Here is a 72,089-nt window from a genome sequence, read left to right on the forward strand (position 1 = left end):
CACAAAAAATGTAGGTATTTATTGAAAAAAAAAAGGAGGAACTGAAGAATGCATAAAAGTGATAACTCGCATAATTCAGAACCTTACCACTTCCTTACAACATCAATTATCTCATATTTTGGTCTAATTTGTATGCCTTGTTTCATTGTATTTGTAATAGTATTTGCTTAAAAATGTTTCAAAAAGGTTTATAAATATTAGTTTTATTCGTAAAACTAATTTAATCAATTTTTTGAAAACAGAGCCTACATTTTTAAACATCAGTTTACTCTGTGATCTTCGTTTTCTTTTATTATATTTTATCAGTAAAAGTAAATGCCTTAATCTTAGCATTTAACTTTTAGAAACGCTCAGGAGCAGTTTTAATTTTAAGCTTTTCTAAACGACTAGTTGGAAATGTCACAACATTTTTATTTATTTTACTTACAGATCATCCGAAATCGTCTACGTAAGTTTAATCTCATATCCGTTTAGAGTTTGAGCAATACTTAGTGAAAACTTTTGCAGGGAACTTCTATTTTCTCAAGAAGGAGAAAAATAAACGATTACTAACGCCCCCTACATTCAATGTCTCTTCCTGAGGACTAGGCATCACAACACATCATTCAGGTCCCCTGAAAGAGAAGCAGCAAACTTTTCCAAAGTTCTATTGATTTTCTCGGAGTCTTTGCGCGCCGGATTGCAGATTTATTAAAAGTCAGGTATTTAGATTAAAATTGTGATTAAAACAGTGTTTTAATGGAAAATATTTTAGAAAAAGCTTATTGTATTTTTTCAATAAAATTTGTTTTATAGGAAAATCTTCCACGATGTCAAACTTTAGAACTTTATCTATTATTAACCTCAATGTTGTCATGTTAAATGTCGAATAACCAATCTATTTAAAACCTTGACTGAAAACGCATCTCAAAATATTTTACTGTATCTGTTGAAAAAGTCTTTTCAAAATTTTAATTTTGTGTTTAACAAGTAGAGACAACTTATGGCGAAAATGAAAAAATAGTTCCATTTAAAACTAACCATATTACGTACATGAAAAATAACTTTTGTTAATTGCTCGATTTTTGTATTACTCAATTTGATGAAACTGCACATACTGTAAAAACTCGCTCTTAGCACAAATAAAAGCTCAATAACTACGTCTCAAACAACGTTATTTATGATCAATTTATTGTTCTATGAAATTTCTTCATTTTAAAGCATTTATGAAACTTAAACGATCGTTTCAAATGTGACAATCCAGAGGAGAAGCAACATTCAATGACATTTTTGTGGTGATATTTTGCTTGTTATTATGGCATTGCTTTCTTCTGACTAAAGAGTTAATTTACCTAATAGTACATTCTGCTGGTGATTGTGCATCGTATCCATCACATGCATATTTCGTACACTATATTTACCTTTTAAAGCATAAATAGAATCTTTTTCAACGATGCTTTTGCATTAGCTCTTCAAAATGGAAAGTCATTATTAGTCCAAACGACGTAATTGTTAATTTAAGCTTCTACATGGAACTGCGAATTATTTTCTTTTCGTGTACATATCTGGATGCTAAATCAGTACAACTTTTTGATGTATTAAAGGTATAATTTCTTGATTGCGCAAATAATATGGAAGCTACTTGCATCAGGTGATTTAATTCAGAGTATTAAAATGACCACAAAATCAATTACAGAATGACTTTGTTTGGTGACATGCATATGAAAGACGAATTTCTTCATTCTGTGCCCACTCCAGAGAGGATGTTGAATTATACTCAACTATCATTTACGGAGCTGATAACCTCAAATGAAACTACGACTCCACCCGAAGCATTTACGGAATTATTCGAAGTTCCAATCGGAGTGGCAGCGCTGTTACTAGTGTCATACGGCGCGGTTTTTCTTGTAGCTGTTGTTGGAAATATCTGCGTACTTTGGGTAGTGATATCTCGGCGCAGGATGCGAACTGTCACCAATTATTTCATTGGAAATCTGGCTCTCGCTGATGTCGTTATTGGACTGCTTGCCGTGCCATTCCAATTCCAAGCCGCCTTGTTGCAGAAATGGCTTTTACCGGCGTTCATGTGTGCTTTTTGCCCATTCATTCAAGTACTGTCAGTTAATGTGAGCGTTTTCACTCTATCTGCTATAGCATTCGACAGATACATATCAGTACTGCATCCTTTCAAAAGACAAGGAACGTCGAAACTTTCTGCAAAGCTCATCATACTTTGCATATGGCTGTTCGGGGCGCTTGCGGCATCGCCATATTTGATCGCATATCATGTGACTTTTGTGTATAATCCCCCGACTGGTGACTTTACTAGGCCCTTTTGTGCGAATACTGGCGTATCTACAAGACTTTGGGGAATGTACCAGTATGGACTCGTTGCTCTACAGTATGTACTTCCCCTGTGCTTCATTGCTTTTGCCTACGGAAAGATGGGAATGAGATTGAGGATGGAGGGATGCGTGACAGCCCCAAGAGATGACACTGTCCTCAAGAACAAGAAAAAAGTAAGTTCATTTCTTGTACCTAAGCAATGAAAAAAAAAAAAAAAAAAAAAAAAGAAAATTAATTTGAATTCTGAAATTTTGAATTCAAGTTATGTTTTTCGCAATCACGAACTGAGACAGGACCCTACTGATTGGAGTTATTGTTTCTAGAAACGGCTCCTGTCCCCCCCAAGCCTGCCTCTCCTCCTGGGCGGTTACGTGTGCATAGTTGTGTGTGTGCGTAGACCTGTGTGTATGCACGTAGGCGTGTGTGAGTGTATGTGTGTGAAGTCGTGTGTGTGTGTATGGGTGTGAACGTGCGTATATGTAGGACATGGACGCCTCCGACCAGTAGATCGGATAGCTCAAAACCGGAGCAGCCGCGCCGCCAGCAGAAGACGATGGGCGGTGGTGCTGGTGTCCCTGGTCCAAGTTGAAAAAGGCATGGACACCAAAAACGGTCAAATGAGATCAATAAGCAATCGTGATTGCTCAAAAAAATCAATGGATTTAACATGTTTCACTTACTTGATCTCTCTGTTATTTATGCATGTACATTAGGGAGGTTCAAAAAACTTTTTTTCAGCTAGAGTCCAGGCAACTCCTTTTTTTTTTTTTTTTTGAGCAATCACGATTGCTTATTGTTCTCATTTGACAGTCCTTGACGTTGTGATTCCTTTTTCAGCTTGGACCAGCAGCACCACCGCCCACCGGCGGCTGCTCTGGTCCTGAGCACTGTCCCCCGGAATCCACTTCTGCTGGGTTGTGGCGTCCATATCCTGCACACGCATGCTTATACACCCTCGCCTACACGCGCGCGCCTTTACACACATACACAGGCCTACGAGCACACACTTAAGCCTGCACACACACAACTATACACACATAACCACCGAGAAGGAGGGACATGCTTGGGGGTTGGAGCCATTTCTAGAAACAATAACTCTAATGAGTAGAGTCTTGTCGCAACTCGTGATTGCGAAAAACATAATTTGAATTCAAAGTTTCAGAATTTAAATTAGAGTTGATTGGAGGAAAATTGTCACAAGTTTTTATTTAGACTTACTAATAGTGTTATGCTGTAAAAGTTTTAGCTTCTTACGCAAATTTGAAGAGGGTGTTCAATGACCTTCTAAAGTTTTAACATTAGCCATAGCATAGAAAATGCCACAAATTCAGAAACATTTAATTTCCCCTGCTGTTTTTTCGTAAATAACTAGAAACTCTGTCCCCTGCTTACTAACGCTTATCAACCCCCGAAGATTGCTTAGCAATCTTATTTGATCCGCAAAGGTTTAAATCGTCAATTAGAAAGAAAAAGCCTAAAAACGAATTATGAGCTCCCTTTAGAACAAAAAGCACCCCTTCCCCGGGTTTCAAAATAATTTGTACCAACTTGCAGATCGGTAAGGCCAATGGGCTCTCCTGAGCATTGCAAAACAGCAGTTGTGTAAGTTTGAAAAGCCACTTTCGTACTGTTCGTTTTCCTAAGCCAAGACTTAGCGCCAATTTGCGCATGCGTCAGGTCTGCTGTGATTTTATCAAAATAGGGAGGGAAACCCGGAAGTAAAAGGTTCAAAATAACGTGTTCAAAGACAGTAAGTGCTAGCCGTAAGTGCTCATCCTCAACCTATCGCCCCTTTTTGAAATGGAATCTTTCCTGAGTGGTAGTCTTTGCTTTCGAGAACGTACAGCATTTGTGGTCTCTTGTAATATATTTTGCTCTTTAGCTCGAGGTTTGAATTGAGTTGAGTCTAAGAATTTCCGTTAAAATCGAAACCCTTTAAAATTTGTGAATCAGAAAGAAGAAACAAACAAATCGAAAAGGCGTAAATATGGTAACGCCAAATAAAATATCAGTAATTTGAATGGAAATGAGATTTTGCAAACTTCATTAAAACTGTTTGTAACTTTTTTTTCTTTGGAGATAGAAGCTTAGTTTTTCTACCATAGTTAGATCTGAATCGAGTTAGATCTGAAGTAAAAAAAGTCGCTCTTTCCAGTGGTGTCAAAAAAAGAAAAAAAAACTGTGAGACTATTCTTTCACTTTTTACTGACAGATTTAATGAAGAAAGTAGTGCCTAAATTTTAGCTAAGCCTAAAAACGCTCGAGCTAAAAACTCAAATAACTCCCGCCGTATTTAAGTTAGTGCATTGAAACAAATTGCATGGAACGCTGAAAATTCTACCCTTTCCAACGATATATAATATTAATACGTGCAAGCAATTTTTCACACCTTTAATAGGCAATTTACCCAAAATTTGAGTTTAAAAAATTAAGTACAAAAAAAAAAAAAAAAAAAAAAAAACAAAACAAAACTAATTCGAATTGTAAAACACAAACCGGCAGGTGCAAACACCGGGGCTCGAAGTAATTTTGTACAAAATTTCAAGGCTGTAGAGGCTATGGGGTCTCCTGGAAGCAGGCCCGCTACAGACTTCCTTTCAAAATTTTCTTTGACCTTACTTTTTTCTTTTAATACAAAGAGATAATTTTATTGCAATGTATATGCATATTACTCGTGTATATTGGGATATGTAGCATTGTTTTTTTCAGCTCAATGTATTTTTCAAACCCCCTTCCCATACTTATGAAGTTTGACGGAGGGGGAGTTAGCAAGCTCTCTCAGTTGAAAAAGGAAGCTAAAATTATTCCAGTGTATTACTATCCACAAGTCTAAAAACATTGAGGGGTGTCCGGTTATCTAGGTGAATTTTTTTTTTACATGTATTTTTGAACCATCCTAATGCATACTGTACATCCCAGGTGTGAATTTGTGCGAAACGACAATCCGGCACTATTAAAAGCAACTCTAAATGTTTTAAGTAATTACATGTATTCGAATTTAGTTTATTGCATGTTCTATATGTTTGCCGTTAATTGCTATGTGTGGTGCAGAAGAAAATACAACATCTACAATACTCACTGAAAAGTTGAGACGTATATGATTTCGATGATCCACCAAATGGCAGTTTTAAGTTCAGCGGTCATTTTGAGGGGAATTTTCAAAATATTTTGCTTTAAATTAAATAAATAAAAGAAGTCACAAAAGTTGAATAGTCAGAAGTGTAGTCCGGATAATTGAGCTTGCAGTGTCTGGAAAATAGAGGAGCAGCAGTGGAAAATCAGCAGAAGAGCTGAGCTCGCCGTAAGCTGCCATGCATGTTATGTCCTTACGCAACTACTAATAAAAAGTCATCGGAGGTATTAGCAATCTGAACTACAATATCCATAGGTCATACTTCAGTAGCGTAAAAATGTTGCTCTCTATGGTGAAGTATGTTTTTTGCTATATCGCATTTAGAAACGGTAGCTCATACGGCACACAACATTTCTTAGAGCTAACACAGCTTTAGGATGAAATCGTCCTCAATAGCAATAAACAGTGATGTCCAGAATTAAGGTCACAAATATGTTAAGCAAGAGAATATTTAGCATATGTAAGGGTACTCGAAGTCTATTTATCTTAGTCCCATTGAACATGTTTGGGATGGTCTAGAAAAAGCCATTGCACAGCATACCCCTTCTCTCTAATACTCTTCAAGAGTCGTTCTTTTGGAAGAAAGGGCTTCGTTGCCCAAGCATTTATTGACACCCTCATAAAGAGTATGAAAGCTCATTGTGAAGCTTGTATTGCATTGCACGGTGGTCCCACTCCGTATTAGACAGGCTTTTTCCGAGAAAAATGCTTCCTCTGATTCATAATTTAACTCTTTTTGAGGTACCCTGTCTCCTAATTCTCAATTAAAATCGTTTCCATGTTGTTAGTTTCTACATTCTTATTCCCATTGTAATTGCACTCCTGTGCCGAAATTCGTGGCAACAAAGTGAACAGTTTTCCAGTTCTCGCAGATTTTATGTTTGTGACACAAATTTTGGACATGAGTGTAGTCTGGGGGAAAATGACACATGAAAAAACCTAAGTTACATTAAAAATCAAAATAGCAAGTCACGCTTTCCATAACACTAGGAACTCACGAAAGAATTGTACAGCTCCAAGTTATAATATTGCCTTCGTATCGTAATATTACTCAAAGTTTCGTATCATAATACATTTAAGCTTAAGTACCGTTAAGAAAATACTGAAAAAGTTCATTAAGGGACCTAGAGGGTGCAGTTCACCTTTATTTGAGGTTGTTACCAGTACGGAATAGTCATCAACGAGCTGGAATTAATAAATCGTTCGTTAAGTCTAATATATTACCTTTTCATTGATAGCGGGGAAAAAAAGAAAAAAAAAACCTAAATTGAATTGCGTCATCTTGAACTCAAATTATGTTTTTCGCAATCACGAGTGTGTGTGTGTGTTTGTAGGCGTGTGTGTTTCTGTGTGGGGAGGTATGTGTATGTGTGTAGGCATGTGTGTTTGTGTCTGTGTGCAGGCTGAGTGTGTGGGTAGTTGTGTGTATGTATGTGTGTGTGGGGGGGGTGTATATGTATGTGTGTGTAGGCTTATGTGTTTGTGTCTGTGTACAGGCATGAGTGTGTGGGTAGTTGTGTGTGTGTGTATGTGTTTGTGTATGTGTGTAGGTGTATGTATGTGTGTGTAGGTGTATGTATGTGTGTGTAGGTGTATGTATGTATGTATTTGTGTGTGTGTGTGTGTGTGTGTGTATGTATGCGTGTAAGTGTATAATATTGACGAAACCTGGAGACGGTTTTCGCTAGAGGAGCAGCATCGTGAGGAGCCGGTCGATGGTGATGCTGCAGAGGGTGGTAGTGGGAAAATAAAATCATAGGACATCAAAACAGTCAAATAAAAGCAATAAGCAATCGTGATTGCACAAAAAAAAAAAAAAAAAAAACCTGGCACTTCTCCGTTTTGAGGCTGTTTCTTTCAACTTGTATTTACCTTTACTTGGAAACAGTGAAAGATAAAATTAAAACGGTTACAGGATGAATTTCAAAAAGATTGCATACATTTCTTTGAGCTTCTTAAACGTGCTCATCGCTATTCCAGCTACTTAGCGTCAGAAGGTTAAGAGCTTCTCTGCATTCAAAAAGGGGTTTCTTGTAACTCCAAACGAAGTGCAAGCAATATTTTTTTAATTTACTCTTCGAAGAGGTTTATTTTTTCATTTAAACGTTATAATCAATATTTGAGTTAAAGTTTTTTGAAGGAATTGCATTACTTATTGCATTTTCAACTGATGCAGGCTATTTTTGCGCAATCATCAGGCTTGACTTTTCAGGAGTTACCCCTAGAAATATCAAAGATTCAGGTCCTTCGAGCATAAAGACAGATAATGCTTTATTACTTCAAAATCTCTCAATCATGCTCAAACTATACAGTAAAATATTCCTAATAAAATGCCACTTTCCCATTTAAGTAAAATCCATCTATAAATTGCTAAACGTGCGTCTCTTCTTAAATTATTCATACTGTTTTTGAAAGATTTCAAATATTTATTCGGTAACACAAAAGATCAATATTGGGAAAATTTTCTGGTCTCCAGTGGCGAGAAAAGCAAATTTATTAGTCGCTACTTTATTTTCTTGTCTCCGCAGTGGTGTAAACCAAAATACGAAAAAAAGTATCTGAACAACAATTTGACATTTGAGTTACTACTAAAGTATAGCAATTACCAGTTTAAATGAAGATTACTATAATTAATTAATGCCATTAATGTTAATCGAGGACGCAGGTGGAGCTGGGTAAAGTGTCAAAAGTTTGGCTAATGAAAGTAATATTTTTAATCGCCATTTTAAAATTTAGAATCCATTAGTATCCTTGTCTTGGTCTTGAAGGCGAAACTTTTGAGATGATCCCGCAGCTTAGATGACTTCATAGAGTCATTGTTTTAAACTTTGCTGACACAACTTTAAAAAAAAAAAAAGAGTTATTTTGAACACAGATTTATTTTATTTTTATTTCTATCACGTAAACGTCATTTTCAACTTTAATATTTCATGATGGGGGAAAGAGGGGTTCTTCTATCCCCATATTTACTATGGCTTTGCTGCTAAGTCAAAATACAAGTTTTCAGAAGTTACTGCGCACTGTAAAAAAAAAAAGTTCTTCGAAAATAATGGGAAGCTGATATGTCTAATTTCTGCCAGTAACATATCCGGCAAAAACCAATAGAGCTTCCTACTGAAAGTTAGCATCCATTTTGAAATTAACCTGAAATCTTTCAGAAAGTTTTAGAAACCTTCCCAATCATGGCCAGTCATATTTCCAGAACAACGTTCAGGAACGTTCAGCTGAAATCTAACGCATGTACAGTGGCTCCCAAAAGTGTTCGTACACCTACGACTTTCATTGAAATAGGCCATTATCCATTGATTAGAATTATTATTTCGAAATAGGTATTTTATTATAAGATCTATGATATGTTTTTTAACAAAACTACATGAAAATTTTTAATAAAACATTAAAAACATAATTTTAAAAAAATCAAAAACCGAAAAGTACCGGAAATTTTATCTCACAAAAGTCTTCGTACACTTTGAAAAAATGTCGAAAAATTAGTAAATAATCTAACTTTTTACAAAGTTATTATTTAGTAGAATATGATGCAGTATCAACAACAGCTTTTAAACGTCTGGGAATAGATTTCGTTGTTTCTTCTTTTTTTTTTTTTTTGTTCATTTTCTGAGTAAGTGTTCAGCCGCACTTCGAGTCTTACTGTTTCTAGTTCGCTTTTCGTTTCAATGGTGTATTTTCGTAATCTAGATACCAGATATCTCCAAATATGTTGTTCCATTAAGTTTAAATCTGGCGATTGAGGAGATATTTCTAAGTTTAAGGACAATTTTTGAGGCACCAAACGCAAACGTGTGCTTCTTATCGTTATCTTGATAAAAAAACAAAGTTGTTTCTGATTACCAAATTTTGGGCTAATAGTTTAAAATTGTTTTTAAAAATATTTAAATAAACAGCATAATTTATTATTTCATCAAAAAATTCCAAATTTCCAAGTCCTGATGCTATTATGCACCCTCACACAAGAAAACCTTCACCGTTCTGATTAACTGATCCAACTAAGTTCTTAAGATTAAATTCCTCATTTTTTCTTCTATTTACAATTATACAACAATTTAACCCAAAATGTTGAATTTGTTTTCATCTATAAGTAAGACATTGTTCCAAAACGTTTTGAGCTTATTTATCATTGATATTACGACGGAAGCGCTAGCTTACTGTTTTTCGCACGAATAAGAAAATTTCTGCGGGAAGAGGTCCCCTTTTAATCCAGCTAATCAGAGAACTTGGCGAACAATTTTAGGTGGAAATTAAATGTAAAATGTTTCATTCAATTCTGCAGAAACTTTTTCAGCACTCAAATGTGTCTTTTTCATAATTGTTTTAACTGTAAACCTCCGATCACGCTTTGTTAACTTTGCCAGTTGATCTTTTCTTACCTTGTTTTCGATCTGATTCTTGTCTTTAAATTAAATCATTTTATCAAACACTTCACTATAGAATGGCATAAATTAACTAATTTAGAGACATTTTAAACCAATGTATGTCTACTGTGAGGGGAAAAAATCAAATTTCGAATCGTGTTTGTTGTTTTGTACTCATACCTGCCATTTAAAAATAATAAGCAGAATATTAGGGAATAAATAAACAAAAAATTAAAGGCAAATGACTTTAAAGTGTCATTACAATGCAAAAATAATTAAAAAAAACCACAGATGATAATTTTAATCATGAATTTATTCGAAAATATTTCAGGGTACGATAACTTTTGTGGCGTATTTTTTCTGTCTCTTCGTTTTTTGACAAATTTCAAAAATAAAATCTGGCAAATTTTGAAAAAAAAAAAAAAAAAACTACTGGGTTTTATTCAGATTGGCATAGGAATGGTGTGAAAAAAAATTGGACTTCATATTCGAATTCAGTTTTGCGTTATTTTGGTTTTACTACAAAATTTCAAGGTGTACGAACACTTTTGGGAGCCACTGTATATCGAATTAGTTGGAACCTTCCTGATTTACCAGAAAACAGCCTAAAGCAGAAATGGCTGAAGCTAAGACGGAATTGCAGAAAACTCCTTCAAAGCTACAATATCCGAAGACGACATTTCGCTTTTAATCAGCTGAGTTTTTTAATCCGGAAAAGCCGCAGCTAAGCTCCCGGAGAAACACTTAATAGAGAAGCTAATATATTTTTACACTGGTAGCTAAGCATGTTTTTCATCACACTGTAAAATCGGCACTCATGGAAAAATTGCAATGCAGGCAACTTTTTCGGGAAAAAAAAACGCAGGAAACTGGTGCAAACAAATGAAATTCTGGAATATTAGCAGGAAGTAATTAGTGAGATTTCTCTCTATTTTTTTTTTACCGTGTGACTGCAAAACAGTTATATAGGGGAGGGTGGTCCGAAACGGGTAGGTTTCTTAAGAACGCTCGAAAATTGTAGTTTTTGGATTTGTATCGCAACAATTTCGGTTTTATTTCCTAGCAGGGTTTTTGAACTTTAAAATTATAAATGGTTTTTTCATTATTTTAAATAAATATTTATTTATTGTCAAACTTTACAACATTTGAAAAACCCGCTTTGCTTTACTAGGGAGCCCAAAGCGGGTGAGTTTAACTAAATTGTGATTTGGTACATTTGCCAATCAAATTTTAAGTTATAAATGAATAAAATAATTGACTAGCTACCTGCCATTATACAAAAATATATAAAAACAGCTGTATTTATCCAATTTAAAATCAACACATTTGTTTATAAAACATAAAGAAATAACTGATTAAATTAATAGACTATTTAATTGCCACATTAAAAAATAACTTTTTAAAGTTATACTTATCCTATTGAAATACAGAATCTAAATCAGCTCACGAGTCAAGAAATTATAAATAAATATATGATTAAATCATATAACCGCTTTGCCAGAAGGCACGTTGTTTATTTCAATGATTATAACCTTAAGTTTAAACGAGCTGATGTATGTCTCACATGACTTTCTTTTACTCCAATTTAATGTAATTTTCCCATTATTGGTAACTAGTGGTACCCGCACGGCTTTGCCCGTAGTAGAAATTTAAATCGTCATTTGGTTCGCCTGTATATTTACAAATAATGGATGATGAATTTCTCGCCAATTGGCTATGTTCATTCGCTCTCCCATTCCACGTTATGATTATTCCGTAATGTTCTTAAAATTGAAATAGAAAAAGAACAAAATCGAATTTTCGAAAAATCGCTTCGAAGTGCACACCCCCATGCTACAAACTAACTTTGTGCCAAATTTCATTAAAATCGGCCGAACGGTCTAGGCTCTATGCGCGTCACAGACATCCTCCGGACAGAGAGACTTTCAGCTTTATTATTAGTAATAAAGATTTTAGTGTGATTCAATAGTTTACTCTCTAAATATCACCTACAGTGGCCAAATTGAAGCCAGACTTTAAAAAAAAAAGCCAAATTTGTTGCCAAGTTGGCGACAAAACTGGCGATATATCGCCAAGTGTCCGCCAAGTAACACCACTTGAGTTTACATCGAAATTAACTATTATTTTCCCCCAAAAAGGAGCAAAAGACCCCTTAGACACATCCGAATGCAACCAAAACGGGAGGTGTCTAACTAGACCAAACTAGGAGTCTACGTACCAAATCTTAACTTTTTAGGTTATACCAACTAGTTTAGGGGATTTAACTAGGACATAACGTTCTTGATTTATGCGACATACATACGCACATACGCCCATCCGCACATACGCACATACATACATACGTACATTCAGCCGTCACGAGAAAACTCGTTGTAACTAACTCGGGAATCGTCAAAATGGATATTTCGCGTGTCTATACGTTCTTAGACACTTATCCACGTGTAGTCGAGTCGAAAAAAAAAAAACTCAACATTCATTTGAGTGTGAGCAAAATGGAAATTAAGGTCGATTTTTGAGTCAAATTTTTTTTTGCGAATACAATACTTCCTTTTTTGTAAAAGGAAGTAAAAAGAAACAAACGAAATGACTATCGTAGTTTGTAGGTGGACGGTGTCAGAATAACGTATAAAAATTGAATATAAAAAAAATAAAATCGTCTTCGACTAATCACAACTTATAAAACTTTATTTTTTTAGATATGTATATATATATATATATATTTTTTTAAAGCCTGGTTACGTCATGCCGCTTCACTACTGATGGCTGGGATTGATTAAAACTCGGGAGTGTTCATGTAAACACATCATAGGTATGCATCTCCGCTTACACACCATGGGGGGGGGGGGAGGCATACGAAAGCCTACCCGCTTTGGGCGACCTACCCGCTTTGTGCCACCTTCTCCTACTAGTTATGGAAGACAATAAAATATTCTAAGTTACTGTGTAATTAGCTGATTTATCTTCGTATTAAATCATTAAGTGTTACGCAGTAATTATGTAGCTAAGATATGCTATCACATTTATAGGAAAGCCTAAATGTTGGTAAAAGGTGTACATGTATAAGTGTTCGCTGCTAGAAAAAACGTGACCCAAACAATAAAGCATGGCTGAAGTTTTCGGATGTAAAATGTCATGTGGCAAGATTGAACGTCCCGCAACATAACCTTGAAGCGTAAGCTGTTTTGTATCAGCATCATACAATATTTTTCGCAGAAATATGTCAAGTTTTAATCAAGCGGACCTTTGATTTGTTTCTTTAACTTGGAGAAACCTACTGAAATTCTTCTAACCTATCATAAACAAAATGTTTTTGGTCATCGAATAGTCGCTGGTGATGACAAGGAATGATATTAAATTTTAAAATATCGATACTTTTTCACAAAAAAGATTCATAGCTAAGAACACTGTCGATAGAGCCAACTTTCAAACAAAAACAAGCAAAAGCAAAGTTTGAATTTTTGACATCTTGCATTTAAATTCGCAATCACGCGTGTGTACATGTGTGTGAGCAGACTTCTCTATGTGTGTGTGTGTGTGTGTGTGTGTGCACGTGTGTGTGTTCGCAAATGTGTTTGTGCAGACGTGTGTGTGTGTGTATATGTAGGCGTGGGAGTGTGTGTAGGTGTGTGTGTGTGTGTGTGTAATCTTGTATATCTGTATATGTGTGTTGGCTTGTGTGTGTATGTGTATATGTATGTAGGAATGTGTGTGTGTGGAGCATAGACGCTACCGGCCAACAGTGGTTCTGCTCGCAGAGGCCACTAGACAGTGGAGTTCGCAGAGGCCCAGATACAAAAATCATGCCAACGCGAACTGCGTTAAAGTGAGAATAATAAGCAATCCGTGATTGCTCAAAAAAAAAAAAAAAAAAAAAAAAAGCGAAAAACAGAAAAAACTAAATCAAAATATATCCCAGAAATTCTATCCCAATCGTCGCATTCACCAGACATTGATTTTCCCCATTATCACTTGTTCTTATATATATGACACATGGACTGTCAATGTAGGACGTTACATCATTAAAGATACCAAACATTGAGTCAAATCGTGAATAGCCCGAAAAGATGAGACGTTCTTCCTTAGTGGTGTATGAAAGGCTGTCGGGATAATGGGAAAAGCGCGTGGACATTACTTTGAATAAAAGATAATGTATCATTCTTTCAAAAACAATGAAGCCTAATTTTTGATTTAAAAAAAGGAGCAAATTCTTTTGCACTCCTAAAGGAAATCCTTAACTAGTATCTATTCTTGTGGAAATATATTTTCATTTCATGTACTTCTAAGTCTTTCTTTAAGTGGTATAGATAGACCATACAAGTCATATTTGAAGGATTATATAAAACAATAAACTTGTTTAGATTTTCAAAGCATCGCTTCCAGATAAACTGTGATCTTGAGTAAAATAACATTTTTAATAATAAACGTAACATACAATATTTTCTTCAGATCAACTATTTATTTAAAGTATGACTAAATATTGCCTACAGGGAGTAAAAGAGGCTTCATTTCACTCTTTCCTGCTCTGCTTGAGGAGGAAAGAACGAAATTGGGACTGACGCAATCTGTTTTTTTCTTGGAAAGAATATTTTCGACAAAGTGTCAAATAAGTCAACCAAAGTAATACTATTTCTTGCAAGACGCTTCACAGTTCTTAACATTTTTTGAAAAAGGTTCTGAATTTTTATTGAATTTGACTTGCGTTTCTCTTAGTTGAGTCTCACTCTAAGAATATATTTATACTTTTTCCCGATTATGGATGGAAGATTTTATTGTATTTTTATGTTTGATCATCGAGAATGAAAGGACTATTGCTCAGGGCAGAGGATTTGTATTACTGAATGTGCTTCAGATAAGAAATGTTCATTTTTAGACTACTTCCACAGTAAAAGTCAGAAAAAAAACAGGAAAATCCGTTTAGAATTGAACGAGTCTACTTTCCCGTATTTCAATATCGAGTTTCTAGCATCTAATCAATATTCTCAAAATTAGCTGGGACTGAAATTTGTTTCAAAAGTAACCTTTTAACATTTCAACCTGATTTCTAAAAATAAAAAAAGCCTCGCTCAACAGAAGAAATAGATGCGTAAAAAATAAATAAATGAACAAACAAAGTAGTAAATCCTTTTAAACAAAGCAATTAATATATTTTTTTTCATTTTTTTAAAAACTCTTTTAAAAATAAAAAAAAAGTAAAATAATAAGCTCGTTAAATTAAACATATTTTTTTAAAAAAAATATCTTTTGTTTTTCCCCTGTTGCCAAAAAATAATTGGAAAAACATTACGCATATCTTTTTGTAGAAACATAAAGGGCAATTCCATGAAACTAGCGACATCACAAAAACCTTCATTGTAACAGTATTTTTTTTTCTTTAATATGAGGAAAAAAAGACTATTTTTATAAAACTATGCAAAAAAAAAAAGTTATAAAACACATTTTTTGTAAGTTTTATAGGAAAATTTGAACAACACTAATCAGTGCCCATGTGTCGTTGTATAAGCGGCTCTAAAAATTAATCCTTTTTTTTCACTTAGGAAATTAATTGTTATGTCTACAATCTTATTTTTTATTGAAATTTAGTTTACACAAAAAGAGATTAGACCAACAAAGAATATTTAAACTGTTATAATTGTCTTTTAACATTTTGTTTTTAAAACTAGGCCTCATACTAATGTAACATCAGTCACAAAATTGTATAGAAGTTTGCATTGCTTAAACAAAAACAAACCCAAGTTAATAAAAAGTCATGTTTTCTTCATTTATGATGATATCTTTAATATTAATCCCTTAAATATTTAGAAATAGTTGAATTTAATTATTTAAAACTTATATTTAAAATATTTAACATCAGTCACATTTATCTTTTCGGTAATAAACCTCAAACTAATTGCACAAATGCCATTGATTGCTGCAGAAAGGCAAAAAAAAAGAGGCGAGATAATTAAGAAATAAAGGAAAACATAAAAATTACAAAAACTAAAACATAGTAGAAGCTAAAAAGAGCGGAGGATGAAAAATTAATAAAATAATTTTAAAAAACCTATCATAATTACCAAAGTTAGTTCAGAATAAAACTACAAAGAGAAATTAGGTGAAGAAGTAGAATTAGAGTTGAACAAATTAAAAGTAAAGAAGTCCCAGGTTTAAATTAGCAACTGCATTACCCCTCTTTAAAATAATGAAACCTTAGTAAAATCTATTAGTTATTAAAAGCGCTCTTTGTTATATCGTCACAAAAGAAAACTGCAACCGTAAAAAAAATTTTAACATGAAATTTGACAAACAGATACAACTAATTCTGAATGTAATACATTTGAAAAAACAAAAAAGGGCTATATTATCGATACAGAAATATTTCTAAATGTCACAGCTTCATGCAAATTTCAGAGCTATCACCATCCGACTTGCAGCCACGTTATAAGGAGTTATATTTGAGATAATATTTTTTTTAATTCATAAGCTGCAGCAGGTGTTAAGCAACAACACTTTTTTTTTGCATTAAAGGAGGGAATCACTTCCAGCAGAGAACATGTTCCGAGATTGTTGACTGCAACTGGAGAACGGGTTCTTGAAGAATATCACTAATAAATGTATCACGAGAAGTTAGATGCATTGAAATTAAGAACTAAGAGTATTTAGTAACCCTCAAGATTGCAACAGAAAGACATTGGAAATAGCCTGTCAATGTGAACGAAATTTATTATTCACGTGAGAAAGGAATAAAATATTTAGCGCTCATTATGTAATAAATGCAAGAGGACTTTTTATTTTATGAAATACATCAAAAATATATCTTCCAAAACTTTATAAATGTACTTTTCTTGTAATTTAAATACAATTACACCGCTCTTCAAGAAAGGGTCTAAAGGGAGTGCGGGAAATTATAGACCTGTGAGTCTAACTTCGGTGGTTTGCAAAATTTTTGAAACATTGATGAAAATTAAGATAGTAAATTTTCTAGAAACTAATAATCTATTGACTAGTTTTCAGTACGGTTTCAGGAAAGGTAAATCTTGTGCAACTAATTTATTACATTTCTATGACAAAGTTACCATGGCTTTGGACAATAAGAAGCCTGTGGATGTTGTTTACATTGATTTTCAAAAAGCTTTCGATAAGGTACCGCATGTTGCTTTACTTAGCAAATTAGCTGATATAGGAATAGGAGGGAAAACTTTCATTTGGGTAAAAAATTGGCTGACCGGAAGGAAACAAAGAGTAGTTGTAAGGGGAAATTATTCTAATTGGAGTGAGGTTAAGCGGGGTTCCTCAAGGATCAGTGTTAGGGCCTGTTTTGTTCATTGTCTTTATGAACGATATTCACAAAAATATTTCTGGGAACATGAATTGTTTTGCTGATGATGTCAAAGTTATGGGGACTGTAGAAAATGAAGAACAAGCAAATCAGCTGCAAGAGGATCTAGATCATATTACGGAGTGGACTGATAAATGGGGTATGGCTGTTAATGTTGGGAAATGTCAAGTGCTACATTTAGGGCATGGAAATAAGTGTACAAGTTATTATTTGCAAGGTTCAGTCATTAGTCAGGCAGACAAAGTTACTGATCTGGGGGTCCTAATAAGTCAGGATTTATAAAGTTTAGCCAACAGTGCAGCATTGCTAGCAACAAAGCCAATAAGATGCTTGGGTTTATCAATAGATCTATTTCAAATAAATCTAAAGAAGTTCTTCTGCCCTTATATAGAAGTTTGGTAAGACCCCATTTGGAGTATGCTGTTCAGTTTTGGTCTCCTTATCTTAAGAAAGACATTAATATATTGGAAAGGGTTCAAAGGCGGGCTACAAGGCTAATAAGTGGACTTTCCCACTTAGATTATGATTCCAGGCTTAGAAGGCTAAAAATGTACAGTCTTGAGCAAAGAAGAGACCGAGGGGACATGATTCAGCTGTTTAAATTTATTAAAACGAAAGATGTTACGGGGCTAAAGTTTAGCACTGAAAACAGGACAAGGGGTCATTGTTTTAAGCTATTTAAATCTCAGGCTAACATGGATATTAGGAAAAATTATTATTTTAGCAGGGTAGTGGAACCTTGGAACAGCTTACCGGAAGAGGTGGTAATGAGCAAAGGAGTAGACAGTTTTAAGAGGGCCATTGATCTTCACTGGGGATTGTAAATTGACTAGGACCAGTCTAGCTGGGCCCAGAGCCTGTTGCTGGTCGTCACTTTTGTATTTGTATTTGTATTTGTAATTTTAAACAAAACATATGCTAATTTCATTTTTAAGGAGAAATAGTTTATAATTGCAGCAATTTATTGTAAATGTAACATCAGTCACAAAATCTTTGTATTGTCAGTCACGGGTGTTTTTATGCTCTCCGTTTTTAAGTTTTTCTAATAAAACAAAGAGTTTTCATCAAGTCTAAAATCTCTACTTTAAGAGGGAAAACTCTGTTTAGATTTTACGTTATTAGTTTGAAGAGAATTTCAAATTGTATATAAGTCAATTTTCTCAATGTCTCTTCTGCGTAACATCAATCACGTTTTTTTATTACCTTCAATTTCACACCAAAAAATTTCCTCAAGTCTGGAAACACGTGTGGGGACATTGATGTACCATATCATGGTATTTTAGATCAATTTCAGAAGAAACAAAATTTAATTTCAAGATAGCGCTGAATCCGTAAGTTAAAAATAGAGTCAAATTGTAACGTCACTCACCGTGGACAGACCCTGAAGTGCTCTGATTTTATACACCAAGCACTAACTACATAAATTAAAATTTTAGCATGAAAATAAAAAGAAATCAAATGAACAATAAATATTTCAAAGTAAAAACTGGCTGCGAATTCAAGTCAGAGTCAATATCATTTTGGTGTAAAAGAGTCAGATTCGGGAGTCGAAGGTTCTTAATTCAGATTCGGAGTCAGAATCGGTCATTTTCCCTTAAAGTCCACAACCCGGCTAATGCTGTCGGAGTCGGACTTATTTTGGGATAAAAAAGTCGGAGTCGGAGACTTTAACTTTCCAAGAGTCGTAGTCAATCACATCACCTCCGTGTCTATTCTTTTTTCAAAACTACAGAGTCAGATTTAGAGTTCGACTAATTTTCGGGTTCAGGAGTTAGATTCGGAGTCGATTGCCCTAAAATTCTAGGAGTCGGAGTCAGGAGTTGGTCATAAAGAGCTATTTCCAACTTAATTTGTTTACAGTATATCCGCTTTTAAGTTTCACGGATCTTCGCTGATTTTTAGTTTCACCGTAGGCGCTAATGTTAAGGGATTTGAAGTGTTTAAAATTGAATGGAAAATTTCTTCAAATCAAAAAGATATTTTCTATACATCGTATTGTTCGAAACCTTTTCCCAAATAAAGTTTGTTTGAAGCAAATTCGCCTTTATAAGTGCAGGATTTATATTTACCTTGAATTTCTCCGTAGGCGCTAATGTTGTTCTTTTTTTTTTGAACTGTTGAAAATTGAACGAAAAATTGTTCAAATCAAAAAATGAGATCTTTTAATGAGGTTTCCTTGCCGAGGTCTTTCAAAAAAAAAAAAAAATGTCGGACTATTAAATCAAAATTTTTTAAGGAGGGGGGGGGGGGGGCAGACAGACACATCAACTCACAGACAGGTTCGCCCCAAGTGTCACCGGTCTGGGGGGTGATACCCAAAGTGGAATTGCAAGTTTTTAAAACATTTGAAGATAAAATGCATTTTTAAGACCACAAATTTTAAAACTTTCCGGGAGTCAACCCACGGACCGCCATAATTTCCTGCCCACATCATGGTGTGAATACTATACTCAGGATTAGGTTCGTATTGTCAATACTTGACCAAGTAGTGACCTCTTATACCAAAAAACTGAAACCCGTTATCTTTCGCTGTGTTTGAAATAATCACGGGGCTATAAATTTCAAACACTCCTTTACTTTTTTGACCTCTCGACGCACACATGCATCTAGGGCAGTTTATATAAAAGTCATTCATAGATTTTATTTATCTTTTGTACATTATCGCACTTAAAATTTTGCTAAACCTTAAATGTAGTTTGTTCTGAATATTGTACATTTTTTATGTTTACGTGGAATATTAAAACTGCGTTTGTAGGGGGGGGGGGTGACACCAGAAACTTCCGCCCCGGGTGTAACCCATGCTAGGTACGCCACTGCATATGCTTCAAACATTCTGTGTGAGTATTTTTCATGTTTGTCATTGAATTTCTGAAGACGTTCTAGCTTACTAAATTATAGTCAGGAAAATGATCCGATTCTATATGAAGTGAACAATTTACTTAACGCTTAAGTGTTCTGCAGAAAATCGCCTTCATAGCTTTCACGTAATTCATGACCATACATTTTACTAAACATTAAGTCAAATCGTCCTGCAATCTCACACTGTAATCTTGTTGCATTTCCGAATACCAGCTTCTAAGTATTCTCTAAAAGCGAATCGACTGACAAATTAAGCTTCCATTAAGCCTGCATTAAAATAGGTAAATTAAGCGTAGGTACGAAATTACTAAGATTACCTTTAATGTGCGTACATCTACTAAATTCGCGTCATTTGAGTTCCAAGCGACATCGATCAAGCTCATTCATTGACATCAATGATTCAATTGAACTCATTAATGTAAAGTTTGGTTGGGGAAGACTATTTCAATAGCATTGAAGAATAGAGATGTAATAACCTACTAGCTGCGTCGCCCGGCTTTGCAACATCTACCTCGAAAATAAAAGTTTTGTCAAGTGATGCGTGTTCAACAATTAGGCTTGAACAAAATAAAAATCTATAAAATTTTGCGGCAGATTCCGGAAAAATACCCAGAAAGGAAACATTTTAAATCTCCCGATTACAGGAAAAGCCTCAAAACAAAATCAGAATTTTATTTGTTCATATTAAAAAAAAAAAAAAATCAACAGATCTTTCTTCTCAATGATTTTTTTCACGCTACAGATTTTAATAACAGCATTGTTACGGAAAGTTGAGATGAAGGACTGAATTCGAATGGAGGCAAGCCTTCGAAAAACAGGGTTTTTATGTCAAAATCTAAACATTGTAATTAATCGTTATTAATTGATATCCCCGTTAATCAAAATGGGAGAATTATGTCAAATAGCCAGACAAGAGGACGGAAAAAAAATAAGAATCTATCGATACCTGGTTCGATGGTCAGTTCACTGACGTTCGGAAGAAGTAACTTTGACATAGATAGGTACATACCGTCAGTTTTTAATAATTTAAGATTTCTTGGCATAGTATATGATGCAATAAATATAGTTTTGCTATCAGAATGATGCAGTAGGACTGCAGTTTATACCGAACTTTTTTGTACCCGAGAGATCCACCTCATGCTAAAATGATTCTCACGGGGAAGAACATTTATGAAATTTGAAAAATATTTAAAATTTTTCTAAATAACATGGAAAATATGGAAAAGGAAAGAGAATTAAAAACCATTTATTATTGTTGACATAACTATGATTCTTTTATTAAATACATACATCTGTTTTTCAGAAACCAATTTCTGACTATCTGACCCTATTGTTTCATTTGCATTAATCGTAATTTTCAATTTGCAACATTGTTCAAAACAACACATCTCACGGATCGACTTCGAGGACTGCATGCAGAGTTCGTGGGTCGTAGGTAGGGTAACACTGCCACAGAACATTACAAAATCTTAAACATTTTGTTTTAAACATAATTTCGAATTTTAAATTTACATTTTGTTGAGCATTAAATCCTTCTTTTCCAAGATTATAATCTTTTCCCGTAAGGGTTTTTACTTCTGAAACGATTATCAGTTGAATTAAGTACACCCAAACCTGTTTTTATGTGGTGGAGAGTGACCGCATAAAAAAATCCTTTGAAAAAAAAAATATTGTTCGAAACTTTTACGAATAGCTATAAAAAGTTTTTTTCGCAACACGATTAAAAAAAAAAATTTTTTTTTTTTTTAATTTTTTAATGCGTGGATAGGAACCACACAAAAAATCTCACGTAGAAAATAACACAAAATGTTATATTTAAACGAAATCAAAACAAACCAAGTGATGATAATTTTGCCGTCTCCAGAAAATTTTCCCGAATAAGGAAATTTTTGGGAGGTCACAGTGACTTCTCATCGGGATGGCCCTGTCGTCACTTGAAGATACTTCCTCGCACTCGTTTTATAAATAATTTTGATATACCGCACAAAAAAAAAAAAAAAAATGAGAGAGAGAGAGAGAGAGACCCCGCAAAAACCGGTTTGGATGTTAATCAGTGACAGCTAAGCTTTCTTAAAATGCATTTGTTTATTTTTATAAATTTCAGTCCGGAAATTATCTTGACTGACCCATCATCTAAAAATTCCCAGCAGAATCCAAATTCGAAAATTTGCTACCAATGAAAAGTTGCGATTTTACGAAATAGATTTAAAAAATTTTTTGCCTTACATCTTTTATGCATTTTTTGCTTATACTATATATTTTATAGCTAAAAAAGGGGCTTCGAACTGGTTCAGTTTTTCCTACTCAGTAGATTTTTTTAGCCTTAAAGTCCATTTTTCAAAGCAAGTCCCTTTGCTCCCCTTTTCCATTAAAAAATTCAGTTTTATTTTCCCTGTAGCTTCATTCATCTGTTGGTATTTAAAATTCTCTAAAAAAGATGAATGGACTGTTCACCCTACCTCGATAATTTAAATTTGGAATTAAATGGGGATACGACAGCTTGAGTTAAAAACTATGGTTGAACTCAGTTCATACGATGTAGGCAAAAGTATAAAATAATATTTGGGTGATTAACTTCTAAAAAAATGGTGAATTAATCAGAGTATCAACAATTGTAACCTTTACAGGTTACTTACTATAGTGAGAGTAATTTATCACAAAACATTATACACCCAAACCTGTTTTTGTACGGTGGATAGGGACCGCATAAAATAATCGCAGAAAAAAATCGTTCGAAACTTCAAGAGTAGCTATACAAAATAGTTTTCGCAACACAGTTATTATTTTTTTTCTTTTTTTTCCAGCGGTGGATAGGGACCGCATAAAAAAAAGTCTCACGCAGAAAACTACCCAAAAAAACGTACGAAATAACTAGGAATTGCTTCTTTAAAGGAAGTCAAAATAAACCAAGTAATGATAATTTGCCGAATCGTCACGGAAATTTCCCGAAAAAAGAAGTTTTTGGGAGGTCACAGTGACCTTCCATCTGGGTGCCTTTGTGGTCTCTTGAAGATACTACCTTGCATTCTTTTTATAAACAATTTCGTCAGTTGAGTCCCAATCTGATTAAAATTTTCATATACCCCAAAAAAAAAAAAAAAAAAAAAAAAAAAACGCACAAAAAAGACCGCACAAAGACAGGTTTGAGCGTATTTTGTTCAAGCACAGTATAATGAACAAAGCCGCATCCCTACTATTCGAATTACAAACTTGATTTGCCAATACAGATTATCAGTCAACCTTGCGGGGGTTAATATAATTGAACAATTGAGGTTTTCACTATTGCGTCGTCGGACTTTCTACAACTTCATACTGCTCTGATGCTTGGGGAGGGGGGTCCCACACGGCCCTTATCCCCCTTCTTTTTTTAACATTCAGGTGCCTTCACTAGCAAGGGAAAAACAAAAATTCTGTTCAGAGTCTTACAAACAAGTTAAGATGGCTTGCAGCAGAAGGCGAGGGTCCCATTGCTCATTAGTCAGATTTGTCGTAAATGGGTACGCAAAGATTCAAAAAGGTGTAAGCAAGTAAATTAAATGCTGGTTAAAACTTTATCTTAACATTTAAAAGTCAAGATTAAGGTCCTTTTTTGGTCCACCCCTTCCCCCTTCCTCTTTTAACAACTTAAGTTCCTCTCTCCATACGGGCACAACTAAAAATATGTTAAGAGACTTGCGATCAAGTGCGTCATATGAAGAAAAGGGTGAAAGGCCCATTTATTTATCTGTCAATTCTGTGGCCACCGTGCATGTATGGGTACGTAAGGATTCAAAATAGCGTTCGAAAGCGGATTTGGTGTTGGTGAAAACAAGATAATTGCACAGGCTTTCAGTGTCATCATTTAACAGTATTCACTCTACGATTCAAACGTAAATAATTTCATACAGCAATATTTCAAGTATTTTGTGCCGACTGATGAATGTCTGGATTTTACTAAGAATTACATTTATATTTTTCATTCATTAATCAAAACAATTTCATTGAACAATTAAACTTCGTTTAATAGTTTATGTGAAATGTAACAACGTATAGGTTCATATTTATTAACCCTTTCATTTCAGTTTAAACTTAATCTTGTGGAGGGCAGTTTACAGTTAATCACTTTCGTATACAAATAACAATACGATTTTTTTTCTGAAAAAAAAAAAATAGTTTGGCTGCAAGCTTTGCTCTTAGTTCTTTAACTATGGCATTGATGGATCCCTTTTACTAAGCAGGAATTTGAACAAACAAGGAGTAAAAGTAGACTTTTCTGATTTTATATTAAAAACTAGTGCAATATGTCATAAGTCTGTACCAGTTTATAGAAAAATAAATCTAAAATATATGGCTTCTTGATGTTTTGTCCTCATGAATAGATAGATCTTTCTGAACAGCGTAAACTTCCTGCATGGCTAAAAATATAGAATATTCAAATTTAAGTATTTTCGTAAAAAAATATGTTATGACTTTTATTCTTTTTTTTTTTTTTTTGTAATGTAGGGGAATGTACGGAAAGTTGGAATAGTTAAGATGACTGAGTTTTTCCATAATGAACAAAGTGGAAATTTGTTTTGAAAATTACAGAACATGAATATAGAACATCGTATTTTATAAAAAATATTGCATTGAAATAGTATTGTTTTATTTTCGGCAGTAGATGTGAACCTTCAAAAAAATAAATAAATAAAAAATAAAGGAAAAATTATGTGTCTAAGCAAAATAAACTATTTCACTTTGCCCCACATATGCTTGATTAACTGTACAAAATATAATAAAATTGTTTGAAATACAAAGAAGCCTAATATTAACTAAATAAATACCTAACCGATTATTAGAAGGTCTCAATTAATATATTAAAGGTTAATAAGAACTTTATCATTTATAGTAACAGAAATAATTTTTGATTTACAACAAAATATTACAGTATCAATTTTTGCAAATTGCCTGTATTATCATATTTCCTTATATTCTTCGATATTTTTTTCGTGTCTGGAATAGACTACATGCACTACTACATAGTTAAAATATTATCAGATAGGTGGCGCTAAAAGCAGAGTAAATATTTCCTCATTTCACTTTGCCCTGCAATCCGTCTTCTATTTTTCGATAAAACTATACAAGAGTTTTTTAAAAAAATCTTCATTTCTTTTATCTGCATTGCCTCTTAATTTTAAAAACAATTTTGATCTCGAGATCTTTCCTCTTCAAAACTACATGGTTCTTGATGCTTTAACAAATTCAAAGTAAGCAAAACAATTCCCCCGTTTAATACATTTTTCGGTTCTGGTTGTTCCCATGTCATCTGCTTTAAATTCTAGGCATTTATTTTCTTTATAAGTCCAGTCCTTTACGTTTATACGTAATTGGCTTATTGGTTGAGCAGCTGTGAAAAATTCTCCCGCCTTTTCGGAATTTGAATCTGCCGCTTACGAACGAAGAACTCATAGATTATTTCACGTCTCAGAAGTCTGTCTAAAAACTTTGGAACTAAAATCTAACACAACGCCTGCAAGCTTGAGAATTAATGGAATTAGATAAGATGCTCTTCTATTTCAAAGAGCAGAGTGGTTTGCTGAATCTGGAAAGAATTGTGTTTAGTAGTTGTGTGTGGAGTAGTGAGTAAAGTTTGTGCGTTGCATTTTTACTTTCTTCTATATCTAATATATAGAAGAAAGTATTGGATTCGTGCAAATTTTCGAATTTCGAATTTTGACGGATTCGAACGTTTTGAGGTGTGCTGAGTCCATTTCGACTATTTTTGGAAAATGTCTGTCTGTCTGTGTGTATGTGTGTGTGTCACGTCTGTGTGTGACCAGTTTCTTGTGGCCGCTCTACAGCAAAAACTACCGCATGAAATCGGACGAAATTTGGTACAAATATGTGCCCCTATGTGAACTTGTGCCCATTGGTTTTTGGCGCGTATTCCTCCAAGGGAGTGTAGAGCAATGGGACGTTTTTTGAGTTACGCGTGATTGCTATTCCTCAGGAAGTAACTGGCGGAATCAAACAAAATTTAGTCCATATGTTGCCAGTAACAGGAAAAGGTGCTGATTCAATTTTGGTGTTAATAACTCAAACGGGGGTTGAGCTATAGAACGTTTTTTTGTCGTCAATTGTGACTGCTGTATCTCAAGAAATAATGAACGGAATGAAAGAAAAATTTATCGGCAAGTAGCCCTTAGTGGGTATAAAAGCTGATTTTATTTTGGTGTCAACAGCTAAAAAGGGGTAGCGCAATCGCCCGTTCTTTTTTTCCATTGTGAGTCCCCTATCTCAAGAAGTAATGCTACGTTCTGGTTGAAATTTGAAATATATGTGAATCCATATGTAAACAGGCTTTGGTTCAATTTTGACACCAATCGCTCCAAGGTGTTTTTTTTCTTTTTTTTTTTTTTTTTTTGCGAATAAAAATAGCTTTAATAATGCAACAATAAGAAAGATAAATCGTAATAGATTGTCGTCTGCGTATTTCTCGTGATTTTAATTGTATGGAAATGATCGGAAATATTATCTCAATGATTTAAAATTTTTAACTGTTGCCATCTTATGTTTGTTAACAAATAAAATATTTGTAATTAATTCAAGCAAGGCTTTTAAAATAACTTTCAATTTTCGCTCTTTGCTTTGCTTTTGCAATAATTCAGACATTGGGATGATCGCCAAGTTTTTGCATGTGTAATTTTGTTTTTGTTGGGAATATTGCTTCCTCGTCAAGCATGGGGAGGGATCAGAAAAAAAAAAAAAAGAAAAATATAGAAGAAAGTTTCGTGATGGTCACAACATACTAGTTTTTTGTGTGTAGTTTCATGCCTTGGGCCGTGGTAGCCCGATCGGTAGAGTGTCGGATTCGAGGCCGGAGGGTCCTGTTCGAACCTCGATGGTCGAAGACCCACCGTCGTCATTAAAGGGGACTGGGCGACGTTAAATATACTCGTGGTCTCAATGTCCTCCAAGTGAAACGATATTTCTGGGGGTGCTAGCACCAGGTAGCTATTAGCTCCTGAACTAGTTCTAAAATCTCATTAACTGTTCGATCCGGTGATGATGCTGCCATCTATCGGTATATAAAAATAATGGAGGCAAGGCACTTAGTTTGCAGTCCTCGACATAAATACAGTTGTAGTCAGTTGTGACTCTGAATAGGAACAGGAAAAGGTTTCATGCTTTCTACCTTTACAAATTAAATATATGCATTACCACCTTCACAGATTGCATATTCGCGATAGCAATAAATGCATGCTCTGGAACCTGGATAGGGACATGGACTCAGCCCGTCTGCTTGTCTGTCCTGCACTTGTCTCCTCGACTCTGCGCGGCACTTACTGGGAGACCAGCAGGGTCCTTATGGGCTAAACAAGTTACTTTGTGACCTTCTGTTTTTCGTTCTAATTTCTATTGTTTGTGTTCTTACTTTGTCTTAGTTGTAGCCTTCCATTGGAAAAAAAAATAGTTTCATTGCACATAAAATAGTTTCATTGCACTTTGAAATCGAGAATTATTTTACAACTCAAATTCAAAATAATTGAATATCAGAACTGTTTGAACAAAACTTGTCCCTGAGTCGGGAAAAATGAACGCATGCAAATTAAAAAGACTAAACCTCGTTATTCGTGAATGGGTAAATAAATTTAAATTATTTTTCAGATATTATTTCAACAAATCATTAACACATTGGAAAAATAGATTTTTTATATGGGTCAAAATATTAGAATAATCTAATCATTCAATGTGAATTTTAAACAGTAGCAAAAATATTTGCATACCTGTTACCATATAGTTTGTCACAAGTATGGAGCTTGGCACCCAGATAGTCTTGCGCTCTTTTAAAAGCCCTTTATTGCTCAAAACGGATAGTCAAGGTGATAAATAGAAAAAAAAATGAAGTTACATATTTTATCATTTCTTCATGTTAGAAAAAACAAACTATCCAACTCAATTCAAATGAACGTTTTATAATCAGTGGTATGTAAGATTTTAAAGGAATATAGAAGGACTGACCAATTAAAAAGTAACAGAAGTAAACGAGGTAGAAAAATTGTAACACCTGGCAGAGATGAACCCAAATTAAAGAAAAATGGTCCAAAATAATCGTTGGAAAATGCTCCTTATGTCCATAAATGATGGATAGAGTGCATAGTTATCTTATCCACACCAACTACACTATGACGGTTGCATAAACTGCAGTTTCAATATCGGATCTACGAAGTAAGACCAAAGATAAACATGAAGCAGAAACGTGCACGACTTTCCTGGAGCAAAGAGAAACTGAAACAGGGGCAACAAGGTTGGAAAAGTATTATATTCAGTGATGAATCTTTTTTTGAAATATCCATGAACAAAAAAATGTGTTCAGGTTTGGCGTTTAAAAAGTAAAGCGTATGAGAAATCTTGTGTAAGACGTTCTCTCCACTTTGACACTTCTTCTTGATTTGCGGGGGCATGAGGGCTGCTGGAATTGGGAAGTTATATATATCTTAAAATAAACAATGCGTGACTTCCGCTGTTTATCAATAACACAGTATGATACTTCATCTCAAGCACAGTAATTACACATTTAGTGACACATTTCATCTTTCAGCAAGATTCTACTCCGTGTCACATCTCTAAATCTGCTCATAAGTTCTAAACAGAAAAAGGAATTTCGGTATTAAACTGGTCAAGCAACTCTACAATACTAATCTCAATACGATCAAGAATTTGTGGTACCGTCAAATCTAAAGAAAGCAGTTCAAGACCTGGTGCCCGTCAACAAAATTGAGCTCGTTGCCGCATGGAAGAGGGTATGGAAACTGTCAAAAACGTTTAATGTAAACAGGAGGTAGGATCCGTGTGAAAAAGGATTAAAGCAGAGAAAAATTTACCATAAATTTTTTACTGAGTTTTTAACAGTGTGACTGCTTTAAAGCTTCTGCCACTAAAGCAATTGAACTCGTAAAAAAGTGTGTCAAAAAGTAGTACTATATGCATCAGAAAACAAGCTTTTGAGTACCCCCCGCCTCCCTATTCAAGAGATACGTACAAGCAAAAGAAATACTCAGACATAAGGCGAATATTTCTTCGACTATATGAATGATATTTTTTGTTAATTTCTACACAACTTCGTACTTTAATTTATCAGCTAAAACTGTGGTTAAACAATTGACAGTTGCGCAAAGTTCTCAATTACTGTTTTGATTAAAGTAGTTAAAGACATCTAAATACTTATTTTGTAAAGCTAGCAGAAAAGCAAAGAAAAGATGCATAACTAGTTAAATCATTAAGCAGTGAAAGCGCCGAAAAATACTTGATTATGTTTGAATATGTCTGCTTTTCTCTCTAAGAGGAAAATGTATTTCATTCCATTGTAACAATAAAATAGAAATTCAGTTTTTCCTGCAAACACAAGCTGCATCTTTGAATTAGTTCTCTTTGGTAACTTCTTTGAGATAAAAAAATGTTTAATTTTTTTAAGCCTAACGGCTTCCTCTTACTTAACATATTCTTTTCAGTCATTTGACGCAGTGGCTTTTATTTTTCGGTTTAAAAGTGAAGTAGTAAAATATTAGGTGGCTTCAAACAAAACCACTCTGTCTCAAAGAGTTCTAAAATTTTGCAATCATCATTAAATTTACGTTGTGAAAGATTGTTTTTTTAAACAAATAAAACAGATTGAACTATTTTGAAAAAGACTTTGTGTGAAAAAGTGAAGTAGTAAAATATTAGGTGGCTTCAAACAAAACCACTCTGTCTCAAAGAGTTCTAAAATTTTGCAATCATCATTAAATTTATGTTGTGAAAGATTGTTTTTTTAAACAAATAAAACAGATTGAACTATTTTGAAAAAGACTTTCTGACGAAATAATATCAAAGAGTACCACGAAAGAAAATGAGTGGCATTATTCAGTTGCATAAAATATAATTTGTAAAAGTTTCAGAACTTTAACTTCGAAAAAAATTAACTTGCATCGAACTGGAGAGAGACTGTTCTTCACAGAAGTAGGTATTTAATTACTGCTACTATGTTAGAATAATAATTGTGAGCGGTTGGAAAAAGTTTCGGCCCGCGAGTAAAGAAGCACTAATTGACCCTCATTATCTAATATCACTTTAGTCTTGGTTGTAATGTTAATTTGGCTGTTTATCTTAAATTAACTCTTCGTTTTCTCTCTCATTATAAGCCTACGGCTTCTGGAACAGCTTCAAGGAAAACAAAGCTGAAAACGTAATAACAAACTTTAACGATGATTAGTGCTGTTGATATAATTGTGGTAGGGATATTTATTTACGATTAAATATTGTGTGTGAAAGGGATATTTATCTACGACTAAATATTGTCTGTGAAAGGGATATTTATACAACTAAATAGTGTTTACTACGCCAATAGTTACCAATGAGGGAACAACTAACCACATTTTAAGGCATCATTTTACATAAAGTGAAAAGATCCTCCCCCCTTCTATTTGCATCATTTTCTCTAAAAATGATGTTTTTTTTAATGGTAATGATGTCTTTCTAGGTCGACAAAATCACTCTGGTAAAGAATTAGCCTTTGATATTTTAGATTAATATTATTAAAGTTAAATTGGTACTAGATGATAATTCTCAAGGTTACTTTTAAAAACTAGCAATAATTTTCAGCACTGATTCCACTTAAAACTGCATAACTTTTGTCTCACACTGTCTTCCAAGACAGATAAAAATCAATCAATAGAATGTCACTTCGAATTTTTTCTCCTTAGAGATATTCTTCTGCATTTCTTTGATTGTGCTTTTAAAAAATTAATTTTATCAGTGAAAGGTCAATTTTTAATCTCAACCTAATTTTAAAATATCTTCAGCATACATCAGTGACGAGCTATCTTTTCAATATAAATTAATACTTATTAGGAAATCCCTCTTATTTAACTGCTTTGAAGCTTGTCTTATTTATACGAACGTTTCCAAATCTTTGCGAAATAATTTATGGGGAAGTACAACGGGCATTTTAAAAGACTCAACGGGTATTCCGCTGCTAAAGTTAATCTATAAAATGTTGTTATGAGTTTTAGTATATTATACCACAGCTGTTTTGTTTTAATCAGCATTTAAAAAATATTATTAAGATTTGAATCTACCGAAACAAATGATCCCATTTGAAAAAAAAAAAAAAAAAACAGATAGTGATCACTTGTTTAAAAAAATATGATCGTTCAACTCGCAAATGGTGGCATTCAAGACCTTAGTAATGGTAAAAAAATTACTGTACTTCGCGAGTAATTTCCTTATTTGTCGCAAAATCATCTGCATTCATTTAGCTACATTTTTTCGCATGACAAAATCATAAATGCAGGAAGAAACCAAACATTCAGTGATTGCAGTTTAGCTAACGCTGTACAAGCTAAAAGCAAAACGTCTTATAAAAAGCTTGAAAATATCCTCACACTATAAATCAAAATATTTCAGATCATTAGAAGACATAGTACGGCTCCACATTAAACAGTGAAGATCAAAGCTAAGATTTTTAGCTACAATTTACAGCCCATAGCTAGAGCTAAGGCAGAACCTCAAGCTTAAAACGCAGCCGTGTCAAGTTTGCTGATGTCCTGATGATGTTTTGTAATATTTTTAGCTGACAGAGAACATATACTCTGGCAAAAGCTGCTGGCATCCACTATACCAGCAGCTTGGAAACGCCATCCAATTATGAACCGTCACCCACCGACGGTTTACTTCAATACCAGTGCGACTGGAGCAGCTCACCTGTCATATTGAAATCTTCCACAGATGAAGTCAGCTTGACGAAATGTCTGGATTTTCTTTTTCCTTTAGACCACGGCTAATAAGACTGGAAATGTTATTTCTTCATATTGACGCCGGTCGTGAAAGCCTTAAGAAGTTTTTAACATATGCTCAGTTTCTTTATGAGATAATTTGCTTTCAGCCCTGCTACGTTTTTTCCAGACCAACAAACCCGAAACAAGGGAGAACTTGGATGCTGTAACTAATTACTTGATATATATTTTTACTATTCTTTCATATAAAAATATTCAACTATGTAATGCAGAAAAATTTTCTACTAGATTATCATTAAGCAAAATGCATGATAAAATTCAACAATACATTCAAGAAGTTCCCCACTTACTCACACACATATGCGCACATGCATACATAATATCAATGTCCTTAAATGTGTCACATTTTTTAAACTAAGAATCTCTTACTCATGTCTTACAAGCTTTCAACTTGCTTTCTAAATTTATAATCGTAAAAAAATATTTTTTCCCCCATTCAATCGTAAAAGAATATGGTAATTAAATATGTCCATTAGTTATGCTAATTAAATATATCCATTAGTTGCTTTATTTAAGAGCAGCTAATTAGTGAAACGTATTAAATAAAAAAACATTAAAAACATAAATATACATAATGAAAACGCGTTACTCACAAAACCACTTAAGGGGAAAAAACTATTTACACCCTAGGCTCGCAATCATATATTAACTTAATATTAATTATATTATACATTTCAATGATGAAATGATTCCCATTAAAGTACTACATGCGGTAGAATGTAAATATTAAATACGAGATTAATTTCGCGAATGTATTTGTCGAAACATTAATTTGAGCGAGTTCGCTTGAGTTGTTTTGTGTCTGCTTCGTAATTTTGGGAATTAATTGCCTTTCATCCATTTATATGATAAATTATTTTAAATGTATATATCGAAATTAAACATAAATTTATCATGAATCTGGGACATATGAGTAATATGATTTAACGTAACATGACAGGAAGATTTTGCGAGGATTTTGAAATTATTTATTCATATGAGGAGTAAATATGCTGCCATTTATTTGGAAGACAGTAGAGTGAAGGACTTAAAAAAAAAGTGCTGTAATTTTTTATTAGTGAATTGAATTTTCATTGTATTTATTTTATTGTTTTGTTTGTATGTAATCTATCATGTCGTGCTTTTCATTTTTTTTCCTAATTATCCTTTAAAAACGGAAAAACGGAGAACTTTATGATCATACTTTAATGTACTGGTTTCATTAGTTGTGAAAAGGAAATAAATCAATAATTAAGGACGAATCAACACCTTTGTGCTTGAAAGTTAAATGAATCAATTAAACAACGTTTTGATGCGCAAACATTGTGTGGATCAAAACATTGGTTAATTGATTCATTTAATGGTTAATGGTTTACCTCGATTGAAAGGAGTTTCTATATCTAGGTTTGTAAAATTAAAAATTCTTGCTTTTAAAAAATTTCACAGAACAAACTGAAAATGACAGTACTTTTCGATAAAGTAAATTTTTAAGCATATTCAGCAGGAAAATATAAATTAAAAGTTATGAAGAAGTTACATAAATTCTGAAAATTTCATTAAGTCTTTGCTTAATGACATTTATGTGGTTTGGAGAAGAAGGTTAACCCCGCCAGAGACTTTAGTTTTAAGATCTTTCGCGTTAGGATTTTTGTGAATTACACTTTCCTTTAAAATACCTTATAGTTGTGTTAATGATTAAAATTATTTCGTCTTCAAAATTGGAGAAAATATTTCAAATATAAGATCTTAATAATATTTTGCCTCAGGAATAGGAAAGACATATGAACGGATTGAAATGATATTGATCAAAGAAAAACAAAGCACCATTTGGAAAGAGCAAGGATTTGGTTTTTCGTTAGTTCCTAATTAAGTGCGAAAAAAATAATAAAAAAGAAAAGAAAAGAAAAAAAAGAATAGTCCTTAGGAGAGCATAAAAACTGCACACTAACCGGAAATGCAGAACAGTGAATACATTAGTTTTTATGTCTTTGATGCTTATGTGTAAGCAAGCAAGCTTTTAGGCCAGTAAAAAAGTCCTTGCTTACACAAAGAAATAAACGTAAAGGGACTTACTGTAAAGTTTAAAATCAAGAGTTTTTGGCAAAAAAACTCCACATGTATAACAGCTGTTTTGGTCTGTCCATGACAATATTTATTATCACCATTGCTTTAAAGAGTTTTATTCTCTGAGAAGCAACGCAGTGTAGTTTCACTATTCCTTTTTTAAGGAAGAGAATACCTGTTGAACACATTTTAATTTCTTACTACATGTTTTTTCATTTCGCTTTTTTGCAGATGTCGTTCCGCTGAACTTTAAAAATAAAAACAGATGCAATAACAAATTTTCAATTTTTTTTCGAAATTATCTGCTTATAAATCTAAATTCTGTGAATCTCAGTTATATTAATGTAATCATATTTGTTTAAAATACAAACATAAACGAAAATTAAATAGGGTGAACCTGGCACTGTTGATACAGGATTAAGTTGAAAGGGCTTCATCTTTTGAGTTCGTATACGTCCAGAACTAAAAGTTTCATGAAGAAGCACAATACTTATGATAATTTGACCTACGTGCACGTGAAGTCTGCCTTTTTTCCCTTGAGGGTGAAATGTATAAGTTATTTATTTATTTATTTTTTTTGCACAAAAGAACATTTTTATGGTTTGCTTTCAACTGCCGTGGAGGGTGTTCAATAAATTGGATTAGATTAAGTTGGACACATCTTAAGTGTAATTAAGGCCAACAGAACCAGATGGCTGGGGCACGTATTTAGGCGTGCAGATCTGGACCCGGTAAAAAAGCTAACTTTTTCGAAGATTGAGGGTACAAGGAGAAGGGGAAGACCAGCAACAAAGTGACTGGATAGTGTTGCGAATGGCCTAGAAATTTTAGGAGTGAACAGGTAGAGAAACCTGGCAATGTGTCGTACGGCAAGGAGGAAGCAGACGAAAAAGCCTTGGCCTGCACAAGGCTGTTGTGCTGATGAAGAAGAAGAATTTGGGCACAACAGAATTTCTTGCATAGGCAGCATGATTTTACCTAATAGAAGTCGATGCTATTCGAAGCTGTTTCAGTTTTTTCTGCAAACGTAATGGCGTTGTTTGGGTCAAGTTGATACATCGCGCGAGGGGCAAGTTGATATCGTGTTAGTAACAAGTTTTAAATGTTTTAAAACGTGTATTTTGGAGAAGATAGCTCCCTTTTGTTGATATTGTCGTTAATCAGTTTTACTTTTCTCATCAAACTCGTAATGAAAACTTTTGCGAGAGTCTCCTTTAAAAAAAAACGCTTAAAAACTTCCCTTCGTCACTCACCACTTCCGCATAACAGTTTTTTCATTTGTGATCAACTTGAACCACGTTGAGTAAAGTTGATACATTTCGGAATTGTTATTAAAGACCTTTTTTACACGAATGAATTTTTTTTTTTTGATACAGGTGTTGAAATTATTATTTGGTTGGAAAATAGTAATACTTTTAGAGGAAATTATATTTTGTTACATAACATTACGTAACAAAAAGTATTAAAAAAAATATGAAATGTGTATCATCTCTACTTGGTCTTTCTTACACTGTTAAAACTGCTGGTCCCACGCAGTACCTTTTAGGGTGAAATGTTGTAGTGACACACCATAAGGGCACCAATTGACTCCTTATGGCACCCTATGTGACCCTTAAGGATACCTATTGGTTCCCTACGGCACCCTGTGGCACCTCTAATCAGGTGCTACAAAGTTAAGCGCCATATACAAGCCGACGTTTTAAGAGTGTTCCTTTAACAGTTTGAAGAAGGAGTTTGTTCTTTGCACCTTAAAAAAACATATCTCGAAAATATGCAAGAGTTGTTTATTTGTCCTTGTTTATCCATAGAGTTGTTCAACCCCTTGAGAAGCGTAAGTGATGAAGTAAAATATTGAGGTATGCAGTGGTTAAAAAAACTATTTCTAAAGCAATCAAATACTTTTTGATGATATTAAGTTTTTGATGTCTCGATTAAACGAAAAGTAATGTAATTTATAATTCTGCTTCTGCTCAGTTATTTATAACCTAAGTTTAAACGTAGGAGACATAAATATACCAAAGTTTCAATAATAAATTTTAAACAAAATGATCATTTAGATCTCTATTTGAATAAAGTTTGACATTGATTTCATGTTTCCAAAAGACAATACGTTGCATGTAAAGTATTTTAATGAAACTCAATTTGCACAAAACGTCTTAACGAGATCTCTGAATAAGTATTCTGCTTGCGAAGATACTTTGAGATTTCTTTAAATTATTGACAAAATGTTATAAAAGTAAATGCAGATGTAACTTTAATGAAGCATCGTTATCGTTAGTACATTGGAAATTTCGATAGAAAACCCTCATTAAACTATTATTCTGAATCTCCTAGTTTATTTAAAAGTTTAGAAGTTGAAGATTCTTTCGAAACTACGAGGTAAGTTTAGTACATAAATGTAGCTCATTTCATGAGCACTTTGAAAACTGCTTCCAGTAATTAAAATAAAAAGATTTAACACATTAAAATTAATTAAATTTTTATGCTGAATAAGAGTTTTGAAAAAAGAAAGGTAATAAAGCTTAGTAATATATCTTAAAGCAACTGTGCAATACATTGTGAAAAAAAAATAAGTAAATGATATATATATATATATATATATATATATATATATATATATATATATATATATATATATATATATATATATATATATATATTTATATATATATATATTTATATATATATATATATTTATATATATGTATATATATATATTTATATATATATATATTTATATATATGTATATATATATATATATATATATATATATATATATATATATATATATATATATATATATAGTAATATTTTTACAAAATATTAGACGTGTAACTGTGGCGAACTACTACATGAGAAAAGCTCAATTTTCTTTGTTTTTAAATTTATGTTTCTTATAAATAGCTAACAGCATTTCTTTAAAGGTATTACCATTTAACTACGTATGTACTAATAATGAATAAATAATTCCTGGGAGAAAATTCGAGGTTTTCAAAATGTTTAAAACTCTGAAATAAAATAAGAAGGAAGTGAAAGAGCATAATGATTAATGTAAACTGCAAATATATGTGGTATTTGAAATCGTTGTCCTTTTTTCACGATCTGGAAGGAATGATAAATGTCCTATTTATGAAAAATATTTTTTTAATTGGGCTAAAATTAGCTCAACAAGCATTTAATTTAAATGACGAATGATCAAATAAGCTTTATGCAACAGTATGATTTAAGTGAAAAACCAACGTAATTATATCAGTTCAATAAAAAATAGCAATTTCAAGGCTACAATGGAGCCGCTTCATCAATGCAAGGACTCACCACACAACCAGAAAGTCTTGTGCGCCTTAAAATAGCTACATGATGCATTTTCTTGAAAATTTGCTTTATTTACGTTGGTTTTTCCCTTTCATCAAACATTTAATTTCAGTCTCCAAATATAAAGCATAGTCCGACAGCGAACAAATGATCCTCGATCATTTGAGAATACTAGTCCATTACGTAAAATAAATAGAGAAGGAAGAAAGGACGCGTGCCATATTTTGGACTTTAGCGACATTTTGGAGACAAGAAAAAAAAAAAGCGCGAACAAACGATCCTTTTTACTCATTTCAGAAAACCAGTCTATCCCTTAAAATGAGTACAGAAGGAAGAAAGGACGCGTGCCATGTTTTGGACTTCAGCGACATTTTGGCAATATGGGGGAAAAATGTGCTCCTGGTATATTTTTATTATGGGATTATTTCGACCCGAAACATTTAATTTGCAATAATAGCTGCATTGAGTTGGTGAAAAAGTAAAAATGACAAGCTTTGCGTCATTTATTGTAACCCTCCTCTCGCCAATTTTCAATTGAAATTAGCTATAAGAAGTGATATTGCTCAAACTTTTATTGCAATTAAACTATAGATTTTCCAACTAAATTTTCAATACACCTTTCTCACTTTTTGGCAGTTAAACACTTAACCCTTTTATATTTCTGCCTAAGCAGTACATATATCAGTTGAGATCCTTTCTGCCCTGAGCAGGTTGAGAGGCAGTATTTGCAGGAATGACATTTCGATACATATTTGAAGAATACGTTTTGGATTCAATACTAATAATAGGAAAATAAGGGAGTTAGCCTTTTTTTTTCAGCTTAAACTAAGTAAGCTTGTACAACAAAGCTTTAACGTACAATAGATGACGGAAATACAAAACAAATGAATAATGGCAAACTTGCAGTCACAGAGCTTTACTTGCCCACGGCAGCATTGCACTGTTGGATGCTATGCATGGAGCAAATCAGTATTTTGCTTCTAGTTTGACCTTTTTATTTTTGCTTTAATTTGTTAATTGTACTTTGTCAAATACTTACTCTGTTTTATTAGCCAAAAAAAGGGGGGGGGGATTCAGAAAGTATGTTTTCCGAATTTGTTTACGATGTTGCTGCTAGATGAAATAGGTTTAAAATAACATCAAAGAAGGGTGATTACTTGATTTAGATTTTAAAAAATTATTACATTGCAATAACTACATACAATTAATGCAACGTATTTGTGTATGCTACAATAATTATATTGCGTTAAAAGATTTCAAAATTTTATTGATAAAAAGTTTTAGATAGTAACTAAACATCTTTTAGGATTTGTTTTAATGACTTTTTTGTATAACAATTTCTAACACACAACTTAAGTCAAATATACATGAATATATATTTAAAGTGACGACTAATGAAATGTATAAAGTCAATAATATTTTTTATGTTTCCTTTCAGTGTAAGGAAAAAGCAGCAATAATTGCTTTTTAAATATTCATTTAAACACGTGAAATCATTAATTTAATAAAACACAACATTATGTTTTCCCATAAGAAAATCATTTAGCGTTTCATTACCTATAGAATAACTCACTTCCCAAGTGTACATTAAAAGTAAAAATATTCTCTTGCAAAATACTTTGATGTAAAAGAACAAAACGGCTTCGTTAGAAAAATCGTAGCAGTGAAAAATAAACTAGAGGAACTTTTTTCTTGACTAAGAAACATTATACGTGTTGGCGGGAAATATAATTTCTTCTAGTAGCGTTTTCCGAAACAACAAAAATACTCTTCTTAAATTCTCTAGCGGCAGTTCATTTTTGTTTGATTCTTAGTGCAGAAAGCTTGTTTTGCACATTTTATAAGTACAAATTCTATATATATATAGAGAGAAATAGAAAAAAGATGTCGCTTTTGAGAAAACCTTTTAAAGCGTATTATTATTTGTTTTGTAATAATTAGTAATGTTTAACTTGTTGAGAAAAACTCAAAATATTTTTTATTTCTGGTTTTTGTTGTGTTTTTTAATGTTAAGGAAATCTCTGTTTGAGGCAATTTGCTTAAGATCATATTCCACTTATAATTCACTTGCGCACAACGTTTCCCGTAGTAAAAAAATTAAAAGATCATTTGGTTCGCCTGTATAATTACAAATAATGGATGATGAATTTATCGCCATTTTGCTATAGTAATTTGCTCGTCCATGTTATGGTAATTTGCTCGGTTAAATGTTCTTAAATTTGGAATAGAAAGAGAACAAAATCGAATTTTCGAAAAATCGCTTCAATGTGCACACCGCCATGCTACAAACTAGTTTTGTTCCAAATTTCATGAAAATCGGATGAACGGCCTAGGCGCTATGCGCGTCACAGATATCTGGACATATATCTAGACGTTCAACTTTATTATTAGTAAATATAATAATAAAAATACATCTGAGAAGCAAACAAACTAAATCACTAACAAATGTGTAGATGTGTGCCATGCGACTTATTATACTTGGAACTGTGATAATCCTAGATACAAAACCAAATGAATTTTTAAATTTATCTATTAGAGTCAATTGAAGATAAATTAATAGAGTACAAACATCGTAGAATAAATGAAACAAAATATCAAAATTACATTAAAATATGAGTTTGTCATTATAATGTCTGGCCTATTTTTGAATAAGTTTTTGAGGTAATTTCTTGAAAATTGTACGTTTTGATGTATTTACAGTCTGCTGGCTTATTTTTGATGCTGCTTTGAAAGTAAGTCTCTGTTAAAGTTTTGCAAGGAGCCAAAAACAAAGTATTTACTTGATAACTGTTGGGGAAATGCTAAAAATGAGTAGAGATTGCAACGAATGTAGCTTCAAGTTTTCATTATCTAACTACCAAACGGCACGAACTTGAGGGTCACGGATTCGGACAAAATTAAAGATAGATATCCATTCCCACTAGGTATGAGCCCAGGAAAAGGGGTTTGACTGCATAGGCCCTAGTTCGGCTACAACGGGGGTCCGAAGATGGTAATTTGGGCCCAGAAATGCAATGGAGTTTCCTTCAGAATTACAATCTTTACAACTTTTTTTCGCTATTGTGCTGCAGTATGAGCCATTTGTATGCACTTACCTTTGAATTAATAACTTTGAATACTAGATTTTAAAAAGTGTTTCTCAAATTTAAATTGGATACTACTTTTAATTCAATATTTTGAATGCCGAAATAACGTAGTTTCAGGATATTTATCGTTTGCAAAGAAAACTAAGTATTTCGTTTTATATTAATCGTCTGCTAGTAAAAAGTATTTATCGTTTGCTAATTGAAACATTTACTGGATATTTATCGTCGGCTATCATACATGTTCCACAACGATAAGCAAAAAATAGCAGAGGGGGGAAAAGCTCTAATTTATTGCACATGACACAATATAAAAAACAAAAATAATAGGTCATTTCGACTTTTCAAGATACTTAAATAATGCACATAAATAGCTAGGTGTTTCCCCTTCCACTCATTTTACTGAAGAAAGATGCCAAACATGTTGGAAGATCGAAAATAGCGTTGAAGTAAAATTCCAATGGAAACACCATTGCATTTTTATGGCCAAACTAGCAACTTTGGACACTTATTGCAGCCAAACTAGGACCTATTCAGTCAAACCGCTTTACCTTGGCTCATATCTAGTGGGAATGGACCTATATCTAGAATTTTGTCCTAATCCGTGACCTTCAAGGTCGTGCCGTTTGGTCGTAAGAATTAATCATTTAAAAAACTTTCATTTTTTGAATTTGTTTTTCAATAATTTTTCAAAAAAAAAAAAAAAAGGATAATTTCTTTTCTCTCTTTTTACGTTTTTTTATAATAACTATCAAAATTAATTATTTCATTCAAATAAATTATCGAAAAATGTTTGCAGAATATGTGAGTTTATAACTCAGATGTACTGAATAAATTACAGTTAATTGACAACTTCGAACTTTGATTTCAAGTTTTTGCCAAAACTCTCTGAATTATTGTTATAGTATGGAGGTTAATGTGCGCTAATGATGCAAATACACATGTTTACGGTTTATTAGCTCTGATATTTTTTAATTCGATAAAATTTCGCACATTTATTCAGGTATAAATCATTTAAATTTTCTTGTTCTTTCAGGTCATCAAAATGCTGTCTATCGTAGTTGCACTCTTTGGAATATGCTGGTTGCCATTTCAGACGTATAATGTTTTGCAAGAAATGATGCCGCAGATAAATGAGTAAGTTTCAAAACTTAATACATTTCAATTTTAAACAGTTCAAAAAGCTTATCAAAAGCGCCTACGGGGAAATTCAAGGCAAATATAAATCCCGAACTTCAAAAGCGAATTTGCTTTAAACAAACTTTGTAGGTAAAAGTTTTCTTTTTGATTTGAACAATTTTGCGTTCAATTTGAACAGTTCAAATCCCTTAACATCAGTTTCTATGTCGAATCTAAGAATCAATACAAATCCCGAACTTAATGGCGGATTTGCTTCAAACAAACTTTGTTGGAAATTGCTCTTGATGACCAATTCCCAACTTTAACTCCTGTAATTTCAGGGCAATCTACTCCGAATCCGACACCTGTACCCAAAAATTAGTTGGACTCCGACCCCTCGGCTCTGACTAGCATTGGCAAAAATGTAGACATGGAGGGGAATTGACTGAATCCGATTCTTGTAAATTTAAAGTCTTTGACTCCAACTCCGACTCTTTTATCTCAAAATAAGTCCGACTCCATCAACATTGAGAGAGTTGCGGACTTTGAGGAAAAAATGACCGATTCTTAAATTTGACATTTTGTTGTTTCTTATTTATTTTGAAAGTATATTTATTCAGTTTTTAAATTTTTGTTTTGGCAACAGGGGATAAATAAAGTTTTTTTTTTTGACATAATGTATTTGTTGTAATGAGCTTATTATTTTTCATTCTTTTTTTTTTTCCTTTTTGAAAGTGATTAAAGATTTTTTTTTTTTTTTTTTGAATGGAAAAAAAAGTTATTAGCTTATTTGTTTAAAAGGTGCTACTACTTTATTTGTTCGTTAATTTTTTTATGCATCAATTTCTCAGATGAGTGAGTCATATTTTATTTTTAAAGATCAGGTTAAAATGTTAAAAAGTTACGTGTGAAAAAATTCTGAGAAAGAGATTTTAGTTAATTTTGAGAATATCAATCAGATACTAGAAAGTCGATATTGTTACACAGGGGTAAGTAGTTTTGTTTAGTTCTGGACAGAACTTCCCGTTTAATTTCCAGAATAAAGGAGGAAAAATGTCCTACTATGAAATGCACTTTAAAGATTTTGAGACAAAAAAGTTCACTGAAGATTGAGAAGACAAAAAAAAAAAGTTCACTGGTTGCGAAATGTATAAAATTAAGACTTTATCTGGTCATTTAAACTTATCCTGGCGTTTAAAAATAACTGTTAACATAATTTCTGATTATGAATATGTCGGAAAAAAGCTATATTTGTATTTACAAAATAAATTTTCTTATCAAGCTAAACAAAACTTTGTGAATTTTTTTCAGGATATATAATTCGAATATTGCTTATTCACTCTTTATGTCAAAAACATAAAAAGAAGGAATTATTCTTTGTTTTTTTTTTAATTATTTCTTGGATTCAAACTATTGATTTTCTGTGTATTGGATATTCAGTGTTCACTCTAGAAAATGGGTCTAAATGAATATCATTTCTTCTTCTTCCGCCTGACAAAATTGAATTTTTTTTAAATTTACATATTTGTGATTACGTCCGCGAAAAAATAATTTCTCCTATGTTAATCGTTATAGTTTTCCTACCAAAACATTTTAGGCTACAAGAATAATCTTTGCAATACTGGAATAGTACTTTATCTTTAACAAATCGTATGTTTTTAAAAGAAAAAGTGTTATTTCAGCAGCATATCATTAGAAACGAACTTTTTTTGCGAAGATAAATCCCTATAGCAACGGAGAAAATGTTACCTTTTATGGCGTCATGAAATTTCAAGAATATCTGATTTTTCTCTAAATGTTGCCCAAATTTGAAAGGCTTCCCTGCATTACATTTTATTCGTAATTCCTGGAATCAAGTGTAATTGTACATTTCAACGTCGTAAAACTCATTTATTTTTCATCTCCTTATATTTAAACACACTTCCTAATTTATTTTTCAGCTGTTTACTTGCAAACTTACTTATTCGCTTTGAGTGCGAGAATTTTATTTACATTCGCTAACAATTACAACATCTATATACATAGCGATAATGTGGGCGAGATGTCGAACAAATGCATAAAATCCTGGTTGGAAAAAATACTTAAACTCTCGAAAATGTATAAAAAGCATATTTGAACTCAGTATATCAAAGGAAATACGAGAATTTAAATAAATAATATAGATTTTGCAGAAACCTTAGGAGTTAATGTAAACAACGATTCTTTCAGAGGAAATAAGATGGCATAAAATTTAGTTGATTCTGATTTTTCGTGTTTCCACGTGAAATTTGTCATTTGACATTTTGAAGGTGGGGGAACGTAAGTTAATTTGAAATAGTTAGACAATTCACGTTATCTAAATTTAGCAGATTGGAAATTTATTTACCAAGTACATAAAGATATAACAATGTATTTAAAAAAAACTTTTGAAACGTGATTTTTTAATTTTTTTGAGAACGAATTTTCACCTTGAAAAAATAAAAAAAGGGAAATTATCACTTTTTGCCTTTACACACTTTGGGGACATACATTATTTGTGCACATTTTCATTTTGAAAATGAAGGGTTTTACTTAGTTCCTCGTTATTATTTATATTTTTTTTGCTGAGTTTTATGCTGCTCGAAAGTCTCACACGTGACTTGGCTGTTCAGGCTTTCATTCTAATGTGTTCAGAAACGCGTGAATAGATGTAGGGGAATGTGGGGCAAAGTGAAATAGTTAATATGACATAACTTTTTCAAAATGAGTAAATTGGAAATTTGTTTTGAAAATTACAGTGCTTAAAGAAAGAACGTTGCATTTTATGGTAAAATTTGCATTGAAACAGTATTTTTAATTTTTTGCAGTAAATCAGTGCCCTAAAAAATGGAAAAAAATATTTTTTTTTTTCATGGAGCAGTAGGAATTTTCTACTGAAATATTTTCTATTCAATTATAAAAATATTTTTGATCAAATAAATCAGTAAAGTAACTAATAATTCAGACTGAATGAATGAATGAAAAGATAATGAAACTGCATATGAATAATAATTAAAAAAAATAATTAACTAAAAAAATTAACTAAATTTAAATAAGCTTAATATTAACTAACCAAGTACTGCACCGAATATTAAAATTTCTCAATTAATACTTAAAATGTTAATAACAATAACATCATTTTATAATAGCAAAAATAATGCTTTACTTACAACAAAATATTACACTAGCATCATTTTTTGAAAACTGTTTGTATCATCATATTCTTTGATTTTCAGGTGTAACTTTTCCCTGTCTGGAATACACTACATTTGTCCCTACATAGTTAAAATATTGCTAAATTGGTGGCGCTAAAAGCAAAGTAAAGTTGTGTTTAAATTGGTACGTTGGAATAAATTGTTAATAGGACAAATGCATTTAAAATTACACTCGAAATTAACTTTCGTAAAAGGAAAAATGAGTGATCAGGGAAATGGAAAAAATAAAAACATGGTGCACAAAAGCACACGAAAACGTAATTCATCTCACCATGTAGTAATGACAATATCATTTTGCAATCTTCCTGCTGCTTTTCTTTAATGATATTTTATTAGTTCGTGTTTTTGAAGCCCAATTTTTACATCACTAGATTGATTGACTTGGGTTCTGTATAATGGTAAAAGAAATGCCCATTAAAAATATTAGTAGATTTTTGATAAGTTAAATTGAAAATTCTTTAATTAAAACTATTCATTATTTTCAGCTAATACCGAAAATACCGGTATTTTGCTTGAGCAAATACCGGTATTGCAAAATTACAAATTTGCTTGAAATACCGGTATTTGGTATACCGGTATTGCAATCACTATATCTAGGCAGATAATTTGCGTATATGTATAGATGCTTTTAAACACATTGCTTTTCGACTTATGCGTCATTTCATTATCTTAATGCTAATAAAAATTATCTTTCACAGGTACAAGTATATAAACGTCATTTGGTTTTTTGCACATTGGCTAGCCATGAGCAATTCCTGCTACAACCCTTTCATCTATGCTATCTACAATGTAAGTATGAATACTTTTTGATACAGGGGTTGAAAAAATAAATGTTTGATTAAGTTCTCTACAGGATATATGGTTATTTTACGACTATAGCATTTCAGGAGTCAGGGATAATATCCTCAGCTCTTACAAAGGCTAAATAATTTTCAGAATGCTGTTAAAACTATCGAAACTTACTTATTTTTTTATTTTTAAACAAATACACTGTGGAGTTGAAATCAAATGCTACATATACTGTGATACGTCTACTGGTTGAGCACTTTGGGTTTACGTTCTCCCTCGTTGTTCTGGCAAGGGGTCTCAGATTAAATAATAGGGAAAAGAAATTCTTGTCAATTCGATACTATCAATCCACCTCTTCGTAGAAATTTTTCAAAGATTTGCTAGAAATGTCATAACTTCAATGTGGTTTGGCATGAAAAGTTCTATAATAAGATTATGCATGGTATGATTTTTATACATGAAATACACCGCCAGCTCAGTCATTTCCAGCCGAGGACTGCAGTTTCGTGCTTATTAGCACTCATCAGCCCGGCATAGGAAAGTGACTAAGCCGAAGATGGAAAACCTCTTAAGGAAGCCAAGCGTGCCAAACAAACTGGTAGCTAATATAGAATTAGCACATACCAGACGAGTGACCGAAGCAATGGTTCGGTTCAACTCGAAGATTGAAGGCAAGGCATGGTATATTCTTGATATGAATAGGGCTGATGAGTGCTAATAAGCACGAAACTGCAGTCTTCGGCTGGAAATGATTGAACTGGTGGTGTCTTTCATGTATTTCTGCTTTAGCCCTGGCTGATGGGTGGTAATTTAATGAATATGGTTTTTATATTTGAGCAAATTTTAAGAACTAGTATGTATACATCGTAATCGCGCTACATACTTCTCAATGGATCCTGGGTGCCCTAGGTTTTCCCACGGTAAATAACAGCAAGCAGGGGCTTGCTGTCATTTTCGGAGCACATTTTTATTGCATAACCATTTTCTCCCACAGCGAAAGCCTAGCGTGATTTGAGACGCATATAGTGAAGTTCAATATAAGCATGCACGAGCCCTCCAGGAACAAAATGCAGGATCAGATGGAATTGCTGTTTCAAAATGCATGATTTGAATAAATATAACTAGCTAAGATTTTGCTATCGCTTTTATTCTGTGATTTAATATTTGGCTACAAGGATCAAGTTTCTAATATGATAATACTATTTGATGGAACACATTTGAAAAGCAAATATCTTCTCCGTAAGCTTGCAATCTGAGGAGTCGGGGGAGAATAATCTTGCTTTTTCAAAGCAGGATCTGTTTTGCATATTGTCATCATTTGAAGATATATTTGTATGATCAAACAATTTAACGATAAGAAATAAGAGTTTTTTTAAGTCTCCAGACATTTTTTTTTTCAAATCGAATGCATAATGGATATCCTGATGAATATGCAAAAGTCTCGAAATCATTTATCCGCATATAATTGCAAAAGCGAAATGTTTTAATTACTTTCTTAAATAATGGATGGGATACGTAATAAAGCGATATATCAACTGCATTTCAGGTGCTTCGATAAAAACATTTTAAAACGTAGGCAGTGAAAATCGCGTTAGTGTTTAATTGATTTCGCAGCTGGCAACATTTTCCTTTTGATTATTCTCTAGAGAAAAACATTTTAGTCATTAACTTTATCAGATGAATATCTCCCATGCGTCTTTATTTTACTTGATGATTAAAATATATTGAGATGAATTGTTGCTCTCAGTCGAAATTGAAAATTCATTGGAATGGAAAAATTGGATTCCATTATTTATTTTAAAGTTTTAAAGTTGAATGAGGAGTAATTAAAATGGATTCGTTTTGTGTAAAAGTTATCTTTACTGTCAAAAAATTACAATTTACGGAAGACGGTCTCAATGTCTAAATTTTCGTATTATTTCAATGCGACTTCAGAGTAGTTTTCCATATTTTTGAAAATATTGTTCGCCTTTTTCTTTTTACAGAGATTTTAAATCAGTTTTTTCTACAGTCGTCTGAAATGTGCAACACAATTGTGCAAATAATTTGTGCAATATAACAACAAAATGAAAAACTGCCCTTTGCCTTTCCTAAAGCAAATCCTGAACTTCTATTTAATGCGGTTTCCAGAAAAAGTTTTATTTAAGTAGAAACTGTCAGCTAAAATTACGGTCTCAATAGTTTTATTAAATCTTTATTCATAAATTAACTTCTAATTAAAAGCAAACAGAGAAACAAATATTTCATTCGTGCAATTACTGTTGTTAATTTTTTTCTAAAACTGAACTTTAGGTGCTGTACGGTAATTTTCTCTGGCAAAAGATTCATGAAGTAAAGGTTCATTAGTTAAAACTATTCTGAAAATATGTCTTTATTCACGAACTTTAATCAAAACGTATAATATAATCTATACAAAAGCACACAAAATTTGTTCGATTGTGTGCAATTACTAAATGAATAATTAATTTGATACGTCTTTTATTTTATTTTGGTTAATTATATTTATAGCTAGTTGCTTTCAGCGAATAATTTATTTTACTCTTTCGTTTCTTGAGTTACATTTTGTTATTTTGAATCAAAGCATAAAACTGCGATGAAAATGCGCCAAAAAAGGCCAACCAAAAGTTCGGCGCCAAATTTCCTCGTTAATTTATAATTAAAATTGGCTAGCATTGTTGTACATTCATCAAATGACCCGTAAAAAATAAGGACACAAGCATTCCATGAAAACTTTAAGCTTAAGTTACGTTTGTCAGCAGTTCAACAAAAAATAGCAAGTTGACTTTATCACAAGTTGACACTGTTTAAACGATTTCAGAAACGTTCTGGAAAATGATGGATAGCTAACATGCCCAATTTATGCCAGTAACATATCTTACTAAAACCAGGATCGTTTTCCGTAAAAAGTCAGTAATCTTCCTGAAATTGTCCTTGAATCTTTTTGAAAAACTTGGAAATATCCTCTGTCATGCAAGTCATGACTCTGAATTCTTCAAGGGAAATCAAGTATATTTAATGTAACTTATAAGAACCTTTCTGAATTACTAAGAAAGCTGCAGAAGCATCGATGCAACCATGGCCATCGATCCTGTATGAGACAGATTTGCAGATAAGAGTCGAGCATCCTTGAATGCAATTCTTACCTTGCAAAGCTGCAGCAGTCCAGAGACTTATTCGCTTCTCTTGGGAGCTTTGTCAATCTGGACGGGCCGTACTTGAACCAAAGCCGATATCACCATAACACGATTTCTTGCTATAAGCTTGTTTTAACTTTAATCCACTTCTCTCGTTGCCTTCCACCTTTTCCCTTTTGGCTCGCACTCAAAGGCTTTCTACTTGTGTTTTGGCTGACCCTCCACAAAACTTCTTGAAAGATATGCAGTACGAAACCCCCTTCAAGTTCAAAGTGGCAACTTCATTCTCCTCATCATCAGCACCATAACACGGTTACTTGCTTTAACCTTAATCCACTTCCCTCGCTTCCTTCTACATTTTACATGCGTGTAAAATGTAGAACGCAGTGAGAGAATGCTAAGTGGTTATAAGCCTGTATCGGTCTTAATTCACTTCTCTGCTCCCCTCCACCTTCTCTCATCTGATTTGTACTCTAGGGCGTGCGTTCTACATGTGTGTTGGATTAACTTCCACTAAGCTTCTTGAAAGATATCCAATACGAAACCTTACATTAAGTTCAAAGTGTATATTTCATAATCATCATAACCCCTTTTTGGCTTGTAATCGAGGGCTATCTTTAGTATCATCTATATCAGGGCTGTCCAACAGGCAGCCCGCGGGCCGCATGTGGCCCGGCAACACATATTGTGCGGCCCGCCAACTTCTTATTCATCAATGTTGACATTCCTGCCCTTGTAAAGAAGGCGGATGGGCCTCAGTTTTCCCATTAAAATGTAAGCAAATTGCTTTATAATCCTTCTGTTTCAATGTTTTATTATTAATAATTCAACTATTAATTGTTATTGTATAAGAGGAAAGAGGTTATTGTTAAACATTTTCAAACTGCGGCCCGACAGGTGATTAGTGACCGGAATTCTGTCCCGTGGGCTCTTGGCAGTTGGACAGCCCTGATCTATATATATCCGTATTAAGATGCGTTTCTCCTTATCTCGGTAGTTCTTTACCTTATATATTATATTGTCATCACTTTCATTTCTCTCCTTATATCAACATTTCGTACGTTGTTCATTATTCAGCATCCTTTCATACTCCTTAAAATTTCATGTCCGGAAAATGGGTTTCTCTTTCATCACTCTTTATGAGTGCCGCAGCTCCACTTTGATGCAGTAGCGCTGCAGCTGTTACAACTATTTCGACGAACTTTATTGTGTCTTTTCTTTGGTATTTCCTAATGCTGTTTTTATATTCCCACAGATCTAAAAGGACTTGAGGAAATCAAATTACCATTGCCTCGTCTCAGTTCCCTTGGTTATTTCACTTGTTACATAATGTTTCTAAAAATGATCTTTATTCTATTTATTATTTCAGTAATGAAAATAAATACAATTCTGATAACTGCTAAGTTTTTTTTTTAAATTTGAACTCGAAAATGAATATGAAGCGTTTAAAGGTATGACATAAAAGAAAGCATACAGCAGTTTTGTCCGATACGTGGACAAAATTATCAAAATATTAATGGTACAGATTTTGTATTAACACTGCTTATATTTGTCTTTTTTTCTTTTTTTTGCATTTAATAGCAAGAAGGCGGTGAGACTAAGATAAGATACTTTTGTCGCTGCTGTTTCCGAACTGAGGTGTTAAGGTTGAGTTTTGATGGTTTGGAGCGGCGATCGGGAATTATTGGCTGATTGTGATCGATTAAAAATTGATGTACCAAAACTTTTTTGAAAGCATAATTTACACAAACAAATTACTTTAGAATATTCTTCTGTAAATAACATTACCTTTGGGTGGTTAAATTACTTTAAAATGTTCTTTTGTGGTAGCAATACCTTCTGTTATCATCCTTATCATTATTTTTAATGCACCATAGTTCGGACAACCTAACCTGGCAGTATCGTGAAGGCAACGAAGATCTTAATCTTAATATTGCTACGCTGCCAGGTTATGTTTGTCTCAATTAGTTTTCTAGTTCATCATGTTTTTTACATTGATTGTCTGATTTGAGCCCTTTACTTAGTTATCATGTAAAGCTCACATGATACTTTTGAGAAACTTTTAAGGAAAAAATATAGCTCAGAACTTACGGCGCCTACCTGAAACACACAGTCTTTAAATAAGCAAACTGCTCCTTGTGTGAACCTCACTTGCAAAATCTCAAACCGTTAAAGTATTTTTTTCCGTTGATTTTTAAATACAAAGATGGTAACGGCACCAGTAACAGACAGTCATAAATTTGGATTTAAACAATAAGAACTTTAGGTTGGTTAAAATGAGGTTACTGTGGCCCATAAATACGTCGCAATCATCTAGTATTATCAAAGTGAATTTTAAGAGCCAGTTGGTATTTACAAAGCTGTGGTGGAAGGTTATGTACAGCTAACATGAGGTCTGCTGGTGTTTGAAAGTGCATTTGAAGTTCATTTGAATTCAACATGGCTTTAGTTCAAAAATACTGAACGTTTGCAAATTTTGAAGAGAAAAAAGGATTTTTGTTCATTACTCATCCTTTACTCATCCTGTCTTTTACTAAGTATCATTAGCTTTTTTGGTGTCTGTTACCCGGGGGGGTCGGACCTTTTTTCGAAACTGAGAAAATACAAAATAGAATTATCTAACTCGGAGGATTCAGAAAGAGTCAAACGTTGGATTAGGTGTAGTTGCATGAGAGAAGAATAATTTAAAAAGTCAAAATACATTGAAAGACTCAGAAAATTTAGTTAACCTGAGAGTGATAATAATTTTGGAGTCCAAACTGAAGGTAAAGAATTGCAAGGCATTTTTTTCGCCTGGACCTTTTTGAAAAGTTTTCGAAAGCATTGGGATCCTACTTAAAATGACCTCCGACCCCTGGTTTGGAGGGTACAGTTTTCGACTGCCAGAACTAGAGCCGCTATATAGATAGGCTGACGCATCAGCTTAAGTTTAGCCATTTTGGATCGGATTTTTCAATGTTGCTGAGCTAGGGTTACCACACCAATGTCTCGGGTTTCGCTAAATTTGACCAAAAATAATATTTTATTTAATAAACAATTCACGTGTCGCTAATTCGCAACTCCAGAGCTTGAATACGCTACCTTGCGGTGATTAATAATACTAAAGAAAAAGGCAAAGCATTCCATTCCACGTGTTTTCTTTGGGGTAAATTACAGGCTTCAGAGAGTTTGTGGTATAATGTAATTTCAGAAGAATAGAAAAGAAAATTTCCCACAAACACGATGAAAAAATACTGTCATTCACTAAGTGTCAAAGCAAGTTATAAGTTACGACATGAGTTTGTTTAACCTTTTTCATCCGCCATTAGACTGTGGCTATAGCGCCCCCTATAGTTTATTGGAGTTGGGAATAATTGATCGCAGTGAAAAATCACCAAACGCGATAACTTGCGAGAAAAGACAACCACGCAAACACGCGCTCCGATCCAAAATGGCTGACCTAAAGCTGATGCGTCGACTCATATATATATTGGCCTTAGCCAGAACAAACCTGTACCTCAGAGCCAGAACGACGTATGTCACATTATGATAATTTTACAGCAAAGAGGAAAACCTTTTTTCTGGCCCATGCAAAGGATGGGACGCGCGCTCATTTAACCCTGACCCCCCCCCCCCCCAAAAAAAAAAAAAAAAAAAAAAAAAATCAAAAGGATTTTTTTTTTTTAAAGAATAACGTTCACATGGCTTGATGCGGCATTGGCTTCTACATACAGTGCACTAATAAACAGAAAACCGCTTTTTTTTGGACTTACGTCCCTCTGGCTCTGAGGCACAGAAATCATATAATCATATACACCTTTGTCATCAAACTATATTCAGGAGCTACAAGGTTCATTATTTTTTTCAATATCGGCCCTGTAAATAACTAAGCATCTATTCATATAAGTAAAAGAATTTGTGCAATAAAATATGATTTGAATAAACTTACGTTACCTACTTCATAATTCAGTTTTAATGTTAAATCGAAAATGTGTTGATTTCAGATAATTAAAAATGTATTGGTGAAAGATAATTCTTAAAGAAAAAAAAATAACAATCTGGTAGATGGGAAATCCTACTTACATATAAAATAAACACTGTAACTAAATTTTTCCCATTGTGTTTAATTTATGTTCACGAATAGTAAAGAAAATTTTAATTTAGCCGTATACGAAGATATTTTTAAATTCTGCATCAATACCACATCTAATTGTGATGAATTTTAATCCAATATCTTACATTTAAGCTTTCTTTAAGTAGATTTCAAATTTTCTTGCTTAAATTGAAATTAGTTATTCTTGAGGATTATTTTGTTTAACATTTTCTTCATCGGGGGGGGGGGGGAGTTATCGTTAAAATTACCATACAACCATTGCAATTTGAATACTTGATGAGCAGTAATGAAATTCAGCTCCTCTTCGTTATTTGATAAATTTTCATGTACAAGGCAAAAATATTTCTTTATAGGTTCATTGCTATGTATTTTACATTAAATAACAATATATTTTGCATAAAATTTAATTTTTGAAGGAGTAGCATTTAATTTAAAACTATACCTTAAAGAACATATAAGGTGAACTTTGTAAAAAATTAAACAGTAGTTTCTATCTTTTTGATTAGATTCTGCAGTATCTTTATTGAATACTAGCAGTACCCTCACAGCGATGCCCGTGCTAAACATGTAATGGAAGTCCGTTGAATAAAAAAAATTGACGCCCCCTCCCCCTCTTATGAGAAATGATCATGTTCTTTGTATAAAATGCGTACACACCTTTTCAAAAAAAAAAAAAAAAATATTGAAGTTTCTTTGGAATTTAAAACTTTTCGTCAAATCATTAAATTAGATTTACAGTTGCTTTAAAACTCTATTTAGCGAGTGAAGCGGTTTTTACTGCAATTTAAAATATTTCGCCAAATAAATAAAAAAAAAGACATCAAATAATACCTTTCAAATGTAAAAATAGTTCCGCAACTCTATTGTTTATCGCCAAACTCGCCCAGCAATCATGCTATCATACTCCATCCGTCTAACGGAAAAAAAAAGAAAAAAAAACATCCTGTGTAACATTCAAAAATCATCGTCAGAAAAAAAAGAAAAAAATGTCGTACATTTCACTCAGCTAAAAACAAATCAAAAGTTTCTTTTCTTTCAAAAAAAAATCAAAATCGCCAAAACAATAAATTACATTAACGGTTGCTTTAAAACAATAATCCTAGACTGAACTGCTCAGCGCCTAACGCGCCAAGCGCCTACACTACCGGAACCCCTTTTGCGAGTGAAGTTGGTGTTTTTTCTTTGGTTCGCTAAACAAATAAAAAAATATAAAATCATATTAACAGTAGCTTTCAAATCTTTATATATTAAGAGCTGCGTTGCTCGGTCTACCTTGAGAATAAAAATTGTGTCAAGTGACAAAAATTCAACAATTAGGCTTTAAAAAAAAAAAAAAAAAAAAAAAAAAAAAAAAAAAAAAAAACACCATGCAACATTACCCTTCCAAAAAATGACGACAGATATTAAAATACTTTTAAGAAATTAAAATGCGAAAGACAGATTTTGAAAGCGTAACCATAGAAACACGAAAAAAAATAAGTTAAAGAAATTAAATGCATAATAGGGAAAGAAACAATGGATTCAAAAAGCGTAACCGTGGGAACGCGAAAATAAATTGGTTGACAACCTGAATGAAAATAACATTTTTCGAATTTGATTCAAAAACGCTTTTTTTCTTTGAAGGTAGAAGCTAAGTTTTTCGACCAAAGGTCGGGAGAGATCTAGAGTAAAATATGTCGCTTTTTCCAATGTCGTCAAAAAGAAAACTATGGGACAATTTCTTCACTTTTTATTGATAGATTTAATGAAGAAAGTAGTGCCTAAATTTCAGCTAAGCCAAAACAAGTTCGAGCTAAAAACATAAATTACTCCCGTCGTAATTAAGTTAGAGCATTGAAACATTGTTTAGAACGCAAACAATTCTACCCTTTTTAACGATATATAATATTAATATGTGCAAGTAATTTTTCACTCCCATATTTGGGAATTTATGTGAAATTTGGACCTAAATTGGAATAAGAAAAAGAACTATTTAATAGATTTGTTTCGAATTATAGCCTATGTCACTCAGTAAGAAAGCACCTTTCATATAATGAAGGACTTTTTCAAATAGTTGCAGTGGTTCCGGAGATTACCTGGAACATATAAACACACAAAAATCCGCCCTCTCTCTTTATAATATTAGTATAGAAAATATCTGAATAAATTTATTTACCATCCCTTTTGTCATGCGCTGGTTTATTTTTCACGTCTCGTGTTCTTTTTCTTTCTATCGCAAGGAATGAGCTGAAATGATTGATATTCTTGGCGTTTTACAATCTGAAGAAAATAATTTTTTTTTTTTATTTCAAATTTTTTTTTCAGCTTCTTATTGTTTATTTCTTCGCTGATTTTTATTTTCTATGGAAAGGTTTCCATATTTTTCAAAATGAATTTCACCAAATCATTAATAAATTTGTTTTTGGATATGTATGTATAAAGTAGAAATTAGGTATAAGAAATGTAATAAAAACGATATGAAAATATGATTGACTTGTTCTTAAGTATTTATTTACATTACACGTTCAACGCTTATAACAACTGCTTCATGAAATGCTTACTTATAATATTGAAAGTTGAGCAGTGTCGAAGAGTTTTGCTTGATTTTTTTCTAATCATAAAAGTTCTTCAAAATCAATATTTCAGTGTTATTGAAAGAGTACGAAAATAATACATAATTAAGCTAGTAGGTTAGACTCAACCTCAAAATCTTCTGTGATTTTCATGTAGTGATCTGCAGTTACCTGCAGAATCTCGGCGCTTAGTGGTACATCTTTGAGGGGGGGGGGGGCGTTCTGAGAGGAAAAATTTAGAACTGAAGAAGAAAACATATGAAGCACTCACACTAGATGGTGAATTCCAGCAAAAAGGCGACATGACACTTGAATTTTAAAACTTAATATTCTGTCACTTGCCATATATCATTCTCTTCAGAAATAAATGAACTTCTTGAATCTTAACCTGTTTTCTCCGAATAGTTTGATGACTTCCAGAAAATCAAAGGCAAAATCAAGTTTTCTCTTTGTATTTTTACAGAGCAAAAAATCTCTTTTTTGTTACATACTGTAATTTTAATACACTTATTATGAGAATATGATATATAGGTTAACTTTTGTCTTTTGAATGTCTAGTTACATTTTTTGTTAAGTAATTTAAAAATTCTTTATTTTTCAACCATGAAATAGGCCTATTTCTAAGGTGACAATTTGATGTCCTTCCGCTACCAAAATACTACATTTCAGTTAGTTTACCAATAACCTATTGGGTATAGTAACTCATGTTTTTTTATGCAAAGCAGAATTATGCCTCCTCGTCAAGAAGGCATAGCTATAATTTTAATGGATATTTAATTTATATGGTTTTTAATGATAACGGAAGGACAAAAAAATACGGTAACGGAAGGATATTTAACTGTTAGCGGATACGGGGTAAAATTTTAGAATACTAGTATAAAACTATTGTTCAAAGTTAGTAGTCACATTTAAAACATATATAAGTAATATTTGTACAAAAATTATGTGTGCTTTTGATTAAAAAAACTTTCAGCCATTTTTTTTAAAAATGTTTCGTGATTTTATTTTTTCTATTGTATGTAATGAAAATCATAAAAACTACACTTAAAACTCCTATGCATAAGAAAATCATTTTTGTGACATGTTTGTGATATGACAAGCCAATTTAAGCAGAAACATATCCTTAAAAACTTGAAATTTACATTGGAACAATACAATATTGAAACTGCTTTAAGATTTGTTGTCACAAGTCACAGGAAAGGACTGTTGAGAGCACTGATTTAACCGTTAAACGCACTGCAAAGAGATCAGTAAATTCATAGATCAACTGTCAAAAAGATGGAGGAAAAAGGATACAAAAAGATCGATTCTCATCCTGACACAAAAAATGTGCACTATTTGAATCCTGTAACAAGTTATGTTATTGAATATAGTAAGTACTTCAACAAATCGAACGAGATTTCAATTCAAAGTCAACAGATTCTCAGTTATAAATAATGTTAAAAATGAAGATACTGCTAAATCTAAAACACCAAATCATAAGAATGTGCCAAATGTTTCTAGTTGGATGGAAGGGAAAGAAATTAACAAACAGCAATGTTGGACAGCAATGCATAATAATGTGGGAATGATTTTTTGTATTCCATGAGAAAGAAGATAAATGTTCTACGGTTTATGATAAAATTATTGAATTGTTAAAGAATTCAGAATTATAACAAATGGCTCAGGCATTAGATATCTTTGTTTCAGACCGCTGAATCAGCTGAATAAATGTTTGTAAGTTGAAATTTTCCAAGTTATTTGCTTTGGACTTCTTGTCCTTCCGTTACCCTTAACAAATACATAATTTATATGCTTATAATAATTATTTTTTTAAACTAAAGGTAGAATTGTAACGACTTAACGCTCCTATATGTGCTCTAATTTTTATAGAATTTTCCCTTTTACATTTTGACTGAACTTTTGGGAAGAACATGATAGCGTGAAAATCATGTCGCAAAAATGTCCTTCCGTTACCGTTTTTAAAATTTGATTTAAAAACAGTTACTAGCGAAAAATTCTCGGCTTTGGCTTTTTTAGCAACTTACTATGATGTGTATAAAAATCTTTGCATCAGTTTTTGAAAAAATATGTACTTTGATATGCTCACAGACAGAAATGCATCGATTTTTTTTGTAAAACTGTCCTTCTGTTACTGTTGGAATTCATAAGTTGATTAATGTTTGTTAAATAAATTCTATAAAAAGAGTAAATATGAATGGGGTTGTTTCAAAAACTTTAAAATTACTTCTTTCTGAAAGAGTATGCTTAAAAACATAGGATCTGACCATTTTTTTAAAATAATTTGTTTAATTTTAATATTTGTAAAAAAAAAAATCCTTAAATCGGGCCGCTTTCATTGTTTACGGCTTCTGCTGATGATATCACAAATGATGAAATGCCAGTCTATGTTGCCATTCACAGAGCAAAATATTCATTCGCATCTTTACTCACGTGTATTGGCAAGGATATGGTTGATAGCAAGCGTAGAACGCAATTTTAATGCGGTTGTTTCCTTTAGTCAAAATTAGTACTTTTTGTCACTGAAATTGATAGAATAAGCAAAAAAAAAAAAAAAAGAGAAAAGCATGGACCCAGAAAATATTTTTATTTTCCCAACAGTTCTTTTTTAATTAATTTTTTAAAATGTTCACTTTTTCAAACAAGGCGTGGTCTTGATGACATCATAAATGGTGCTCTTTGGCGCATCTTTCTACAGCGTTTCCACGTTATGATAATCAAGAAGCGAATTAAAATTGCGCTCTACACTTGCTATCAACTACATCGTTGCCAATACAAGTAAGTAAAGATGAGAATTAAATACCACTACACTGAATAGAATTTCATCATTTGTGATGTCATCGGCAGAAAGCGTAAACAATGAAAGCGCACCGATTTAAGTATTTTTTTAAAAATATTAAACTTAAACAAATTATTTAAAAAAATGGTCAGATCTTATGTTTTCAAGCATTCTCTTTCAGAAAATATACTTTTAAAATTTTTGAAACAACCCCATTCTCTTCTTGATTATCGTAAGTTGGAATCGCGGCAAACATATAAGCCAAAAGTATATCATTTGTGACGTCATAAAGACCACGAATTCTTTAAAAAATCGGACATTTCAAGAAATTTATTAAAAAATAACTGTTGGGAAAATGAAAGAATTTTCTGTGTCCATTTTATTTATTTATTTATTTATTTTTTTGCTTATTCTATCAATTTCATTGACTAAAAGTACTACTTTGACTGAAGAAAACAACCCCATCATTAAAAAATCATGCAAACGTTTACTTTTAGAATTTTACAGCCTCTTTTTTTAAACCACTTCATTTTAATTCGTGTGCTTGACGGAAAATGTGAAGTGAAAAATTTGAAGACATATGCTAAAAAGTTAAACAAGTTCAATACATAGGGTCATTGAAACATTTGAAGAAAACAAATAAAAATAAATAAAAAAAGGCTATTACTTTCATTAATACGCTTTAGCTGGTAAATTTAATTAAAGCCACTGAAGTGTTATGAACGTATAGATGAGAGATCATGATGTCACGTAGCCGTTGGAATTGAAATGCTGTTTGGAATCTTGCCAGTTCAAAGCACATACGTGATGAAGATCTTCACGAGGTTTCCAATAACTTAGAAAAAGAAATAAATCAATCTGACTGTGTACATTAAATGAATCAGTTCTTTCAATTGGCTATTGACTTATTGCGGCATTTATACCAAAAAAAAAAATCAAGGAGTGTTTATGGGTTAGTTTTTGGACCAAAATTACATGTAAAAATCTACCCCATATCATATTTACTACAAAAAAAACAATGGTTTTTTCACCTTTCCTTACATTCAGAAATCATTTGTTCTCTACTTGACGTCTTCCAAAACTAAGAAGCATAGAAACCACGTGAGGTTGTTGTTAATAAAGTACTTAGTCAGAATACGCTTTTAAAACAAAAATTGGAGGTTGCGTCACTGAAAAAATAAATCAAGCTCTTGACCCGTCTCAGCCACTCGTACAACGTTTAGTTTCATAAAAAGTTATAGGAAAATAATTTTAATGCCTGCGGTTGAAATTAAACCGTCCCTCAATTTTAGCAGCTTCAATTGTTTTAAACTTTTTGTCTCTCATTTTTTCAAGAAATAACCTTAATATTTTGAATTAGTAACGTTAAATGTGAAATGATCTGGAATATGGAATAAACAGGCATCAAGAAACTAAATATTCTTTCGAGGGGGAAAACTGCTTTTCCTTTTATTTCATATTCTGGCCATAATATATTGGCGCACAACTACCCACTCACACACACAAACACACATGTCTACACACACATACACATATCCCCACACACAGAAGCAAACATACCCCCACCCCCCCACACACACACAAACACACACGCCTACACACACACACACACTCGTGATTGCGGAAAACATAATTTGAATTCAAGATGTAAAAGTTCAAATCATTATTATTTTTTATTTCAAATATTCGAGTATTTTGTTAACAAGTCTCGCATTCACTCAGATACATAACTATTATAATATCGGGAGCTTAGGGTCACACAAACGTAACTACATTTTTACTTCCTTTTACAAAAAAAAGGAAGTATTGTATTCGCGAAAAAATTTCCACTCAAAAATCGACCTTAATTTCAATTTTATTCACCCCCGAATAAATATTAAGTTTTTTTTCGACTCAACCAGATGTGGATAAGTGCCTAAGAACATATAGACACGCGAAATAGCCATAATGACGATTCTCGAGTTAATTACAACGAATTTTCTCGTTACGTCTGTATGTGCATATGTATGTCGCATAACTCAAGAACGGTATATCCTAGACAGTTGAAATTTGGTATGTAGACTCCTAGTGGAGTCTAGTTGTGCACCTCCTCTTTTGGTTGCAATCCGGTGTCTCTAATGGGGGTTTTTGCCCCTTTTTTTGGGGGAAATATTGTTAATTTCGATGCAAACTCAAGTGGTGTTATAATTTGGCGAACACTTGGCGATACATTGCCAGTCTTTTGGCCGTCAAGTTTTGTTGCCAACATTAACATTGCCTATAATGGAGAAATAACATTATGTTGATGTAAAAGGAAGTCATGTGATGCATGCATCAACTTGTTTTATTTCCTTTTACTTTTGGATACAGGCATATCCGACTTCAACTTATTTAAGAGTCACAAGAGCGTAAGCCTACCTGGCTCAAGCTCTGATTTGTGCATGCGTATCTACGTATACTCTTGATCTTGTTTAGAGAACACAATCGTAACGGCTGATACAACTTTGTGTCATCAACCAAATGAGAGTGGGTGTAGTTTTCTTCAACCAAAGTGCGTGTACACCCTTTCAAAAACCTATTTAATTATCTTTGGAACTTAAAACTATTCGCCAAAACACATAGAAAGATTAACAATAGCTTTAAAACTCAAAAAAATCCTTCAACTGTATAGTTCATCGCTTAACACGCCATGTAACCACGCCACCGTAATCCGGCCCTTTAGCGACTGAAGCGGTTTTTTTTTTCTGAAATTTAAAATGTTTCGCCAAATAATCACTACTGTAATACAAACGTTATAAATAACAATCACAATTGCATAATATAAAAATTAAATAATTTACTTAGATAAGTCACTATCTTCAACAATAAGAACGAAAAGAAACTTTGAAGAAATAAGAAAAAAGAAAACACAATGGAAAAATCCTGCAAAATCAAATTATGTACCTGAATATCGAAAAAAAAAAACGCATTCGAAAATTAGTTCGCTGACCACAACAGTCCTACAATAGCGTAGCATCTGAGCAACGTGGCATGGTTCCTCGCAGCTATCGACACTGTCAGTCAGTGCCCTCTCCATAAGTCAACTTATCCCACCATCTATTTTGAATCCATAGAACTAAACAATTACTTAAATATTTAAATTAGTAAAATACTTCGGTCAGTCTGTTTTTTCAAAGAAAAAAAAAAGCCTATAGACTTCTTCAATAAGTAGTCTATACAACACAAAAAGAATTTTTCAAGTCAAACCAGTAAATCCTGCGATTAGCACGTTCAAACAAACAAACTCTTCGGCTTTATATTATTAGTATAGATTTCCAGACATTTAATTCATGTTTGATATTTATTTCATTTCTTAGTCATACAGAGTAGCTTTCTCAAAAATGAAGTTAGAGACTAAATACTATCCATGGTTTCTTTTCACCATTTACCAGTAGAAACATCATTTCTATATTAAAAAAAAATACTGTTCCTTACATGAACGAATAATGTTTAAGGTATAAATTTGAAGTTTTATACTAGTTAAAAAAATATGCACTTAAGTGACCGTGTTTTAGAAAACGAGAATATTTTTATGAAACTTACATTTGCGTACAGAAAAAGCAGTGCAGAATTAAAAATTTCGATTAGGGACTTATTGAGTTTAATAAATAAATAAAATTCTATATACATGACTTTCCGTAATATATTTGGCAGGAAAGTGCTTATCCAACGTTTAGGTATGAGCAAAAATGTTTAAAGGCTTCAAAATCAAATTTGCATCACAAAATGCATTAAGATTTTAAGGGAAAAATTCATGAATTTAAAGTACTCAAGATAAATTTATGACTCTTTAAAGATGCTCTTTATTCATTCTGTTTTCATTAATTTCACGTTATTTTATCAATATACACACGTATTATACATTTTGTGCAAAAAGCAAACTGAACAAACAAAAAAAAAAAAAAAAAAAGAAAAGAAAAGAGAATTTTCAGGTTTCAAAAAAGAACGTTTTCGAGAAACATATTTTTTTTTTTTTTTTCACTTTTATGCATCATAAAAAGTTCGGCAGAAAATAATGATTTTTCTAAAGCTAGTTTTATCCTTAATGGACGGAATAATATTATACCTCAGTCTCATAGTTATTTATATTTGAGACTTATTATAAAATGGAGAATTTGTAGTAACATCAACAGAGCTATTTTATTGGCTCTCGTAACCAGCTTACCTTTTACTAAATTAAAAGTACTAACCCAAGTAACCTAATAGATAACACTTTCATCTTGTACTTTAACATAGATTCTTAAAGTTCGTAGAATTTTCGTTACCCTAACGTTCTATAGCTAATAGTTTGTTATTTACGTAAATGAAAACTTCCGATACATTTATGAAAGTCATTTTTTTATGAAAAAAAAGTGATTGCCATGCTTGTAAGTTATAAGTAAGGAGTTGTAAGGATAAGTAAGGATTTGGCGGATTGGAAGAACGAATTATTAGTTGATATCACTATGTCGTTACTTCAAAGCATTATTAGGATATCTTACTGTTGCTCTCGGGATTAGGTGTCTTACTGTTTCTCTGAGGCGACGATATCAAACATTTTCAGAAAAATTCTGCTTCTGGTTTGACATTTTTTTTAAAACATTGAGCAACGAGTACTTAGGCACAATTTTTGCTACTTTCCTAGAATTTTGCCTTTGAAACTCTTACTGTGGTATTAACACAAGCGCCATCTTTTATGTACTCTTTTCTTGCTACTTTTCCACTTCTCTTTTTTGCTACTTTTTCTCTTCTCTTTTCTTGCTACTTTTCTTCTTCACTTTATGTATTCTTTTCTTGCTACTTTTCGACTTCCCTTTTTTCTTTGGTAATATAATTTAATCATCGAAAAGTCTTTTAGAATACACATCATTTGTCTTTAAGAGAGCAGAAACTCTAAAGTACATAATCATAAACGATACTGGCCTGAAATACTGAATTAACTGCGGCGAAACACAACCCTAAATGTCACCCTTGAGAAGTACAAATGCAACTTATTGTGTATAAAACTTGGACTTGCTAGGTTATTTGAGACAGCATTGAGGGACGAATATAAACCAGTCAAGCATCGATAATATTTGTTCCCATGCTTTCAAAGCAGAAGTTAAAGCTCTTATTTTCGTTGCATAAGAGCGTTAGGCCGTGGTGGCCCCATCGGTAAGGCAGTGACTTGGAACTGTAGAGTACCGGGTTCGATACCAGCTTGTCAAAGATCCCCCATGTTCGCAAATGGTGACTAGAGCATATTAAATATGCTCATGGTCACATAGTCCCTCAATTTCCCATTCCAAATAAATACCTCTCGAGGGTGCTGTGCTAGGGGTTGTTCCTCTTCTAGTCTAGATCAAAACACAGAGCTGCCTTCAGGGCCCCATTCAACCAGTTGAAAACGTATTTGAAAATATAGTAAAATAATCTAGTTGATTATTTATGAAATTAAACAGAAGTAGTGCTAATATAAGTGATCAAACGCAATGTAAAATACGGAGAATTTAAAATGTTTTAGTTTTTCCTTCATTTTCAAGAATCAATATTTTTAAAACACTTTTTCAAAACCTATAGTTCAGAAATTGCGTCTGACATTTAAAAATTTCGATAATCTATACTAGTAATATTATCTATCTATACTAATATTATAAAGAGAGAGGACAGATTTTTTTGTGTTTATATGTTCGAGGTAATCTCCGGAACCACTGCACCTATTTGTAAAATTCCTTCACTATATGAAAGGTGCTTTCTTACTGAGTACCATAGGCAATAATTTGAAAAAAAAATCCGATAAATAGCTCTTTTTTTATTCCACTTTAGGCCCAAATTTCACGTAAATTGCCTATTATTGGATATTAAAGAGGTGAAAAGTTACTTGCACATATTAATATGATGTATCGGTGAAAAGGGTAGAATTTTCCGCGTTCTAAACAATTTGTTTCAATGCTCTAACTTAATTACGTTGTTGTGTTTTTAGCTCAAACTTTTGTAGGCTTAGCTGAAATTTAGGCACTACTTTCTTCATTAAATCTATCAATAAAAAGTGGAGGAATTGTCCCACAGTTTTCTTTTTGAGACCATTAGCAAAAGCGACATTTTTTACTCCAGATCTCTCTCGACCTTTGGTCGAAAAAATTAGCTTCTATCTTCAAAGGAAAAAAAGTTACAAGCGTTTTTAAATCAATTTCGAAATATGTCATTTTGATTCGAGTTGCCAAACCATTTCGTTTTCGCGTTTCCATGGTTACGCTGTTTGAATCCATTGTTTATTTCCTTATTTTGCATTTAATTTCTTAAACTTATTTTATTGCATATTTCCATGGTTACGCTTTTAAAATCCATCTTTCGCATTTTAATTTCTTAAAAGTATTTTAATATTTGTCGTCATTATTTGGAAGGGTAATTTTACATGATGTTTTTTTTTCTTTTATTTAAGCATGATTGTGGAATATATGTCACTTGACACAATTTGTATTCTCAAGGTAGACCGAGCAAAGCCGGGCAACGCAGCTCTTAATATATAAATATTTGAAAGCTACTGTTAATGTGATTTTATACCTTTTTGTTTGTTTGGCGAAACATTTATTATTGCCAAAGAAAAAACATCCGCTTCACACGCAAAGGGGCTGGGTTCCGGTAGCCTGGTCGCTCGGCGCTGACCAGTTCAGTCTATGATTATTGCTTTAAAGCAACCGTAAATGTAATTCATTGTTCTGAGGATTTGTTTTGAAAGAAAAGAAACTTGATTTGTTTTTATCTGAGGGAAATGTACGACATTTTTTCTTCTTGATTTTCGAATGTTCCACGGGATGTTTTTTTTTCGTTAGACGGATTGATTATGATAGCGTGGTTGCTGGGCGAGTTTAGCGATAAACAATAGAGTTGCGGAATTATTTTTACATTTGAAAGATATTATTTGTTGTCTTTTTTTGTTTATTTGGCGAAATATTTTAAATTGCAGTAAAAACCGCTTCACTCGCTAAATAGAATTTTAAAGCAACTGTAAATCTAATTTAATGATTTTACGAAAAGTTTTAAATTCCAAAGAAACTTTGATAAATTGTTTTTTTGAAAAGGTGTGTACACGTTTTATACAAAGAAAAATGATTATTTCACATTAGAGGGAGAGGGGGTGTCATTTTTTTTTATTTTTATTATTCAACAGATTTCCATTGACTTTTTAACAGGGGCATCGCTTTGCGGGTACTGCTAGTTATTTATAAAAGGAACATAATGTCCTGTTGCCGTTAGTGAGTCTAGCAACCCTGTAATAAAATCACTACACATGTGTAGGTGTTATTCACACGAATAAGTACACACATATAAATAAAACCACACACACATTGTTTATAAACATGTCTTTTTCATTCTGAAAATATTTGTGAAGGCACATCAGTAGATTTTAAAGTTGAACACAAGAGACTTCCAGAAAAATGAAGCAAAAAAACACAATTTACAGTTATGTAGATCTAAAGCGCCTATGATTACGTCGACGTATTTGCAGCAATGGATTAAATATTTCGTTTTTATGCTCTTTATAAATATGTGTTGTACCAAAAGAAAAAAACGTTAAGTTTTATAAAATGATCTCTTTTAGACGCTTAAAACGATAATTTTCAGGAAATGCCAAAAATATTTTTTATCCCTAAAATTAAGATAATTTCAGTATTTATCGCTTTTTTCTTTACTCATTTTACTACCTTAACATTATTTTTAGTTTTCATTTGATATTTTTAATCTAACTCCTAAGTATTCATTTTGGTTTTAAAGTTTTTTTTTTTTAAATTGACCGCAATCAAAAAGTAGTAAGGGATTTATAGTAGAGCTAGATAGAATATATTATCTTTTTAAATGAAGATTTTATTTTAAATTAACCATACAAATACAATTGCATGAAGTTAAATTTTCTTATTGGTAGATTCGGAGCCAACCCGAAGATAAGGCTGCTCGGAACAACGTATCATATCCATGAACTGAAAGGCTCCTTCTTCTGTTGAGGTACGATTATAAATATTTAAAATTATTAAAAGATAACGTTAAACAATGTAACCCATATTAAATTACTAGATTTTATACTCATTTTCATAGAAGTATTTAAAGCCTATCCGTTAGATTATATGACTTAAATATACTACAACTGTTCTAAAACAACTGACGAAATTTTGGAGGACAAAAAATTTTTTTTTCGCAAAAGCTAGCATTTTTTTCAATAGTATTGCATTGTAGTATTATTTATTTTTTGGTTTCAAAAAATCTAAAAATTTTCTGTTATCTGTAACCCTAAAAATTCTGTAAAACTTTCCGTTATCCAGTCAGATCTTTTCGTTTTTAAATAAAAAGTAACTTAAAGGAAAAGCTGTTGACAAACGTAGTCTCTACTAAGGTTTTTTTTTTGAGCAATCACGATTGCTTATTGTTCTCATTTGACCGTTTTTGATGTTCCGTGCCTTTTTCAGCTTGGACCAGAAGCCTCTGCAGCACCACCGCCCACCCTCCTCTGCAGGCGGCGCGGCGCGGCTGCTCCGGTCCTGAGCTATCCGCTCCTCCTGGTCAGAGGCGTCCATGTCCTACACACATGCACGCTCACACACACATACACACACACGCGCCTACGTGCATACACACAGGTCGACGCACACACACAAGCCTACACACTTACACGCACAACTATGCACACGTAATCGCCCAGGAGGAGAGGCAGGCTTGGTGGGGGGGGGGGGGGGGACAGGAGCTGTTTCTAGAAACAATAACTCCAATGAGTAGGGTCCTGTCTCAGTTCGTGATTGCGAAAAACATAATTTGAATTCAAAATTTCAGAATTCAAATTAATTTTGAATTTTTTTTTTATTTTCAGTCGATTGGAGTCACGAATTTAATAATCAGCTATTGCATCTTACGTAATAGTGGTCCAAAGGGTTTTTTCAAAATGCTGCATCATCTAGTTAATCGCTTAGAGTGGTTCTCTTTCAATGCAGTAGCTCTACCTGCTGCCAACTTTGATACTCTCTTCAAAAATAGACGCATGAATTTCTTCCAATCCATTGATATGCAACCAACTTAATTCCTTACAATAAGTTATTTGCGACACTTTACAACGTGAAACCGTAAGACAGATGCTTTAGCATCCTTACAGTTTTCTTTAATCCACATCAGAGAATATGGCATTGGTATATTTTTGTTTAAGGGGGTCCGGGACACAAAAATCGTCAAATTTTGCAATTTTTTTTTTATCATGTGGAAAATTAATCCGTTTTTTTCTGTTTAAAAGGACGTTAGAATTTTGTTTCTATCTTAAATAGAACGAAAGATATAATTATTTTTGTTGCATGCACCTAACTAATGAGTACTTAACTTTAAAACTTTAAACGCGTTTTTCTCCATGATGCACTTTTTCCCGATTTCTTGCATTCAATTTCTTATAAGTCAGGAACCGATAAAGATAAAGTAATGAAACTTGGAGCATATCTTTTTCAAACAGTTTACTTTAATTTTTATGCGGCGAATTAAAAAAAACTTTTACTGCAAGAATTATGATTTAAAAAAAAAGTATCTTCAAATTTTTCTTAATTTTTATTCAAATATTTTTTATTTTTTATTGAATCAATATTTTTAAAATCGCCGAATAAAAATTAAAGATTAGATATTTGTGCGTAATTTATTTTAAAAAAAATGAAAATTGATCAAGAATGTTTTGAGTTATAGCAATTTAAAGCAACCCTCTTTAAAAAAAAAAAACTAATTAAATTTAAATAATTTTTTTTTTCATATTTATGTAATGGTTTTGCTTATTAAATAAATGATGATCCAGTGCAAAAATTTTCAAAACTGTAAAGTATATAATTAAAAAAAATTTCAAAATGTGTCCCGGACCGCCTTAAAACAAGTTTTCTTCTGAGACTGCAATTGATCCTACTGGCTGGAACACCCTAAAGCAATGTTCAATATTTTTCTAGTAATAAGTACGATTTAAAAATATCCTTTCCTCGGTAGCTATATTTAACGAAATTTAATCCATGCACTTACCTTAAATATGTATCTAGTAGATAAAGGTAACTACATGTATGTCCACTTTTTTTTTAAACTGAGATTTAAGTACCATCTTTTTCAACTATTTACACTCTATTTAGAGTAGGGTCGCCAATGATGATAGTTTTGCCGAACAGAATTCCAAATTTTTCAAATGAAGCTGCAAATTTTGCCAAATGATGATAGTATGATAGTTTCGTCGAATAGAGGTCCAATTTTTGCCGAATGATGTTGATTTTGCCGAGTCGTCGGATAAAATTTACCGAATAAGGAATTTTTCGGAAGGAATTTTTCACCTCCCATCAGTGTGCCCCGATTAGACACGAAACACTAAGATTTTGACCAAAAAAAAAAAAAAAAGCTCATTTTATAATCACATTAATGACAAGTCAGTGATGAAAATCCTCACGAAAGAAGAATCTTAAACTCCTTTCCTGGATAATTTTATTTTAGAGACTTCGTGTCAATTACTTTCCAAATATAGAAGTGTGTCTTCAAAAGTCGTAGAAAGTTCGACAGGTTTCACCAAGACATTTCTCAGTCACTTCAGAACATTTTGTGAAACTTTTTTAAAGGCAGGGAAATTACTTACGATTTGTCTGTTGAAAAATAATAAGGTTTCAGTACAGCAAACATACCCGTCTGTTTGATTTATATTTTATGTATCGATTTTACTTTTTTAAGCATTACAAGTAAATTTACTGAATAGCTTAATGTTAGTGGTTCAAATAAGCACAATGCGGATGAAGTAACATATTTTAGTTCATTCAAACTACCTATTAAGTTTAGGATAAAGTTAAGAAGTTTTCCTAATGCTACTGATATGTTAAAAATAATAATATTACCACTAATATCACCTCAACAGTATTTCTAATACTGAGCTCCGTTAGGTCATTTAGTTCTGAACGTATTTATTTTAAATATGAAACTGTTTAGGAGTAAGTAATTTTTGAACGTTATTAAAGTTTCGCAATTTTAATAACTTTATATAAATGCTTTACTTTTGGATATTCATTATATCTGAGAATTCTTCCTCTCACAGTAGCTATATATTTCCATACAGAGGTTCTTAGTTGGATGAAAATATTCGAAGGAAAAAATACTGTAATAGAATATTTGCATTTCTTTTGATGAAAATATTAGTATTAAAAAATACTGTAATAGAATACTTGCCTTTTTTTGATGAAAATATTAGTAGGAAAAAATACTGTTATAGAATACTCGCATTTTTTGGTGAAAATATTAGTAGAAAGAAAAACACTTTAGTAGATCATTTGCATTTTTTTTAAATTGCAGCTAGCACACATTTCCAAGTTACATAAGGAATATAACGAACACGCAATTCAAAGAAGGAAGAATGTAAATCAATTTCAACAATTTCAATTTGAGTTTCTGTGAAAAACATCAAAAATTGTGAGAGTGACTTGAGATCAGGACAACTGAAAATTGCTAAAACCGAGTACTTTCTTGCACCAAATTCTTTGCATAAGGTCTCTTTTTCTGCCTTTATTGTTGTTTTCTCCTCATAGTTATATCATTATAATTTATTTATTTATTTTACTGATACTCTTCCTTAGTCCTCTAACACACTCATTCTGAAAGAAAGGGTTCTGTGTTTTTGAAACTTTTACACGGAAAATTTTATTAAGAATTAAAGTAGAAATTTACTGCGAATTTTACTTTTGTGTGTGTGTGTGAGAGAGAGAGAGAGAGGGGGGGGGGGCATCGTGGCTAGTGACAAACTTGAGTTACTGACGGGAGAGTTCTAGCTTGCGTCATGATAGCTTTAATATTAAATTTAATATTCAAACAAAAACCGCCTTTTATCCAATCGTATTGCATAAACATCCTTTTTGTAAAAACCGCACACGTATCACATTTAGTTTTACCTTTGTAATACTAATTCTTAACATTTTATCACCAAATAAAAATATTAGTGTTTTCCGTTTATAGCTGCTGCTGGTGCAATTAATAATACATTTTGAGAGCAATCGCAAAACATAAAAATATCTTCATCGTATTTTCTTTTGTGCCAATAACATAAATTGTAGTTAATGGTCGTAAAAAATGATCCAAACCCTTTCTTGTACGTTCTTTGAAATCAAATTGTGAGCACTTTATCCGAAACGTTTTGGCTTACCATTTATCTTTCCTATACTTTCCAAACTGAATTAATTTTAGATTAACGTTTCGTTGAAAAAATAATAATGCCGGAAGAAGAAAAAGAAAACAGTAGAATTTTCCGCTACAAGCAAATGCTACTGATGATAGGAGGTAACATTTGTCAAGAGACAAAGAAAATGGTTGCTAATGGGTTTTCAAATAAAGGTACAGGTGCAAGTGTCATTTTCTATAAAAATCGAAAAGCAGCGGCACGATTTTGAAGCAAAAAAAGATATTGATACATCCATACAAAATAAATAAGTAAATAAATAATAATGATAAGTAAAACGAGAAAAGTGTGAATAAAAATAATAAACAAATAAATAAACGAAGTTTCTTTTGTGTACGTTTTGATTAAATTTTAACATTGAAAAAATGAACCATTGTTTTAACCAATGTACTTTGAGGCATTGAGAAAAGCTAAAATGTAGGGAGTTAAGAACTCCTTCGTGAGTTTCTGTCGTGAAGCCAATTCCCCAAGTTTCGTGGTAGATTTGAAAGTAAAGCATTGGAAGAAATCAGGTTTCTTTCACTTTTCCCGCAAAAATGTAACGTGGCAACCATTTGTCGTTGTATAGTCAGGTGACTTTGGGTCTTTGGATCAGCTTTTGCTAAGCCAATGATTTGACTCGCTCCCTCCATTTTAATTCCGACTTTAAGGTTTGAGGCCACTCTAACTTATTTTTTCAAGTTCTTTAAGAAAGTCATAATCTCAAGCCTATTGTAAACGTATAATGTAGAATTAAAGAAGACTTCATAACTCTTAAATGTGTATCTGAACTTAAAGCTAGTGAGTCAAATAAGTAAATTAATTCATTAAGAAAAGAAGTCGACTTACATTTACTAGGAAATTATAAGTTGAAAGTGTGGTTATGGGGTGAGGGGAAAATGTTTCTCTCGATCTGTTTCTTTTCCCCGCCTATTAACAGAGTGGATAATCTGTTCGATTATACCAATTGGTTGATTTCCATATTCTGCCCGGAATTCGAACCCGGGCCTTCAGCAAAAGGACCGTATGCTCTATCAACTACACTAAAAAAATCCGAAATGTTACTGATTCCTGCCGGGTAACGTTTCGGGATTTTAAAGGCTTACACCAATTTCCTTGAAAAACGAGTTTTTTCACGAAAAAGTGTCCTGTATCACAATAAGTTCTATGAATGCCGATTTTATAATGTGATGAAAAACATTTTTAGCAACTAGTTTAAAAATATATTAGGCTTCTTCATTATGAGCTTCACCTTCAACTTAGTTTCGGATTATCTGGACTGACTGAGCCGCAATCAAGGGTTTGCTGCAGTCTTCTGATTTTGTAACTTAAAAGGAATTCATTGCAATTCTGTCTTAGCTGAGGCCGTATTTGTTTTGGAAGTTTTTCTGGTAAATCAAGAAGGTGCCAAGCAATTACTATAATTCCTGAGATTTCACTGACGGTTCCTTGGTCAGTCTAAATATATGACTAGCTTTAATTGAGAAAGTTTCTCATTTTTCAGAAAGATTCCAGGCTAAAATCAGAATTGTTACTTACTCTTAGCGTAAAACTTTCCTCTATTTTGGAAAATATGTTACAGGCAGAAATTGAGCATATTAGTTGCCCATTATTTTTCCAAGAACGTTTTTAAGTTTATTTTACAGTATGCACTTGTCGAAACATAAAAGTATGGTAGGCTTTTATAGTGAATCATTATTGCGATCATATGATTTTCTTTATAAAATCCTTTACTTATCCAAGAAAAAAAATAATACTTAGAAAATTTGACAATCTCGTTCAGTATATGAGTTCTGGAAACTTATTTTTTGCTTTTTACGTATACCAATAAAATTGCAAACAATTAACTTTTTTGATAAAATTCTTACTAAACTGCAAATCTTAGATTCAATCTGAATTTAATTAATTTTTTGGTATATTTTCTTTCCTTTACAATTAATTTTTTTTTCTAATGTAATGAACAACTTTATTTCATAAATCCCATAAATTCCCATCACCCAATTATCATAAACAGTAAA

At 32.6% G+C, this 72,089-nt stretch overlaps 1 protein-coding gene across 1 annotated transcript; it reads left to right on the forward strand.

Annotated features, from left to right (window-relative positions):
- Nucleotides 1-1,676: 1,676 nt before the first annotated feature.
- LOC129216297 (tachykinin-like peptides receptor 99D) lies at nt 1,677-49,748 on the forward strand. Its single transcript, XM_054850507.1, has 4 exons — nt 1,677-2,498; nt 41,270-41,370; nt 45,263-45,353; nt 49,743-49,748. Exons 1-4 carry the CDS (start codon nt 1,677-1,679, stop codon nt 49,746-49,748), a joined length of 1,020 nt encoding a protein of 339 aa, XP_054706482.1.
- The last annotated feature ends 22,341 nt before the right edge of the window (nt 49,749-72,089 follow it).

Source organism: Uloborus diversus, chromosome 2 (assembly GCF_026930045.1).
Source record: "Uloborus diversus isolate 005 chromosome 2, Udiv.v.3.1, whole genome shotgun sequence".
NCBI classification, from domain to species: domain Eukaryota; kingdom Metazoa; phylum Arthropoda; class Arachnida; order Araneae; family Uloboridae; genus Uloborus; species Uloborus diversus.

Bases quoted from the DNA above. Each gene is read 5' to 3' on its own strand.
- LOC129216297 (XM_054850507.1), top strand. From the start codon at position 1,677: ATGACTTTGTTTGGTGACATGCATATGAAAGACGAATTTCTTCATTCT. The intron at 2,499-41,269 runs GTAAGTTCATTT...TTGTTCTTTCAG, and splicing joins TCCTCAAGAACAAGAAAAAA to GTCATCAAAATGCTGTCTAT. The intron at 41,371-45,262 runs GTAAGTTTCAAA...TATCTTTCACAG, and splicing joins ATGATGCCGCAGATAAATGA to GTACAAGTATATAAACGTCA.